General features: G+C 39.8%; 1 long non-coding RNA gene across 1 annotated transcript; it reads left to right on the top strand.

Annotated features, from left to right (window-relative positions):
- Positions 1 to 13487: 13487 nt before the first annotated feature.
- On the top strand, positions 13488 to 68838 carry LOC119864576. Its single transcript, XR_005374425.1, has 5 exons — positions 13488 to 13725; positions 20343 to 20432; positions 61375 to 61523; positions 67107 to 67176; positions 68395 to 68838. It is a non-coding gene; the product is annotated as an uncharacterized LOC119864576 (long non-coding RNA).
- Positions 68839 to 72089: the final 3251 nt, after the last annotated feature.

Below are 72089 nucleotides of genomic sequence, written 5' to 3'. Positions count from 1 at the left end.
CTTGACATTAAGTACAACAAAAGAAGGCCTGAAATGTTAAGTAATGTGTGTCTTCATGAGTGTTTGCTGAGAACATTTCAGAAAGAGGAAGCCTATTGGTGGTCTTTGGGAAAAACATTTAAAAATTCATTACATATGTAAATTGAATTGACACATTGACAATTGGATGAGGTTAGAAGGTTGGTTTGAAGGAATGATAAACTGCTAATTAGGGTTTCCCTCATGGCTGAATCAGATTTGCTATGGGTATGTCTCTGTGAACTTTTACTTGAATGATAATTCAGTGATCAGTAATCAAATTTGGTTGAATCAAAACCTGGAAGTTAGTTCAATTTAGGTAGCGTTTGATAGGCTGTGGCTCATCTCTTATTCTGTAGAGTAGACTGCATCACTGAAAACAATCATGGTCATCTGGAATGGCAGTGGACAGTACTTTTAGGAGCAGAGTAAAATTGTTAGAGAAGGTAAAACAGCTAGGTAAAGGTTGATTAAAAATCACTTTTTAACTTGATTTTGCCTTTCAATGAAATTTTTTGAAGGACAACTTGCTATCCTACACTTTGACTTCTATTCAACTTCTACCAAGTTAACAGCATAATTCAAGATGTACATAAGGATTTAACAATGAAGATGTTCAGAGAAGCATTGTTTATTTTCATCAAAACTGAAAATAATATAAATATTTACAGTAGATGATGAAGTAAACTATAAACACCCACACAATCACACCTTCTTGTGCTGTGAAAGGAGTTGTTCAGAGTTATGTATGTGGCCATATAAAGATGTGCACTCTATATTACTAAATGAAAAATAAGGCAGTAGATCTGATCTTGATTTTAATAATGATCCCATTTAATTAGTATCTTTTTATACAACATTCTTTGGATTAAAAAATTGTGGAATGTCTCTCCCATTTGACCTCTTTCCATTTCTATTAACTTAATTACTAAATTTGTTTTGGTGGAGTATGATTTCTTAGCTCTGTAAAAAGTAATATTTATTTTTATTAAGGAGAGTTAAAAATGTAGAACCTATTTATTTCTTAACTCTATAACTAGTTATTTCTAAGAAAAGCAAAAGAGAAGATTATTACCCACAAGAATATTCCTTTAACAATGACTTAAAGATGTCCCCATAATAAGCTAAGTCTCTTATATGTTCTTGATGGCCAATCTCATATTGGCATGACTCCATGACAGAGTCAAGAAATATATTTTGTAGGAGTAAATGACAAAGAGGCACCCAACAAAATTTGAGTAAAACCTATCTCACCTCCTCTCTCCCCTGTTACCTCACCAGCTTCCTACAGTTATAGAAGTTGGGAGAATAAATGATAAATAGTGTCATACTATCATAAATGCTGCCTCCATTAATTGTATATGAAGAAACATTTTGTAATTTGCTTTTTTTCCAAAGATTTTACTTATTTGAGAGAGAGAAGGAGAGCACAAGTGGGGGGAGGGGGAGGCAGAGGGAGAAGCAGACTCCCTGATGAGCAGGAAGCCCCAACTGAACAGAGCTTGATCCAGGGGTCCTGAGATCATGAACTGAGCCGAAGGCAGACACTCAACTGGCTAAGCCACCCAAGTGCCCCTCATTTTATAGTTTCGGTATTAAATTTCATTATATTGCCTTTCTATTGTTATAACAATACCAATATTGGATAAATTCTGGGAATCTGGGATGCCATTCCACCTTGCATAATTTGGTGACAGACATTCTAGAATGATTCCGGCATTAGTGTTACATGTGAGGCTACATATGCATGTATATAGGTCAGGATTTCTCATTCTTGGGACTATTAACATTTTGGGCTGAATAATTCTTTATTGCAGAGGGCTGTCTTGTTCACTGTAGGGTGTTCAGCAGCAGCTCTGGCCTCTACTCACCAGATGCCTCATCTCTCTCGTCTTGAATTTTGAATACTCAAAAATGTCTTCAGAAGTTGCCAAATGTCACTTGGTGGAAGGGGAAAATTGCACCCCACCCCATTGGAGAATCACTGGCTTAGATTGATATATATATATATATATGGTGTTAATAGGTATTATTTTGGGGTGGTGAGGACACGAATGATATCCCCCTTCTGTCTGCTTATATTATTTAATTTTTATATGTGGATGTGTAATATCTAATTTTTATTTATTTATTTATTTACTTATGATAGAGAGAAAGAGAGAGAGAGAGAGAGGCAGAGACACAGGCAGAGGGAGAAGCAGGCTCCATGCCAGGAGCCCGACGTGGGACTCGATCCCGGGACTCTAGGATCGCGCCCTGGGCCAAAGGCAGGTGCTAAACTACTGAGCCACCCAAGGATCCCCTGTGTAATATCTAATTTTAGAAGAAGGTCAAAAGACAAAAAAAAAATTGTCAAAGTTCTGAAAAGCAGAATATAGAGTGGTACGTTCTTATGGTCCTTGCTCTTGTAGAGAGCTTTGCAATTTGCCCCTACCTTCATATGCACATCATTTTTTTTGGAGTCCTTCAATTTTATGAAGCAGGAGGATAGGGATTATTACCTTCCTTCTTTACCGATATAAATGCTGAAGTCTAGGTTAACACTATCCAAGTGGTTAAATAACAGAAGTAGGACCGTAGCTCTGGATTCCTTAACTACCTTAGTCATTGGTTGGGGGCCCTCAGCCCTTTCTATGTGTGACATGTAGGTGTGGCTCTGAGTTGTGTTTGCCTCGGGGGCTGGTGTGCATGTCGCTCTGGTTGTGTGGATGACTTAATGGGGAATTGGAATTGGCAAAAAGAAAGAAGAGTAAAAAGGCAAGGCACCTACCCATTAAAGATGAGAATGCTGGTAGGGTCTCACATGGCTGCTAATTTCCTGGACTGAACTCCCACACAGAGTCCCAAGCCACCATGGCATTTTTAGCACAAAAGGAGACTGACCAGTGTCAGCTCTGTGAGTTTTTTCTATGAAATATTTTGTGGACTCTGCTTCTCTGTCCTGGATGCATATTTATTTTGAGAAAATTTAATGGAATTAATTCACCTACTTCCAAGGGAAACAGACCCTTCCAGATTTCCCTTTATATTAAGTTTCTGGGGTTCTCCCTTTCTCTCTTTTTTTTTCATTGGTGCACTTCCTCTGGTTCTATTAACATAGTGGGAATTAAGCATGTGCATCGACTGGTGCCCATACCCATATGCTGGGAATTTAATTTCTCAGTCTAGGTGTGTCTTGGATAAGGCACAGTAATTATTATTACCCATTAATATCAGTGCACAAAAATACCCTGAGAAGTAAATATTTAATATTTCACACTCATTGCCTTTTTTTTAAGTTTTTAATTTACTGTGTGCATCGCAAGCAAATTGCATGTCTTCTCTCCTGCCCGTCTTAAAATTAAGCTCTTTTAATTTTGAATAGCATCTGGTTGTCAAACGCACACCATTTTATTTTCTTACACTGAGTGTTGAGCATTCCAGCATATCTGAAAGGGAGTCAACATACAGATATAGGTGAGTGTAAGAAATCTCATTTTAGATTTTAATTTTGGTTTCAATTTTAAGAGCATTAATACCTCACCCCAGTGACTATACTTTTAATTTAACCCACTGTGACTGCATTCTCACATTTCAAAACTGACAAATGAATAGGGAGGAAGGGAAGGCTTTATGTAGTGTTGGACTTGGCATAACTCCTTTAAAAGCAACATTACCCATCTCTGGATCTTGGAATGCATTGCAAAGAGGGGAGCCCAGCACATAATTTGGTTCTCCAAATAATTCTTGAACTAATCAAATCAATCTGTGCTTCATAACTCCTCTATAACTGCTCTTGGCTTCCTTGTCTGTTGACTTTACATCTTCTCTTGTTCTACCCTTGGGTTGACCTTCAAATCTGACCATTTGTCTTCGGGGTTGTGACTTTCTGTTCTATCTATGACTTACTCAAGTCGGTAAGGCTAAACCAGGACTGTGGTCATCACTTATGTCATCAGTAACTCCTGAAACTAAAGAATGGGTTCCAATCACCCATATTTTTTGTGAGCTTAGATTTAGGATTGCAGACTCAGTTGTGTCCAAGAGCCAGATAGTGTAGACATGTGGAGTGTGCAATGGGCAGAACAATAGGCAATAGTGAGGACCTTATGTGGAGCATGCAAGACCTGTATCAAAGGGGGAGTGGCTGCTGTGTTCATGCTCAGTGTTGCTATTCCAAAATGTGTACCAGAGTGGCTAGATGTTTTCATTAAGAGAAAAGTCAGAGATCTAGACATTTGGTTGAAACATCTCTGTTGCCAAATATGACAATAAGTTTCTAATTAAAAAAAAATCAATTGCAGAACTATCAGGGAATTTTTAAGTTTGACTAGATATTTGATGGTGTTAAGAAATTATTATTTGCATTTTTGCTTAAATTTATATTGGTATTACAGTTATTTTTTTTTTAAATATCCTTCTAGATGAATGATGTGTTGTGTAAGATTTGCTTCAAAATGGTCCAGGGATTAAAGTGGGGAAGTGAATCTACGTGAAATAAGAGGTGTAAATAAAGCAACATTGACCATGAATTGATAATTATTGAAGCTGGATGATGGATGAATATATGTATACTTAAATTTGTATATGTTTGACGTTTCCACAATAAAGAGTTAAAAAAAAAAAAAAAAAAACCATGGCCATAGGCCAGTTTTGACCTCAGGAGTTGTTGACCTGCCAGGGTTGCATCTGATCCAGGAATTTTTCTGTATGTATCCCAATCTATTTATGTTTTCAATCTGTACTATATTTGGTTATAGTGTTTTTAAACTTAGTCACAAGCACACTACTCCAATACTACTCCAGAGTTCTTGAACTTCTTTGAACAAATGCATGTTCATCCCTTTTACTTGTAAATTTGTTTAAAGATTTTATTTATTTCTTTGAGAGAGAGAGAGAGTGTGAGCATGTGGGGGGCTCAGAGTGAGAGGGAGAAGCAGGCTCCCCGCTGAGCAGGGAGCCCAACACGGGGCTCCATCCCAGGATCTCAGGATGGTGACCTGCGGCAAAGGCAGGCCCTTAACCGACTGAGCCACCCAGGCACCTTATTTATTAATTTTTAACCCTCCAGTTATATTCCCTTGAGCTTTCATCCTTTTAGAAGATTTTTAGTTCTTCATTTTTCTCTCCTAACAGTACTCAAATTTATCAACATGCTTTTCAGAGACTTCCTCTCTTTTGATCCATTGTGCTTTATTTTTTAAGGCACATGGGATTTTGCACAAATTTCAAATGTGTCACATGTTGGAAAGAGGAGAGATTTATTTCCCTCTGAATTTTTTCACCCTTCTTACCTATTTTTCCTTTCTTTTCAGGACATGAATCTGCCTCTTTATCCTTCCGTGTTTGGACCGTGAGCTCTTTGAGGACAATTGTAGTTTGCCATCCCAGTGCCAGGCCAATGCGGGTGCATAGACAGCCTTTCATTTATTCAAAGATATTTACTGAGCTCCCTACTCAGTGGCAAATTTTTTCACTGCTTCAACTCCACTTCTTTCTTGCTAAAAGTGAGGTCTTAACTCTTGTGAAAAAGGATAGTAATAACCCAAGTATCCTTTGGGCAATTTCTGTGTTCTTACTCTCAGGTTCTCTACAGGCTGACCAGAGACCCATTTATTGACTAATTTTGTTCCCTCTTTTTCTTTCCTCTTCTCCATCTTTTTTTTTTTTAAAGACTTTATGTATTCATGAGTGACACACAGAGAAAGAGAGGCAGAGACAGAGACATAGGCAGAGGGAGAAGCAGGCTCCATGCAGGGAGCCTTTTGCAGGACTTGATCCCAGGACCCTGGGTCTTGAGCCAAAGACAGGTGCTCAACCACTGAGCCACCCAGGTATCCCTCCTCTTCTCCTTCTTTTTTTTTTTTTTTTTAAGATTTTATGTATTTATTCAGAGAGAGAGAGAAGGAGAGAGAGAGACAGGCAGAGGGAGAAGCAGGCTCCACGCAGGGAGCCCAACGTGGGACTCGATCCCAGGTCTCCAGGATCACACCCTGGGCTGCAGGCGGCGCCAAACCACTGCGCCACTGGGGCTGCCCTCCTCTTCTTCTCAGGCAAACCTCAGGATGACAGATGAAGGGCCTTTGGAATTTCTTTTGCTTTTCACCAATCCCGAATTTTATAACCTGCCTCACCAAGCTCTCTTCCTTTGTTCTTTTATTTATTGAACACCTATTGTGTGTCAGGCACTGTTCTAGACTGTGAGGATCTGATAGGAAACAGAACAGGCACAGATATCTGCCTTAAATTGTTGAGGAAGATAGAGAAAAACTGGATTTCAACAATGAAAAGGATTCAGTAGCTTCTTTAAATCTGTGTCTATCTGGTCATCACCAATTATGGTACCTTTCATATATTCTATGCTTGTTTTCTTTTTGAATACATTTATTTAGAGAGAGCTCTTCTCTCTTTCCTCTTTTCGAGCCCCCTTTGATGTTTTACATATGGTCTCTTTCTCTCTTCATCAGGCATGTTAATGGAAATATAGTCTCTAGGTAGGAAGTGATGGAATAAAGTTAGGAAGCATTAAAATTCATAACGTATCTATAAAAATGTTTCTATTTCACATCTAACACTTGTATTAGGTGTTAAGATACAGTGTTATTTGAATTAACAAAAGATTTTCATTTACATGAGATGATAAATAGCCCTTATTCATACATGCTTCCCACTGTAAGTATTAGGTGGGGTTCGATCCTTATCAGTGCACATACTTTTCCAACGAGGCCATATTTTGGTGACAGAGCTAACTGGTGCTAAAATGAATAAAAGCCTCATCTATAGAAACAAACTATTATGGCATTTAGTCGATTGACCAGTTATGAAAGTTGTCGCATACATCAATCCGTAAGAAATACCTTATCTGTTTGTGGCCCAAAAAAAGGTAAACAGGAATTTATGTATATGATAGCCGGAGACCTGCGCAAGGAAAAAAAAATAGTTTCTGAATATTCCTACTAAATTACATCAGGTGCTCTTCCTTTCTATTATTTTGTCACAAAATGACTGCCCAATTTGAGTCAAGCAAGAATGCTGAATAAATTTTATGGATGATTTTTAATTTTTTATTGAGGAGGAGGCTGCTGACAGTGAGTTCCTTAAATATACTCTTCTTTTCTATCTTCCCTCCTTTCTTCCCTCTCTCATTGAATGTTTATTTATGTTTTTAAGGTTATCTGATCCTAAAAGGGTGGAATATTTTTAATTCATTTTGAAAGAATGTTTCCATATACATTCTTAAAAATTTTGGATTATTCTTGTAGGACTTTAACACAACACTGAAAATTTGGCATCTGTAAGCATAATTCAACGAAGAATTGTCTTTGCCTTGTTTGAGGACATTTAGTTTTGAAATAACAGCATTAGAGTCTTTTGAAAATAACAGAACATGAACAGAAAATTATTTCCCTTGGAAAAAACTGTAGCTAATTTTTCCTTTGGCTGATTTGCTGCTGAAATCACACATTCGTATAAATGCCAAGCTATACATATGCATATACATATGTATATGGATGAGCACGTGTATGTGTGTGCGCGCGCGTGCGTGTGTGTGTGTGTGTGTGTGTGTGTGTATGTATGTAAAATTCCACTCTACAATCATGGTATAAATTGGAGAATTTGTCTTTTTAAATTAACACTCATTCATATACAGGTCAGGAAGTAATGCAGAATGTTGGTGTTGCTAGCACATTTCATCCAAGATTTCAATTAATTAAGTTTTACAATTCCCCCATGCAGTGGGCAAATACTGTCATTATCTCTGCTTTATTGATGGAAAATCTGAGAGTAAAATCTTGTTCAAGGTCAAACAAGATCCAGGCCCTCAAAGCCAAAGTGAAAGGGAAATTTGAGACATTTATTTGATATTTCAGTTAAAGATAAGTATTTGTTGAATGAATAAAATATACATATTAAATAAAGATCTTGGATCTGAATTGGTCAAAATAGCTCCTCAATTTTTTTTTCTTTTTGAGAAAAAATGCAATCAAAACTGTGAATTTAGTTGTATTTCGTTCAGCCTCAAGAGAGTTGATGAGTGCAAAGGAGTCCAGTTCAATCTCTCAACGCAGCATGAGGACTGCAAAGGCTCCTGCCATCATGGGGGTAGGATGGACACTGAATTCCGTGGCCAGAGCTATATTTCTGCTTGACTTTATTTTGAACCTATAGTTCTAGCTTGCCTCAGTTTTGGTACAGTAAAAGTTCCAGCTAACTCAGAACAGATTTGGATATTCCAGACAGAATCACCAGATTGAACAAAAAAGTCTCTTAAAAATCCAAAGAGCTTTGGGGACAGTTACAGGGTTATACACTTTGAAGTATAATGCATGTCCTGGCCCCTTTCTACTCTCAATCTATAATATCCCAGTGCTGACTTTGTGGCTGCAAGATAGAGAAGGCCGAATTTTGTTTAAAAGGGTATTAGGTAATTGGTACTGTTATCAGTAAACTTTCCAATAATCACCAAATGGATCATCTCTAAGAGGTATTCTTGTCCAAAGTTCTTTTCTAATTACATTGTCTCATTTGTTTCTTTGTGATGGGAGGACCTGCATTCACTGAGCACTTGCTTATCAGGGACTGTTTACACTGTCATATACATCTCATACCAGGTAGGTTTCTAGTTTTAAACCCACTTTACATTTTTTTTTTTTTTTTTGGTTAAAGATTGTATTTATTTATTCATGAGAGACACACACACAGAGAGAGGCAGAGACATAGGCAGAGGGAGAAGCAGGCTCCATGGAGAGAGCCTGACGTGGGACTCGATCCTGGAACTCCAGGATCACGCCCTGGGCCAAAGGCAGATGCTCAACCTCTGAGCTGCCCAGGTGTCCCAACCCACTTTACATTTAAAGAAACCAGGGCAGAAAGAGAAAATAATTGCCTAAGGACACACAGCTGTCATAAGATAGAATACAGATTTGAATCCGGGGTGTAGCATGTCAGACCCTTAGCCTGCAGGAACTATCACTGCCCTCACAAGCAGACAGATATTAATGTACCCATTTTATGGATTAAGGAAACCAGGGAGGTTAATCAATCTGTCTGAACTCACAGGTTTCTATTTTTTTCCTAACAAAGAACTGACTCTACCAGCTGACGAACTTGCGGGATGATAAAATTGTGTGCTGACTAGAAGGTTTTTGTATGTATTATTTGTAAAGTGACATGTTTATTGTACAAATAAATAATAATTGAGCTTGAATCAATAGAAATTTAATTTTAAAATACCGGAAGAGAGCATTAGGTAAGCATTTCAGACAGAGGTCATAAATTCAAAATTTAGTTTCTAAGGTTCAATTTAGTTATGGAGGTTTTTTCAACTGTTTTAATGACTAATACCATCATTTATCTATTTCATCTGCAAATATTTAGAATTGTCAACTGTGTACTCATTGTGAAGGGTCATAATAAAGAAAAACTTGAGGATATGGACTCTCTTGGAGATCTTGAATGTGTTTGGTGATAAAGACCTGCTATCTGGAAAGCTAAGAAGATGCTGTGAAGTACTATAAAGATTTATGGGAAAAGAAAGACCACTGTCAGTTGGCATTAGTTGGGGATGTCTTCATGGAGATCATTGATCCCGAGCTGTGTCTGGAAGGAATAAGGGAATTGGGAATTGCTGAGAACTAGATGCGGAGCATACCCTCTACTATTGCAAGGGTTACCATTCATTGCCAGAATCCTCACTTAGTGTCCTCTCCATGCCAGGCACTGTGCTAGGGGCTGGGGATACAGCTGTGACAATGACATGTAGGTCTGTCCCCTCACAGATTGTACAACTGAGGGGAGAAACCAACATTAAATGAGCAATGATTATAAAGTCTGTGCTGTGAGAGCCCAGAGCAAGGGAATTTGCCCTGGCATGGGAGTCTGGTGGGGGACAAAGCTCCCTGGGGGAAGTGCTCTTTTATTTGATAAGAGATAAAAAGAAGTCAAGAGATGTGCTAACTCTGGTAATTGGCAGTGTAACTCAGACACAACAACTTTTAATCAGCGGCCACCCTTCCTCTGGCACTCTGGTTATTTCTGGCTTTTCTGCTCCTTCCTGGTGAATATCTAAAGAGTTCAAGTTAATTTGAAGGTTATCCTGAGAAAAATATTACAAGGGCTCAATGTTCTCATCACATCCTATTTGGCAGTCACAGCTGGGAGGAGGAGCTACTGGCATCTAGGTGGGATAAGGCCAGGGATGCTACTAGAAATCTCACGATGCGCAGGACGGTCCCCACCCCCTACCTGCCCTCCAACCCTCCAGAGGGAATTATTTGGCCCCAAATGTCGATAGTGCAGATGTTGAGAAACTCTGATCGAGATACCTGAAAATTGAGCTGATTTTGGGAAATTGGACAGTTCACGCTGGCCGAAGGCTTAGGATATATAAAGATATGGAAAGGCATTTGGGTCAGAAGTATTGGGTTAAATATGTCTTATGGCCAAGAGTCATGGACGACAAGACAGCTCAAGTTGATCGTACTCATTTTAATAAGCAGTGAGGACATCATTTCACGTTTCTGGACTAAGCCTGAAGGGTATGGTGAAAGAGAACCATAGTTGAGAAAGATATGTCCAGTGACACATGTACATTGGGAGGAACAGGAGGCGGCATGTAGAGGTGGGATATGATCTCAATGCTCTAGACTGGAAATAAGGAGAGCTTAAATTAGAAAAGAGGACAGGGAAGTTAGGAAAAAGAAAAAAGAAAAAAAAAAAAAAGGACACCTGTCAAGAGGCTGTAAAGGCCGTGACTTTAGGAAGTGGCTTATAGGAGGTCAGGAAAAGAAAGGAGACCAGGCCATACCAAAGATGAGAACTTGCACACCAACCCTGGCATTCATGAGAAATGGGAGTAGCAGGAAAAAAGGGCTTTTCGGGGAGAAAATGAATTCGAGTTGGTGCAGGTTGTGGTTGAGATGCTGGCCGGTCCTTGAGTTGCAACCCCCGAGCTGGTGCATGCAATGGTGAGTCGGGAGCACAGGAGCCGTGACCCCGCCTGGGGACCATGCTACCATCTTTCTTCCAAGCCAGAGGTCCTAAACTGGCAACCTGCAGCCCCATCTGGACTACAGATGTGTTTTGTTTGGCCCGCATAGTGTTTTAAAATTCTTTAAAATCTCCAACAACATACACATCGAGAGACTGCATATAGAAACCCATCTTTTTAGCTTGTCTTGAAATATCTGAGCAGCTGGCAATTCTGGGTTCTCATTTTTGCATGGCAGGAGTCTGAGCTGAGGCTCAGCCACCCCCTTGAGATGGCATCGGTGTCTCCAGGCTGCCTCCCGCCAACACTCCCTGATTTCACCTGGACGGCCCACCTCGAGCATTTACTCTGCCCGCCTCCTTGGTTTCCGCGCTGATTGCATTACTTACCTGTCTTCGTAAGAAGCCTTCCTGGAGACCAGCTCCCTCTACCTTTGTCCGTGACCATGTCCTTCCCACCTGCAGCCTTCACTGTGCTTCCGTCCAAGCTCCCCTCCCCCCATCTCTCCAGACTGCCTTTCTCCTGCTGTGGGTACCCCCGAGTCTCCCCTACTTGCAACATGTCCATTAGATCCTATCACCTCTTGGGATCCTTCGCGCTTCAGCTCATTTTGTTGGATGAGTGAAGGGTTATGGAAGTAGACGAATCTACCACTTCCTATGCATTTCTTTGGAAGCCCCATCCTCTTGTTACCTATCTGAATGTGTTTGCTTCTTTTCCACCTGCTTTCCAGACCCTGTGTCCTATGACTGCCCTCTGAACCGCTTAGCTGTTTGCCCCCACACCTCCCTCACCGCCCCTCCACTACAGAACGCCTTTTCTCAGCGGCAGCAGCTGTGGTTGCCTTGGGAGGTTTGCTCTTCTCCTAATCTCCACCAGCTCCTCTTATTTTATCTAACCTGGATCTCTATGCCTCCTCTGCAGACACAGCTTCAAACAAGTAAGCCCCTGAACCATCCCTCCCTACCCCAGAAAAACAGATTTCCAACCAAAGTCCCCCCTACAGGGACATGCAGAGCTGCCACTGCACATCCCTGGCCTCTACATTTTGCTAAATTTATTGCATTCCTCCAGAAGCCCCTCTGCCTTGTTTCTGGGAAATCTCATCCTTCGCACAGGAAGACAGTGCTGCTGGGTGGTTCAGAGCATGAGCCGTGAAGTCAGGCTGACCTGAGCTGGAGTCCTAACCTCTTCTATGCCGTTGTGGGGGTCTTCATCAGTAAGATGAGGCCATTCTGAGGATTAATTAAGGTAATATTTGGGAGGGGCTTAGCACAGTGCCTGGCATATTTTAAGCATCATTAGCGTCAACATGGTCATTCTTCTTCATGATTCAAGACCCGCTTGTCTGCAATAAACCTTTTCCAGCAAGGTCAGTCCTCAGATCTCTCTTGCAAAGTCCTACTGCACTTCTTGTCTGGGCTATTCAAATCCACCCATTTTACAGTTCCTAATGATATGCCTCAGTTGTGAGCTCTCAGCAGACCAGAACCAGATTTTTTAACCTCTGTGCCTGCGCCCACCCTTCATCAGCATATTCTAAATGCCAAATATGTCCACAGGCTTTCCATGAATATTTGTAGGCTAAAAAAATTATTTGAGGCTGTGAAGCACAAAACAGTTTTAAAACAGACTTCCAATGCCTTTCCATTTAATTAGAAGGAAACTGTTTTGTGTTCCTTATCTATCTATTGTGCTGTCTTAAAATAGGAATAATAAAATAGACCACGTACTAATCCAGCAGTCACTCTCAAGAAAATTGGGACTTGACACTTTAATTAAGATCGTGTAGTAAAGCATTTGGCCAGAAGATGGTGCAGTGTTCAAGGGATAGCTAGCTCCCTCTGAAAGTCAAAAAAACTGATTTTTAAAGGGCTGAAATTGCAATCCAACCAAGTCTATAAAGAAATAGAAGAAAGTGATGCCAGTTCAGCTTTGACACCATCCTAGGGCTTAGCAAGTGTCACGCTTTCATGTAGTTTCTTACTTCTTCCTGCCTAGCATAATGAGCTGGAGGATTCTTCTAATTAGCTAAATATTATTGTACATCAGAGTGGGGCCGTGCTTCCTGTACATTCTTATTTGTGTTTTGCCAGCCAAGGGAAGAAAGCTGTCAGAGGCAGGAACAGATGTAAGAAAGGCGCAAAACATACCAAGAAGTCATGGCACTTCTTTACTATCGGACGAGTCATTTAACTTTGCGTGTTTTTAATTCTGATATTAGTATGACTCCTTCAAGCCTGTGCGTAGGACTGGGAAAAGCTTTTGTGGGTGGTGTGTGTGCAGCGTGCATGTGTCAAGTTTTCTCTGCCCTCCGCAAGGTCGTGTGAGTTGGCTTCATCGCTAAAATATCCTCTGTAAAGCCCACACTGACCCAGTCTTCTGATTATTTTCTGTAATGTGCGGAGCCAGGTAAAGGCATGCTGCAGTTGGCTTAAATTTCCTGTTGACAGGGACTGGAAACTCATTAAAAAGGGAAGATTCAAAGTTGATGCCGATCAACTATCTCCTATCAAGTTTGTGTATCGTGTACTTGTTCCTTTTTTTTTTTTTTTTTTTTTTGCCATGTAGAGTCTTCTGAAAATTGAAAACTAATTTATGATCATGTAGTTATTAGCACAATCACAAAAGAGGTCACTGGTCTTTCCTTTAATTTCTGTCACAGGCTGCAGGCCGTATTATGCTAAATCAAGGATACGGGGAGATAATTAACATAGCAACTCTGGCAAGTTTAATAGGTGAGTGATGAACATTGAGAGTTAGGTTTCAAAATTCATGTCTTAATTAGCACCGCCCGAGTGTGCTGATGGAGCGGCTCCAGCACATGTGTCCCGGGTACCCTCTGTCAGGCCAAAGTTTCTGTGAGTTGCCTGTAAACCTGTTGTTATTAGATCGAGAGACTTCAAGGAGAGGGAGAAAAAGGTGGCTTGGGTTTTGTTTGGAAAAAACTACGTGAGGTGTCTTAGGCTGGTCCCCTGTGCGGCTCTTCCAGAAGAATCCACCGTACTGGATCAGTTCTCACCTGGGATGGCGTTGTCAATGTCCCATTTGACACAGCCAAGAGACTTTTGTGGTTGTCACTCTGGGGCCTGGGGAGAAGGTGTCGCTGGCACCTGGTGCGTAGAGGCCCGGCTGCTGCTGAAATTCCTATAGGACACACGGGACAGGCCCCACAGCAAGGACCTGGCCCCAAACCTCCATGTCGATAGGCCGAGGCCGAGCAGCTCTGTCCCCCGCCACCACGGACTGTGTCGGTGGTTGTTGGGCACCGCTGATCGCCAACAGGTGTCACCACAGCCCCCGTTCCATCGGCAGCGTCGTCAACGAGAGAGTCCATAAACCCTTGTAACATATGGAATGAAATCCCAACTGCAAAGCTTTTGTGGAAGGCAGTTACATGCTGGTGAGCTGAGGCCCTATGCAACCAAAATTGATCAATTACACAAATTAAGCATAGCCCTTAAGGAATTTATTTTATTGGTCTGGACATCTGTTGCAGTATTGTCCAAATCCAAAACTCAAATGGTGCCTCGGGTTGCCAAGTTAGGCAAGAAAATCTAGTAGCTATAAAAGTACAACTGAAAACCCTATATTAATATCACGTCCATCTGCTGAATGTTACATAAATATGCAGACTTTTTATTTTCCTTGGGAATAACATTTATTTTTACTGTGCCCAGTTTGACATTCTTATGACATTCTGTTCAGTTTATTACATTGTAACTTTAAATGTTTCTTCAAAAATGCATTTATAATGTTGTTGTTAATCTTTTTTCAAGGGTCTGTACCACCTGTTTAACTTACAGTTAAATAGAGAAGTCCTTTTTCTTATAGGAAGAATGGGAAATCTTTGGACAAAGAGGCTCAGAAAAGATTTTGAGTAACACTTGTGTAGTGTAAAGGGAAATTATATAACAGCCATGAATGCTAATATTCCATCCTGCTCTTTTACAAGTTGAAATGTAATCTCCATTTTAAACTAAATTAGCATCATTTCCAAACAGAGTATCATATTTATATCAGATTTATACAACCACATCAGATTACTATTAACATGTAAAATAGTCTCTTTTATGCTGCGGGTAAAAAATAGATTGAAGAGAATGATTTGATTTCCACTGTAATGTCGGGGATTTAAATTAATCTGAGTGGACATGTTTAGATTGAGAGTAACTCCGGCGTTGAAGAAACAGCAGGTAGGGGCGGCTTTACCTTAAGAACCTGTTGTGATCCTGGCACCAAGAAAAACTTGCAGTTATAAAAGTACATCTGAAAATCATGATGTTCCTATCATGTCCATCTGCCGAATGTTAAATAAATATGTTGGTTGGTTATTTAAATATGTTGAGTGGTTAAGCCAACTGGAAAATTATAGGATATGTGTAGGAAAACTTAGAGGACATTTTTGTTCATGTTTTTTCTTCCTTCATTCTCATTTTACGTATTCAGTAAAACACTTTTTTGGTAGTCAATTATTGAATGGATTGTAGTCTAATAATAAGATTAGCTAGGATGATCAGGGAAAGTTAAGAAGCAAAAAAATTAAAAAAATAAATAAGTACATTATAAAGCGAACAACACTTGGCACAGACTTCTGGGAGACTTCCTTGTGTTATTTTCTATTTTAAAAGGAAAATGTATATATAGAGCATTTTATCAGATTCATTTTAAAGAACATTTTAATTATGAAAGTGGTCCATGCTTGCGATAGGACATTTAAATAATATAAATGAAAAAGATTATTAAAAATCAATACAATTTTCTTCATTTTAAAAGAACATACATTGACCCTAAGTTCCAAGGTTGCGAGGTTCAGGAAAAGAGTAATAATGGATGTTGTTTTTTCTTTACTAGAAAGCCACGTTGACTTGACTATCATTTCTAACAGAATTCTTGTATCCTCCTACTCTTGGAACTAAAGAAGGGAGGGTTATCTGGGTAAGTCCCAAATAAACTCACTGTAGGGAAATGCATCTCTGATGTCAAAGAAGATAGAAAAATGAAGGAGGTGTCTGAGGATCTGAATTGGCCATGAGGGGAAGAGGGGTCAGTTATTTGCCATTTATATATTGGTGAACTAAGCCCATTTGAAATGAGAGGAGATGAGATACTTTTTACAGTTGTGCTTGCACTGGAAAGGGAGGGGGCAGAGGTGAGGAATATGGGGTCAGCTGTAAAGAGGTTTCATGCTAGGGATTGCCTTAGAAAGATGGGGGATGTGTAACTCATTGAGGCAGAATGGGCAGAAAGGAGCATCCCCCAGACACCCCGGAGACCTGAGCTTTCCCTCCCGCCTCGGCTGTGGGCAGCCCTATTGTCTTGGGCAAATCAGTTATTCCATTGGGGAAATAACCAGTATGGAAGCTGTCACTCAACAATCTGCGGTGGGGGGAAAAGTCTAGAGAAAGGTGTCCATAGCTCAGCCGTCAGCACTATAGCACTATCTAGGGATCCTTGTGATTTATATTCATGCACCCACGGAAGGAGATGGATGGTGGAGGAGAGGAGGTAACTTGCTTTTGCTTTTGGAGAGATTGACTCTAAACGGCCCAACGAAGAATCCCTCTTTGATTCCCAGTAGTCTTAAAACCAACAGGCATTTTCTTTTCCTGTTATAGAACTGCCGCATTTATTGAAGTCATAAGCCCGTAGTCTATCTTTAGACTCTTGATGTAATTTCTGAATCACCAACCATTTCGGAGACCACAAGATATTTAAAAATAAGATAAGAAATATTGACTGAGACTCCCTGATGCCTGCAAGGGAAACGAAGACACCGTGGTGGAGGTTTACAGTGGAGTTTCTCTCCTGCAGCTCGTACGCATCGAAAATGACATGATCTATCCCAAGGAATGACTTAAGGCCCGATCCACTTAAACAGCTCCAAGTGATTTATCAGAAATGTGCTTGTTTGGAACATTTTGCAGTAACAGCCTATGGGAGGTGGTGGGGTTAACTACCAAAATTGTGCATAACTTGGGTCCTGTGTATGGCAATTAATCAAGAAATTATATTCTTTGACTTTCTAACAACCCACAGAGAGTGCTACATCTGTGGTGTGTTTCAAGAGAGAGAGGTGGGGAGGGGTACCGAAGGATGAAATATTTCTTCTAATAAAATGCTAATGGTTTTGTTTTGGAGAAAAAAGTATTGAATTATTGTGGGGTTAGATTTATCTGTATGAGGGTTTCTCAAGTCACAGTCAATAAGTGCTTGTGACAGAAAGACACGTATTCTCTGAGTACCCTACTCCAGCCCTCTAAGCGACTTCAGGATTACGGCCAGACCCCTCTGTATGGTGTGGAAGCCAGAGTGTAGGAATAAACGTTGTCATGGAAAACTGTGGCATCCCAGGCTGTGGCTGTGGGCATTTATTACATTCTCAAGGCTATCGTTCACCAAAAGCGTGTGGGAATGTGTTAGTAAAGACAAGGAAGGCATTGCCATTTATTTATAGTGTCCTTTGGAGGCAAAACCTGTGCCTGTGTGGACACCCCAGTACTCAGGTCTTCAAGGCCAGGGTTGCTAGACAGTGCCTGCTGTACTTAGGAACCCAGAACTCGCAACTCTCCTAGAGGGTTACTTTGACAAATTCAGTGGCTGAAAACTTAAAGGAGGTTAGCATCACCAAGAAAAAAAAAAAAAAAGGAAATTTCCAGCAACCAGAGTAGCTCTGTAATATCTTTTCGCTTCTGTGGTCCTTTGTGATGTGGTTCAAATTGTGAGTCCTAACGTTTTAGAGTTCTATCATTGGCTTTTTAAAAATTGCAATTTGGAGCACTTGGGTGGCTCAGTGGGTGAGCATCTGCCTTTGGCCCAGGGTGTGACCCTGGAGTCCCGGGATCGAGTCCCACATCGGGCTTCCCTGCATGGGGCCAGCTTCTGCCCCTGCCTATGTCTCTGCCTCTTGCTCTGTGTCTCTCATGAATAAATAAATAAAATCTTTTTTTTTAAATTTTTTTTTAATTTTTATTTATTTATGATAGGCACACAGTGAGAGAGAGAGAGAGGCAGAGACACAGGCAGAGGGAGAAGCAGGCTCCATGCACCGGGAGCCTGACGTGGGATTTGATCCTGGGTCTCCAGGATCGCGCCCTGGGCCAAAGGCAGGCGCTAAACCGCTGCGCCACCCAGGGATCCCCTAAATAAATAAAATCTTAAAAAAAATTACAATTTAGTGGATACGTAAGGAGCAGCTACTTTGTTGCAACATCTGGCAGAAGACAGAAAGAGGGAGGAACACCTGACTCCTGCCTTTAGGACCTAGTGCAGCGAAACAGGCAGTTAGAGCAGTATTTAGAGTGCGGTAAATGCAATCCTAATGACCATCGTCTGGCTCTGGACACTTAGTCTACGGCAGGCACTGCATTGTGTCCGTTTTCACGGGCAAGGGGGTTTCAGCTTGGACAGAGTTTAGGTCGTGCAGTTAACAAGAGGAGGGGCTGCTGTTAACGGGTCTGCTTCCCTCACCTGCTACGTAGGAAGCACACAGCTGATGTGCCCCTGTGAGCCAGGCCCTGTGTTGAGGGCTTTGCACCCATTGCTTCACTCACCTGTCACACCATCCCTACATGATAGAAACCTTTAGCTCCATTTTACTGATGAGCAAACTGAGGCTCTCAGCGGGTAAGGAACTTGACCGAGGTGGTGCAGGTAGTGTCAGAGCAGCGATTTGAATGTAGGCTCTCAACCACTAGACTTTACTGCTATGCATTCTGAGGGAGATGTTCTTTTTGCCTGGGGCAGTGGGTAGGTATAGAGATTGGGGTAAAGAAGGTGTAAGATGATCGGAGAAACTTAGAGACAGTTTTGATCAGGACCTTGAGGATGATAATACTTGTATCATACTTCCCTCTGATCTGTGTAGATGGAAGGATCTATTTCTGACCCTTCCAGAAATTTCTCTTAAAATTTGTAGATCTGAATTTTAGTGAGAACCTATTCAATTCCTTGCATTGAGAAAATACAACACAATGTCTGGGAATTCAGACTTATAAAACTCAGATAGAGGTGCTTTTTTTCTCCTTTTTATTTTGAAATAACTGTAGATGTATAAGGAGTTGTAAAAATGGAAGAGAGGTACCATATACCCTTAACCCAGCTTCCCCCAATGGTAACATTTTATGTAGTCATTATGTGTGTCATAAGCGGGAAATCGACTTTCCCAAAATACTATTAACCAGGCTATAGACCTTATGTGGATTTCATCAATTTTTAGATGGACACTATTGTTTTGTGCAGTTTAATGAGATTTTACCACGTGTGATTTGTGTAAGTACCAAGAGGTAGTTCTTTTTAATGCCAGCATGAAGAAAAAGGAAAGTAAACTGTTTTGAACGAACAATCAATCGTTTTGTTGGATGGCATTGTTAGGTTTGGGGTTTATTTTGCCAAATTTCCTACTCTTTCAAAATAATTCATGTTTTAATGGAATATTTCCACAGTGCAGAATCATTATATGTAGTACAAAAAGCTTACACTTCATAGAAAACAACTCCCTTCAGAGGATATAAAATGATGCCATCAAAAAAATTCGGTTCCCATGCATGTCTGACTTAAAACTTACCTGGTGCATTTAATTTCTAACCATTTACAGATGGAAGTGACAAGCTTTTGGTTTTTCTGTGTATTTCAAGTGAAGGAGCAGTTAATACCGAATTGAGGTGAATTTTGAAGGACATACATTATAATATCGTAGGGCTCCTCTTCATTGTAATTCTGTGCTTTTTATTTTGTAGCTCCTCTTTCTCAGAAGGATCTGGAGGTAAAAACCCACGTTTACAGTACATTCCCCAGAGCCCCAGATGCTTGAGCCCAAAAAAGGGTTAAATTTGAACGAAAACATACCTTCTAGTCAATGTGCTTTAAATTATAATTTTAAAAGCCAATCATTTTCTTTTTTGACTGACATGTGGCATTTTGGAGAAATTTTTAAATCTTCCAAGTCTGTAAGAGATGAATTTGGGGGGCTTGTAGTTACCGTATTTAGAGCAGAGGGGAAAAAAAGAGATAGCTCATCGCGAAGGGGTTGAACTTAAAATCATTTGTAATTATGCATCACAAAGAGACACAATCACAGAACATCCATTTATATGTACATCTGTGCATCTGCTTCTGACCCTAGCTTTCTGGTTTCTGTCCCTTTCTTTACAAAATCTTCAGTTCTGCGTAGATGCACACATTAGGAAATTGGGGCTAATGGTTTAGGAATGTGCTAATTAATTCTTGTTATGTCCTGTGAACCGAGAGAAACAAGTGAAAGGTTGTCTGCATGCGCATATATACTATGTATATTTTTCCACACTGTTTTTCTTCTGAAGGAAAGTTATGCTGTGTTTTCTTTTTTCCTCCTTAGGATCTCACACACAGTGACAGCTAGCAGCGTCCCAAGTGTTGACATTATGACTTAGAGATGTGATAAAGAGAAACACGAACTGCGTTTTCTGTAAGTAAATGTGGTTCCAGCATTGAGAGAACAGACGTAATCAGATACCTGTTCTCCTTGAGTTTCTTCATTTAAGCATCGTGATTCCTAATTAGCAGTTAGATTTCATTTATTGGTACTTTGTCTTTGGTTATTAGTGATGATCACCTTTTGCTAAATAAAGATATATAATCAAGCTAGGGACACTCATGGATTTCTTTTTTAAGGTTTTAACATTTGATAATAGGTTTTCCAATAGCTTGAAGGGTAGCTTTTAACCTTCCTTTTCCAGCTGAAGTATTTCCTGAGTTCTGTCCAAGCCCTCTATGGTTAAAGAAAAGTCTTTTTTGACACTTAATAGACAATGTTGTGGCTTTTTTTCATTTTTCAGACAAATGTATAGGCATTTAAACTGCTACATTGTACTACTATAATTGAGACACCTTGCAGAAATGGCAATTATAGGGTGACTTGTGTCAAAAATATTCAGAACAAGTTACATTTTACCTAATTTTTAAAAAACTTTCCAAGGTATGTCCTCTCCTTTCCCCCTTTCTCTCCTGTTTTTTCTTTTAAATATTAAGCAAAATTCTTTTTTTTTTGCATTTTCCCATTTTATTCAAGTTGTCCCAGATTGGGGCGGGGGGGGGGGGCTGTTTAGCAAAACTCCAGATGTACTACCTAGATCAAAACAATCAGCAAAGACCAAGGTGTTCTTACTTCCTGAAATGAAAACAAAATAGATGTTCAGAAGGTTCTGTTTCGCTCTGGCTACCAGCTTGGCTGCTTGCTCTGAGAATATTCCTGCTCCCAAGTTAGCTCCAGTTCTGTTTATTCCGCTCTGAGCTCGGTGAACTTTCCAAAGCCATCCTCTTCAAACAACACGTTTTTTTTTTTTTTTCTTTCTGAGCTGGAGTTTATTTTGTGCCCAGCCTTCGTTGCGTGGGTCCCATGAATAATTCTAACACAAAGAAAAACTCTCCTTCTGACCAGTGAGCGAAGGGGGAGGGATCCCAGAATAGAGATAAAAATTGCAAGTTAAATCCAAAAAGCAAAGGCTTGGGAAAAAAGAGAGAAAAGGAAAACAAATAGATCAGCAAAGTAAAAAATAAAACCTTTCAGTGAAGATTTCAGTACAAAACAGGTGTCTGATGAAGCATGAGCAAAATAAACCAGAACACACTTAGCATATACGGGCCACGTACTTGACACAGATTTTTAACTGCTAAGTTGGTTTCATTTATGAAGTAAATACATATTTCTAGAAAGGAGAATTTAGAGCAAATGTTTACATAGTAAAACCTATGATTTCTTGATTGATACTCTGAAATAGGGAGGGGGCAACAGCCCATGAAAAATATTCTTAGGTGGGTTAAATGTAAATTTTTTTGGCGTCAGAAAATGGTTAAAATAATCTTTTACCTCTGTGGAATGTTCAAAGAGGTAGAATTTCTGGTTTTGGTACTGTCCTCAAACTGCCTCACAGGGAATTTCATTTGAAAAAGTTAAAAGAAGGTAGAGGAGCTCTACTCTTTGTTTTAAATTTGCCCAGTGCCTAGTCGGAGATGAAAAAAAAAAAAATTGAAAAGAGCATCAGAGCCTGGGACTCTAGTGACCATACTGAGGAGGCCCACCCTGCACGCCACTCATGAGACCTGAAGGGTCTGCGACTGCAAAGGTGCGGGTACAGAATCCAGAAAGTATTCTACCCTTGTGGCCCTCGGCATCGACACGTTTCTTTTTGAGGCTGTTTGTAGAACAAGGGAACAGCTGGTTGAGAAGTGAACTCGTCAAGTCATGAAGAGAAAGGAAATAGATTGCTGTATTTTATTCACTTATTGAGCACCCATTACTGGCCAGTTCTATAGCTGGAGGGATGCGGTGGTGGCCAAGACAAATATAGGTCCTGCCCTCATGGAGCTTATAATCTGTCAGAGAGATAAGCCAGGAAACCTGTAATAAGAGAGTGTGGGGGAATGGGGAGCACCCAAAGGCATGGGAGGAAACGGAGGCAAAGAAGTTAGCTATCTATCCTCTATTCTTTTTCTCGCTTCTTTGTTCTTCACTTTCTCTCTCAAGATTTATTTCCAAACAGGATCCAGCCAAGCTCATGTTTACAAAGAAAGGTGGCATATTGCAGTGGTCATACTCATAAGGTTGGGAGGCTGACCCAGATGGGAATCCTGGCTCTGCCATTGACCACTTTACAATAGTGGCCAAGAGAAATTACCTCAGTGTTTTATTTTATTTAAAAAAAATGTTTAAAAATACTTAGTTTACAGGAATGTTCTGATAGTTAGACGGCATACGGTAAGTGAAATCCCTGGCTCACTTCCTGACAGAGAGTGAGTGTGCTAAAATTATTAGCTGCTGGCATATTATTATTACTAATTATTACTATTATTATTTTGCCACTTGTGTTCTAGAAGCAATGTCTGTATTATGAAACAGCTAAGAAATAGCAAATGATCTATTAATCAATTGAAAAATTTTCTCTGAGAACAACTGGCTCGCTGTGGACTTTTTTTTTTTTTTTTTTTTTGCCCATTCCCCAAAGCAAGTTTTTTGAATGTTAAAATTAAAAACCATTTTCAATAAACAAAGTTTTTAGATAAACCTACAATTGCTATCTTTTTCTCCAAACATTTTGAGGAGTAAGGTTGAATCAAATTTCAGTTGGCCCCTTTGACAGAGAAATTTGTTCCTGTTTCCCCTGATGCAAGAGCGGCTGAGGGACAGCACATTCCTCAGTGCGCCCATACACAGCAAGGTGATAAGATTTTCTTGTGTCTTGTGGAGTCAGCCTTAACCGTGTTATAGACAAACACTATAGAGTTGCCGTGTGAATACGTATTTATGGAATTTGGTAGCAATACAGGCAAACTTTAAACATCAAATTGTCATAAATTTTTCCTTAATCAGGGTATCTTCTGGTCAGTCTTCATGAGCACTTTTCTGTTTCAGAAGGGCTCATACAGCCTTCCCTACATTGTGTCTTCCACACAGCACAAGTGTACACAAGGTAAAGGTGACATAGTCCTATGTAGAATTTAGATCTCTTTCTCTCTGTTTATGCATTGCATGGATGTTCCTGTTGCTCCCCTTGCCCCCCACCCCACCTGGCTAAGCTTTAAGCACCACCAAAAATCTCTCTTCCATGAAAAGCCCATTTAATCTCCTGTCTTCTATTTTGCTTGCTTAGTTCAATGTGCCCAAAATACCTTTCCTTGCTGGATTGAAACATCACTTCTCTTTTAGGATGTGAGGCCAATGTCATCACTGGTCTGCTTTCTTTCCCAACCCCCACCCTGGGCAGAATAGACTGGTCTCTTCTCTGGATCCCGTAGCTCTTTGTTCTTTGCCCTGGCACGAGATAGCTGCATAAGTGAGCGTCTTTCTCTGCTCCCCCCTGCCTCTTACACCATGAACTCCTAGATGCTGGGGTCTAGGTCTTTCTCACCTTTCCAGAAAACCTGATTCCTGTCTTCAAGGAGTTCCCAGTCCGGGCAGGGAGACAGACATATAAACACGCAATTATATTGCAATTTGGAAAGTGATATAAAACAATTGTCTAAATTAGTGCACACAGATGAGCACTAATTTACTAAAGAACCCTGCTCTTCTCATGTAAGAAACGAGCAGTCGGCATGTAGGTGTAGTGTGTTTCTTAAAATAGCAATGTTTTCCCAGTGTTCGTATCAATATTTATATTGTTGCTTGTGCTCTGTAAAAAAAACAAAATCTCTCAAATGACATTGTATATGCCCTGGTAGTGAGAAGAATTGAGGAGTCTGTTGAAACCGTGACATACGGCAGGAGCAATGTACACTACTCCAAACCAAATAAAGTCTCCCTGAGCCTTTGCTGTAAGCTAAGACTTTAAGTGCCATTTATTTGTTGAGCTTTGCCACTCTCCATTGCTCAGTTTGGCACAAGAACTTTAAAAGTATTTGTGGTTTAATTGGTATGTGGTTTATTTTTAATTATATTAAAATGACCTGCTTATATTAAAATGACATGCTTTGCAAAACCTCACATTGCCTTAAAAACATTGTTGTAGCAGTGAAAGATTTCAAAATGTTATTCTAAGGAGCAAGGGAAAGGATTTCAGACTAACGCACGGTCCATATCTCAGGATTTTTGTTTGTGCGGAGCTCCCAGGACATAGTTCTAAAATCGTTTCCTATTTTATATATGGCCAGCGTTTGGGGCTTTGGGAAAAAATTTTTTTTTCAATTATTGTTATTTTTTGGTACCTGTCTTTTTTTTTTTTCTCGAATACTCACTCCGAGTCAAATTCCAGCAGGCTCATAACACCATAACCTTTATCCATATATAGCCAGGCAAAGCTTTCTGCTGTTAAGTAGAACTTAGGAATACTTTAGAGAGGGGAAAGCATTGCTATTTTTGAGCAAACTCAGAGAGTTTAGGAGCATTATTTTGAAATGTGCTTCCTTAAAGTCAGAAAGAACTTAATTAAGTTCCCAGGGTTAATTGTTTCTGAAGTGTTAACATGTCATTTGTCTATTCAAACTCCAAAGCAAACCTAATACGGGATTTAATAACCTGTTTATGTGAATAGAAATTTGGGGTGGGGGTGGCGTGGGAGAAGAGGGGAAAGCTAATAGGGCTTTCACCTAGTTAGTGGGTTTAAGGAAGAATTCTTTCTGTCTTCATTTGGAAACAAAAGGCAAATCCTATGTTCAAAACTCCTTCTATTTGGGAGTATAAATTGGGATGACAAGGAAGTTGCGGAACAAAACAGTATTTTTATACTTTGTTCATTTCATATTTATCACTAGCTTGTTTGCTAATTTTCATTTGCAAGAGGCAATTCTTCCAGCTAACTGGGTGCCTCAATGGGCCACTGATTTCTTTGAAGTGACAGTCTGTAAATATGCATAAAAAAGGGATGCAATTAGCGTGTGTGTGGTTCAGTGCAGCCTGATTCCATTGGCAAGTTTACCCACAGTGTTGATAAGCTACATTATCTAGAAAATTGGCCGCTGAAAAACAGCACCTCTGATTGCCAGCAAAGGTTCCAGATAACAGGGTGCTGAAGAGAAATATAATTGAGGTTGAATATATTAACCAAGGTGTCACATGCTCCTTAGAAGCTCTAATTTATCAGCATGTTGGAATTTTTATTAACATTTGGAATGCATTTCTACCACACTAATGAAGTGGAATTGGCAGTTCAGGTTTTGGTTATTGTCATTTCTGAGAAGTTAAATGTAATTTCTCGTTAGACACAGTTATGTAAATATATTTGTTCAGGGGCTAAAAAAATTATACATTTTGCAAAATATAAATATGTTGTTAAGAGGCGGTGTGACAAATCAGTGACGGCTCAAGTCTGAAAACCAGCCACGTATTTCTGCTGCGCTTTGGACATTACAGCTCTTCTTTGAGGGGGGAGTTTGAGAGAAATGAAGGAAGCTTAATTTTATTAACTCTGCGACTGGCTCACCGTTATGAAAAATAGTTAAAATTAGCCACTGTTTTAGTAGGCTAGCTATCTAAAAGGATTTTATGATTAAAATTTTTTTAATGAAAACTTACTTAAATGATAAGGTTGAAGCATTTCTGGAAGATATCTGCTTTTCTTCTCTCCATCCTGTTTGGAAGACCCAAGACTTCTATTCATTTTCTAATTCTGATTAATAGGTTTTGACAAACATATGTGAGCAATCACCTTAATTTCTATCAGAAATAAATTGAAGTGTTCAAACCTGGAGTTATTTCAGGTTGCATAAATGTGTGATGAAACTAGATGTTTTTTAAAGCGAGGGAATGAAAATAACAAACTTCCGGATGATAAAAGAGGAGGAGCCACAAATATCAGGGGAAACACACCGGCAGCCTCATTAGTGTATTTCTTAAGTTACCTGGGTGGATTCAAGGGCATTTCATTATTGCGAGGCTTAACTACATACGTGTAACATACACTTGTATGTAGCATATATCAAAACACAAAAAATTTTTTGAAAGATAATGGCTCCATTTCTATTGACTCGCAAATTTTGTTCTTCAGGGGAAACGATTATGAGTTGCACCCCAATGGAGTTCTTTGTACTTGTAACAGGCTTAGTATTACTTAATTGTACACATCTCCGACCTCAGGGAATGATGCCAGCAGTTTGCCCCCGTTAGTAATAGATATGGTGGTCACAGCAATGGTCCCCTTAAGAGGAATGACCCACGTGACACATTTTCCCAGCTTTCCCTTTGCATTCACCCCTTTGCAACTGCCAGCCCTCTATTGTCCTACAGCGCTCCTAACTTCACTCCTTCTTCTCCTCCTGGCTGCCACTGCTCCTGGCATTCCTGGACCCAGGTTTTTTATCCCTGCTGCAATTCTTCGCATGCATCCTACACCATCATCCTATAAATTTCTGATCCCTATCATCAATCCTATTACAGGTGCTTGCAGTGGTGGAGGGGCAGGGTTGGTGTTTCCTTTACCAGTGGAAACTTCTGATTGAATCGGATTTGTCATGGAGAAGTCTCCGGCCTGTTGGACAGCTGCTCCCAAGCTTTCGTCAAATTAGATGTTTCGTAGCATGCCCATCGTGGTGGGTTTGGTCAGTTCTCACCTGACCTGTGTTTTATCCTTCTTCTGGTGTCATGGGTTGGGCAGCTAAAATCCACTATCCCCAGACTCCCTTGCAGCTAGGGTTCTGGAAGGAAATGAAGTTCACACAGGTGCACGCAGGTGCTGTTTGGAGGGTTGGAACAAGGCAGGGGTGCTTTCCTGCTGCTTCAGCTGTTGTTGCTGGCAGGCATGAGCCTGAGGTGTGGGGTGTCTTTGCCGCAGTGTTTTCGTGCCTTTCCCTGACTTCCTGAGGGTTGAGTGGCAGTGCTAGTGGCCCGGATCCTGGGTCACACCTGTGTCTCTGTATCTTTGAATTCAGCAAACTGCTGTGGGCTGCCTCAAGATTGATTCTTCGGATTCTTGAGAGAGACAGATGTAGAGGCTCCCTTGATAGGCTGGTTGTCTGGCCTACTTCTTTAACCCTTCCAATAGTTTTGCAAGCTCTTAATTCCATGTGTTGGGTTTCTTGATGCTCTTGATGCTTGAACAGTTGAATCTTGCTCAGTACATCTGTAAGTATGGTTCAGGTGCCTCAATAACAGGAATAGGCTTAGGGCGAGGCAACAAAGGGACTGGGGTACAAAATTTAAGGAGGTGCTTATTTTCAGGGTCACAGAAGTGTCTCTTTAAATTCTGTGTCCTTGGTGTCTCTCTTGCCTCACTCTTGGGCTGGCCATGCTCAACAATTAAGTGGCAGATGTTATTTATTATAAAATAACTGAATAACATTTACAGCAGGTGTTAGAAAAATAAAACCTGTGGGCTCTGTCTGACCCACCGCCTGTTTTTTGTCAATAAAGTTTTATTGGAACAGAGCCAGATCCTCCTTTTATGTAATGTCTGGGGCTACTTTCACACTACAGGGGCAGAACTGAGCAGTGGCAACAGAGACTGCAGAGCAGAACATGTTTCCTATCTGGCCCTTTACAGGAAAACTGCTGATTTGTGCTCACTGGCACTGTGGATATGCCTTGATTTACAGAGTCAGACTGCTTGAGATCAATTTCTGTTTCCTCTCTGAGTCTGGTGAAGTTGCTTAAGCTCGGTGCGGTGCTGTGCTGGAGTCAGCCGGGGCTGATTGTGTGTGTCCCTGGCCAGCTCCACATTCATGGATCATATTGGGAGCTCAAAATCAGCCTTGGTAGGAGTATTTCCACCAGGAAAATCAGCAAATGATACATATCAAGGCTTTCTCAGAGACCCAGGAATTAAAGATTTGCTGCCTCTGTGTTAGATTCTTCTTCAAAATGATGTGATAGATGCAATTAGTGGCCCACTGGGATCCCCTGAGTAGCCACCACTGCACCTGGCCCCTTGGTGCTGCAGCTGGCAGCTTATACCTGTGTCATCCTTAGGGGCAGTCCAAGGTCTTGTTGCTACAGGGAGCATCCACGCCCAGCTCCTGTGCACTGAACTGTGGTGCAGTTTATGCTTCAGAACTCTACTCAGATCACTGCTAGACTCCTCCTGGGGCCACATTCTCCCCTGGCTCTTTCACCTTCACTAGCCTGCTTCGCTCCTTCCATTGAAGGTTGGTTCTAAAGATCTTGCCCCAGGATCTAGGTGAGCAGAGTAATGCATCTAGAGCACAGAACTTAAGGACGCATTCCCCATCAAGGTTAAGCAAGTTGCATGACCCAAGGATGAGTGCCTCCTAAAGTTTTGTGGCTTAGAGGCCTCACTCTCCTTCCCCTGTCTGGGCTCTGCTGGCCCTGGTATGACACACACACCTCGATTCCTGTTCGAACCTGATTAGGTTCGACTTGTCAGAAACCCAACCTAGAGCAAATGGGGGGAATACTGAATTCTTTGTAACTTATTGATTATTGTAAGAACTAAGTGAGGTGAGCTATGGAAAGTGTTTAGAACAGTGACCGAAACAATAATGGGCGGGTGGACAAGCACATGAGTGGAAAGACATTAGACATATAGCTTTTATATTTCTGTACATACCACTCTCCCCACCTGTAATGCATCCTGTGCTTCATTTTGCTTATCCAAATGGCACTTCCCGTCAAGACCAATTGTGTCTATAGGATGCTTACTAGTGGCAGCATTCTGAGTCATGTACACTTACTCTAAATTATGTAACTCTACGCTTCCAACTCCACTGTAGTTCTTTGCCAGATGAATTGTTTCTCCCCCTTTCTATTGTGTCCATGCCCCATAACTCTTTATCTACATGGTAACTTACTCAAATATATTGACAGACATGGTAAAACCAATTTAATGATAGTGCAACAATCATCCTAAACAGTAGTTTTTTTTTTTAAATTATGTATTTATTTAGGTATTTAAAAAAACCCAAACCAATGGCTTTGGAAATGTGGTCCTTGTGTTTCCTACCAAGTGTTCAAGTATAAGGATCGCCCTGAGCTCACAGCTTATGTGCAGCTCCCAGAGGGGGATGTTTGAATACAGTTTACATGTTTTGCTTGCAACACTTGTTTCTTAGACTTATCAACAGGTTTTAATGGCTATATTAGTACCTATACCCTCCATATTTAGCTAGTTGATAAGTACAATTGTGGTCTGTCCCAGCATCCTGTTTAATTTATTCATGGTTCTCAACATTACTTATGCTTTTCTAATTGACTTGTTTAGTGGAAACCATCTTTGTCCCTGACAAGGCTCTAAGTTCCATGAAGGCAGGCTCTTGGCTGTTCCTGTCCAGCCTGGCACCTGACAGGCACACAGAGAGTAAATGTTTACCATGACCGACACAACAAAAGAAATGTGCTGACTTTGAGGCTACAGTACTGTGCTGTAGGCTTAAAAAAGTTTTTTAAGGTGAGTGAATGAAGGAAGTCATTAATAAATTTACCAGCATTTATTCTATGAGGCCAGGAGCTTCTCTCATTTGAGCTGGATAAATCTTATACTTTTCTACAGAGTGCAAATGTATATTCATGTGTCTTTTCCCTGAAATTAATCCTTATGTGAAAAATATAGAAATGGTGCTACATCTAAAATTGAAAATGTGCATCACAGATTATTTACTCCAGGTATATTCAAGTTATGAGAAGAATGAACTTCGGATCAGAAGCATAGCTGAGATGCTTAGGGTGGTACTCAGATGGCTTTATGGATTGACTCAAAGAGAGATGGGTCTACCTCATTGTTGTGCTGTGAAGGTATAGTGCTGGGAGAGGCTAGTTTGCCTGTAATCTCAGCACAGGAGCAGGGAACTGGTATTTGAAGGTGTCAATGTGTGTGCTAATATCAGCTGTGTTTTCAAACTCAGTTCCTTAGAACCCTAGCTGGTTCCTAAGAGCCACCCTGAGAGACTGCATAATGCGGAGGTATGGAGGGCCAGAGAGGACAAGGCAGGTGGATATTAGAAGACCCACCCTGGTTTAAATGAGAACAGCGCTGCTCCCATCATGTAATGGGCACTTGCTTAAAATTCAATTTAAAAATGCTTAAAACACATAAAAATGCTTAAAATTTAATTTAAAAATGTACTGAGAATTAAATTAGAATTCCAAACTCTGAAATCGGAACATGTTGATACTTGTACTCTTTCCAGAGGACTGAGGTAGTTTAACTTTCTGGGCAGACAACCTCAGTCTATTAGGTTATTGGATTGGTATTCACAAAACAGTATCAAGATAAATATCCCTCACTAAAATACACACAAACATTCAAATTCCCTTATGCCTAATAGAGAAGTGGTATTTAGTAAATCGTGTGACCTTATTTTGACTTAAGAAAAAATAAGTGACTTAACTTTTGATTTCATGGTCTTTTTACTTCCATTGCTAATAAGATCATGTTATGGGCAGTATGTGGTGCCCCAGTATCCACCCATCTTTGTATCCATGGCCCCTAATGACATTGTTCCTGGAACCAAAGTCCATTTATCCATCAAGCATTTATTGTGCTTCTATTATATGCTGAGCATTGGCTCTTAGGCTAGACAGATTACTAAAGATGCACCTGCTTCTATGAAGCTTTCATTCTCTTGGAAGAAATGGAGTCTAAACAAATAATTACATAACAAATATTTTAATATAGTTGTGATGTCTAATAGTTAAAAAAAAAAGATCCAATATCTTTTAGACTATTTATCAGAAGAGGCTAGCCTAGGCCCGGGGCACAGGGTAGTGGGTAGGGAGCATCTCTGCAAAAATGATATTTAATGATATTTAAATAAAAGTGAAGGATAAACAGCTCTTGGACTACAAGTTGCTGGGTAAGGTGGTTTGGAGAGAAATCATTGCTGATTACTGCTCAGCCTGTCTTAGGAAAACAGGCTCTTGAGCCACCTTGGTTTCTGGTCCTTTTCTTTTCTTCACACATGCTCACCAGTGCTTACAGGAAACACAGTTTAGTCAACGGGGGAAAATGTGGAGCAGCGCAAACCTGTGTTTGAATCCCAGCTCTGTTGCTTACTGAGCTATGCATTCTTGGGCAATTTTCTTATTTTCTCTGAATTTTATTTGTGAAACACAACCCTCCATGGGGTGTGGAGGAGGATCAGCAGTCCCCTCCTAATGGCAAACTCTGCTCTGGACAACCCACTGTACTGACTTTGCTGTATATCATCTCTAGTTCCTAACATCCCATTGAGGTAGGTGCTGTTGCTGTCTCCATCTCTCAGATGTGGAAACTGAGACAAAGAGGTTAGCTGTCTTACTCAAGATCACATTGACTGTCAAGTGTTAGAGCTAATTCAAATCTCAACAGTGACTGGGTCTGTATATTTGGCTACCAACTTTTGATGTGTAGAGCAGCTGGCCAAGTGAGTGCCCAAAGGGAGCTGAAATAATATTTTTTAAAAAATATGTTTTATTTATTCATGGGGAGGGGGAGGAAGAGGGGCATAGGGAGAGAGAAAATCCTCAAGCAGACTCTTCAACAGAGCACAGAGCCTGGCATAAGGCTCGATCCCAGGACCATGAGATCAAGACCTGAGCTGAAACCAAAAGTTGGCTGCTAAACTAATTGAGCTACCCAGGTACCCCAAGGAACTGAAATAATCATCTCTCTCTCCTGGACTGTTGGCAAGTCTAGGACCTTGAGGCTTTTGTTGATCTATGGAATTACTCAGGGCACATGACTTCCTGGAAGAAGTCACTTTTACTAAAGAGCTCAGAATTCCAAGTATTTGCCTGAATTGGTTGTCTTGAAGGCTTTTATTGTTTGCCATTGGGTTTTCATTCCAAAGCCACATGTGACCGTGACTTAAATACTTGTGGAGGGATATCATGACTCCAAAGCTTGAAGTCTGCATGTCAGCTCCCTGTCTTTACAGGAAGCGCGGTGGGTCATTTCTCTTCTTGTTTAAGCTGAGAACCCTAGAAGGTCCGTCTCATCCACACATTTTATGTTGCCTCCAGCTATGACCTCTCACTCTTGACAGAAGAGCTGGAGTTCTCTGGCCCCACCTCATCCCACCTTTAGTCACCAAATCTAGCCATTCCCCACCTCCAAAGATGCAGCAGGACCTTCAATGAGGAGCTGTCCTCCTGCAGTTGCTGGGTTTCCTTGGCTGCTTTTTGGAGTTGTGGGCATCGAGGAGGAAATGCACTTCAATGCGGCACAGGCTAGGACTCTTCTTTGCTCTCTTTCCCAAACCTAACCTGGCTAAGTGCTACACACCCCTCAGATGTTGGTTCTGCATGTCATTTAGAATATAAGCTCTCTTCCCTGAATAAACCAGTCCTATTATGAACTGTCTTCTCATCTTTACTTAACCTTCTTGTATTTATCACCCGGTGTCGACCTACTTACCTATATGTCCATCCATCCATCCATCCATCCATCCATCCATCCATCCTTTTGTATGATTAATTTTGATGTCCTTCTAGTGAAACTGTAAGCTATATCCCAAGTAGGAGCTCTATTGGTTAAATGAATGAATGAGTGGAGATGAAATATACCTGTGTACATAATAATGCAGACATAACTGGAATCCCCCAAACAGACCTTCATTTGCTGGGAGATACACCAGCACATGCTCTTTAAGTGCATTTCTGTTCCCTACCACACCTTCCACCTTGACACTTTTACATCAGCTTGTTTGTTACATGCCTCTTTCTCACTTTTTGGGGGGCTCCTCAGTGGGATTAATAAACAAACCTCAGTGGGGCCCTCAGGAATTTACCCAAACCATTTTGCCTAGAGATTACTTATTATGGGTTACCTCTGCCCCCAGGCTGCCTTCTGCAGCCTTTCTAGAATCATGTAAGGGTAAAGTGGTGAACAAGAATGGATTTGAAACAGAAACCACCATTGCAATTGACACTAATTAACGGAGCTGAGAAAATCTTTCATTAGCAGCATTTAAATCATGTAGTCTGGTTCTACTTAGAATGGAAAAAAAAAGTGGCCTGTGAACCATTTAATGAAATTTAAAGAGATTATTTTCTTCTTTCCTTCTTTCTCAGAGAATATATTTGGATCAGAGAAGTTATATTTGTTCAGAAGTAGGGTAACAGAAGACAGAGGGAAGGCCCACTGCCTTCAGGTCTGTCCACACTTCCGCTGGTCCCTGTCCTCTGTGCTGTGTTGCTTAACTAGGCAGTTTCCTGAATGCATCACAGAACTTTCTGTGTTACTTCTGTATTTTTCAGTTCTGTATCCCCAACCATGAGACTTTCAGCTTATCACTTACAAACAATAGCAACAACTACAAAGCGAGCTAACATCTATTGGGCACTTACTGAGTTCTAAGCATATTACATGAATTATTTTATTAAATCTTCAAACAACTCTATGAGGTAAGTACAGTTATTATCTCCAATTCATAAATGGAAATTGAGCCATGGCAGAGTTAACCAAGTAACTAAAGTGATAAATTAATGAATCTGTAGCAAGGGGTTACAAATTAATCCCTTCTGGACAAAATGTGTGCATTATTATAGCATGTACTTGAGAATAGAATGTCTTTGGGTGGGTGATGTCTGGGAGGGAGTCAGTGAGGGAGTAGGGAAGAAGGTTAGTTACCATGTCTAATAAAAGAGGTCAAGAGTTCATATTTGGAGGTAGCAAGGCTTCACCTGCTTCTCAAATCAAATCATGGAGTAGCTACCCTTTTCAACTATGTGCTAGTCTGAACTTACCTATATTCAGAGTAAAGGTCCAAGTTTTCACTGATCTCCCTAATTCAAAAATTTTTGACAACTAGGAACAGCTAATAATTTCTCTGCCTAATAACCTTCTTATTGGTGAGGGCTGACTTTTTAAAAATCATGCAGGACTTCTTCTTGAATTCCTACTTTTCCACCATTTCCTCAGTGACTTGTTTGATAACCAGATATTTTAGTGTCACTCAGGACTTGAGACAAATATAAAGGACACAGTCCAATGAGGCTTGAGCATTTGTAAATTTCAAGGCATCTTTCCGTTACTACGTTCCTTCCATTTAGGCTGGTCAGTGGTGTTAATTTGATTTGGATTGTTTTTCTAACTTGACTGAGTTCTCTGTTACAGAACTTACATTCTGTAGATAGAGTGAATGAAGGCAATCTTCCCCATCCCAATTCCTACCCTTTCCAAATTTTTAAAATTTATTATTATTATTATTATTATTATTGTTATTATTATTATTAACATGGGGCTTGGACTCACAACCCTGAGATTAAGACCTGAGCTGAGATCATGAGTCAGATGGTTAACCATTGAGCCACCCGGGCACCCTTCCCTTTCCAAATTTTATGAGTAAATTGCACTTTGCTTCCTAATTTTGAAGAGTAAAGTGATCTTTGTTAAAATTTTAACAAGAATAATATGATCATTGTTAATGGATCCTATTCAAGCCCAAGGAAGTATGTTGTTTCAGCCCCCTTCAAAGTTACAGTTACTATTAATTTCTCCACCTAATTCCCCCCAATAAGGGAAGGACTAATATTACTGGCATAGCAATGGGACAAGTTCTCTTACACTGAACAGAGATAGTCTTTTAAAGAAGTCATAAACCAGTCACCTTGTGAAACCACAGACATGGTCTATGGCTCCAGACCTTCCATTTAAGGGGTAAAACAACATTCTAAGCTCTAGGTTGCTTAATAATGTCTAAGAATTGACTCTAGGTTTCTTAAAAGCATCCCTTTCGAGTAAGCATTTATCATGGCGCTTGTATTATTTCCAGAAACCTTCCAAGAAATTGTTATGGGATGTAGCAGGTCAGTTTAACAAGAGGTCAATCTGTTATCACTAAGAAAAACATTGAGGGAAGCAAACTTTGATACTGACAGAGAAAATCTCATGGAACTATCTCTAGGACTACAGCTTTCTCTCCTCTTCTCACATCTCCATATGTTGTGGTTATACTTGACGGTTCTATTCTGTGGACTCATGGCTGTCCTCTGTGGGTGCACCAATCCCTTTATCTTATGCCTCCAGTGTGAAAATTCTTTTCCCTTATTTAAACCAAGACAAATTTGAGTATTTTCAAAAGGATCCGTTCTTCAGAAACTAAAATGGAAGAAAATCATACAAAATGAGGGAACAGAACTTGTTCTGCCAGAATCTTATCTTAACATAGTTGAGGTCTTGATACCTATTGACTTGGCTGATCCAGCTTAGTAGGTACCCTGCCCTGGTTTCTTCTGCAACATTCAGTGCTTTCGGGATTGGATGTTAGAAGAAGAAGCCCTGACTTTCAGCCCAAAGTAGGTTTTGGTTGAAGGTTCTCTCAGGCCTGATGAGATTTTTTTTTTGTCCTTTCTAGATACAGCTTCTTATCATTCTATAGACTTAAGCTCCCAAGTCTTGGACTGTGTTGTTCTTGGGTTCTCTCAAACATTCTTGTTGGAGAAGTCTTTCCATATAACTGGTTCTTGTGATGATTATAATTAGTTCTGATGTCAGAGTTCACTTTGGTTGAGCAAATCCTGCGTGCAAAGCAATGTCCTCAGTGTTTTACATGTTCAGGGGCTTGTTCATTTCATCCCCATGACAATCCCACATGCCTTCATGAGTCCCATTCATATGAGGAGGGAAATTAAGACTTAGAAAATGTAAAGTAATTTGTCGAAGGTTACAGAGTTCATGGTTGAGCTTGGATTCAAGGCCATAGCTGTGTGAGAAATCAATGCACCATACTTCCGGGCTCTCTGAACGCACAAGATCCCATTTCTTTTTCTTTTTCTTTTTTTAAAGATTTTATTTATTTATCTATGACAGACACACAGAGAGAGGCAGAGACATAGGCAGAGGGAGAAGCAGGCTCTCTGCGAGGAGCCTGATGTGGGACTTGACCCTAGGACCTGGGGATCATGACCTGAGCCGAAGACAGATGCTCAAAGACTGAGCCACCCAAGGTACCCCAAGAGATTCCATTTCTAAGCCTTAGGCCATCTTTAATTGGCCTTAAGCCTTTCTTTTGGAAGACAGAGAGTTTACTACACTGGAATTTTCTTGCCTAGATCTCTCCATGTTCTGTTTCTTAGAAATGTTCCTAGTGGCCGTTGGTAAGAAGGTAATCCCTTCCTTTGGCCAGGATGGTCAAGCGCTTCTTCTCAGCCTCTGACCTTGGCTTCCTAACTCTGGACCATAAGTTGTTGTCCAGGGTGACCAATTTCCAGCTCAGAATCATACCTGCAGATAAATATTCATTTATTTAATTAAATGGGAAATGATCTTAGAAAATTTCCTAGTAGATGCAAATGTATTTTTTATGCAAATGTGTGTTATAGGAGAAGCAGCCAGTGCCATGCAATTTGGATGCATATTCCTGCCATCCTAGAGATCTTCCCCTAAGACCTTTCCCTCTGAATGTACCTATAGGCATAAAATAGACCCCAAATTTGGAAAAAAACAGCTTGATTGACTCAGTAGTCTTGTGGATATCTTCCACACAGAGCCTACTGTTGTTCTCATTAGCACAGAGGACACCTGAGTTATTTCCCCCACTCAGTTAAGCATGGGAAAGAAGAGAAAGGTGGCTTTCCTATTTAAGAAATGGAGTGGGATGGGCAAAGCATCTTCTTTGTTATTTATCATCCAAACTGCCTAAGGACTTGGAGAAATGTGCCAGGAGTGATCAAAAAAGAATCACAGGCACTTCAGTTCTCCAGACCCTCACTGTCTATAGCAGGCACACACTAAGGCAGGTCGTAACTCAGAAGGAGGGCAGCATATTCACAGATGTAGGCATATGTTGATGAGTGTATTGCGGAGAAGGCCAAGAAACACAACCCACTTTGATGTAAATTAAAATGTAAATAGGCTTATGTAACTGAAAAATCTAGGAGATAACATTGCTTCAGGCATGGCTGAATCCAGGCACTTGAATGTTGAGAAAAAAATGTGCTTTCTTCCCTCTTTTCCATCTGAATTCCTCTCTGTGATGGCTTAATTTGCTTGTAGGGTCTCTTCCTGTAGGGTCTCCAAAGGCTCTAGGCTTGTGGTCTAGAATGGGAGCAACCCTACGATAAAGACAGCTCCTCCTTTGCCATGCTTCCAGTGAACATCAAACAGGAGTAAGGCTTGGGTTGCATACCAGTCCTTGAACCCGTCTCTTTGGTCAGATTAGTAAGTGCCTTGATCGATCAAACCTGGTGCCCACACTCAATCTTGGGAGTAGGTTAGTCTTACTAGGTAAGCCGCATGGACTGAGAACTAATAAGGGATGGTTTCAAAGGAAAACTGTGATAATATTTCGATCGGAGGGAGCAAGGCAAATATAACAGATGTTTGCCATGGTGCATCCATAATAGAAGTAAGACCGTAACTAGGGTGGAAGGAAAGGCTTACAGAGCAACTCGAAATGAGAGTAGGACTCAGGTATATATTGACTCTGTTGAATTCGGGAGGCTCCGTGAAGAAGGTCAGATTGCAGACGTGATGGTCACCTGGGTACCACTGGTACAGGTGGGCCACTGTGGTTCCATTGCTGAGCCTAGGTTTCCACTTTTTGAAACTGTGGGTGATGCTCTCTCTACAATAGTCTCGTGGTGAATATCAAGAAGTTAGATTCACAAAATAGATGCCAAATGATCCAAGGTTCCAAGGTGCCATAGTAGTTTTGCATTCACAAATCTGCAAACATCGTCGTGGCATACGATTCTTGTTCTCCAGTGGAGTAGCGATGCTAGGGAAATAGAGGGATCCCCTCGGATTTCAGCTAAGAGTTACTGCTAAGTAGAGGCTGGGAGGTTGGTGCTGGGTGGGGCAAGTAGGAACCTTTTCTAGCCAGACGCTTGTTTTCACTCCAAACCTCCCAAGGAGATCCAAGTTTGTGCCTCAGCAAAAAGACAAGCAGACCCTCGGGGCCGCTGAGAAAGAGTCAAAATAGAAGTTGCTAAATTTAAAAATAGGTCTCCTCTGCACTGAAGTGGGGCAATAAAAGAGGATGCTTGAAAAAACAAACTGCTTGCTATCGAGGCTTCTTTGAGAACGTAGGCTTTCTGTATCTGAGTTCTACTCCGACCCTCTTCCTGGAAGCTTCCTTTGTTTGGGAGTCTCGCAAAGGGACTGGAAATGAAGGCCTTTATTAAAGAGAGCTAATACGTATGTGGTGAAAAGCAATAATTAGCAGCGAAATGGCAGTTATGAATCCACATACACTCTGCGTCAAGGTCTTAGGCTAAATACGCGACACCGTAACTGTCACAACTTTCTGAGGTAGGTACAATGCTTATCCCCAATTTATGGATAAGGAGACTGAGTCAAAAAGAGGTACAGTAATTTCACTGAGGTTTTGCAGCTGGGGAATGATGAAGTTAAGATTCAAACGCAGAAAGCCTATGCCTCCGACTGTTGTAAGGTGGGGCAGCCAGGCTGGGGTTGGGCTTCTAGTACGACCGTTGGTAACATTGGGATCTTGGCTCACTCATATGGGGAACGCCTGTAAGAACACCAACTATACCTTGGGTTGCCTGCATGGATCTGTCTGTTAAGTGTCTGACTCTTGATCTCAGCTCAGATCATGATCTCAGGGTCTTGATCTCTGCTTTGTGGAGCCTACTCAAACAAAACAAAAACCCCCAAAAGCACAACCTATCCCTTCGAGTTGTTCTGAGGGACAATAGGGTGATGGTCAGGTGCACCTACTCCCATGGGTCAATTTTCATGGGTAGCGTGTGGGACTCTACTTTGCTCAGCCCTACATCTCCCCTGAGGCCCCACTTGGCCCTCCTTTGATGGATTAAATGTCCCTATTAAGCAGATGGCTGGGTGAATGTCCCTGTCTCTGCCGGCCTTACTTTTCTTGAGTGATTTCCTATTGTAGGAAGGGAGTATCCCATAATAATGAAAAATTGACAGGAGCTATTGATTAAATTCTTTTCTAGCCTCTTTTCCTTGACTTCCCCCCATTAGTTAAATATGAACACCTCCGAGATAAATGTAAAAAGGTGAAGGGAGGTGAACTGGTGTAGGGCTGCCTTCTGTCTTTTTTAAGAACAAAATACTATTATTTTGTTTTGTTTTGTTAAAGTCCTATCTTCCTAAAAGATCAAGGGAAAGGAGAAAAGTTTAGATTACCCAATTACTGGCAATAAATTATTTTCTCTTCTTGGGGACATATGAAAGCTTAGGATGGCAAATACCATCTGAGAAATGTTCTTTTTATTTTGGTGCCACAGCAACTCCAGAAAATAGGTTAATTGGTTCAGAGACTTGCTCTTACTGTTAATGGCATTTAGCTTGTGAAATTGAACAACTGCATCTCAAGACAGAATGTTCATAAAATCGATATTCTGGTTGCTAAGTGTGTGTTTTTAAGATATAGTTTGAATTAATTTATTCAAAGCCAGCTGGTGCTGTTCCCAATATAACCTCTAGGAGGAAACCTCAACCCATGTTGCGCCGAAAATAATCGGGTTTTCCGTGTTCTCTCTTTATTCAACTTTCATATTGTATCTAAGTTAGTACTTTTGATATTTCTAAGTTTTTTTTTTAACATTTATGTAGAACACCACATAATTGCGGGAAAGATAATAGTCACATACCCTAGGGCCTACTGTACACTTATGTTAAAAGTACAGCTTTTATTGGCAACTAAAGTAATAACCTTTCCGTGTCAAATTGCTTTAAATTAAACTTAAAAAAAAAAAAACCCACTGGCTGATACCCACACTTAGTAATTGTCAAGCATTAGCATAATGTGGAATGCTAAAGCTGCCTAAATCTTTGGTTTAAAAATAATTATTTACTTAGATAAATTTTGTATGCGGTGCCATATTATTAGAAATCCTTTTTTTTTTTTACCCTTCTAAAAACGTCAGATCAATGTATATGTTAATATTATGCTCAAGCTTGACATGTAAGTGGGACTGTAACTTACGTTAGCCTCGGAGAAAGGGGTCCCATTTAATCTCTGCTCATCCATCCATCATAGACCACATACAAATGGGGTGGATCGACACTTTGGATGGCTTCGTGTATTGTTCCTTATGTTGGGTGACCTAACACGTGACCTCAGGGGGAAAAATGTACAAGTCTGTTTTTGATGAGGCTGCAACATGGCCCAGCCTGCATAATTTCCACCCATTTCTAAGGCACTTGGGAGATGAGGATCCTAAATGATGGTGTGTGTGTGTGAAGCCCTCAGGCGGAGGTCGCAGCCGCCTTTCCCACTAATGCACTTGTATTTCCCGGATCTCTCTGTGCTCAGCCATCGAGCTTTCAATTAAAACCAGCCGCCAGTGATTTTACGGTGGTGGCATGCAGTCAGTTTGCAAGGTCTGTCCAGAGATTGGGTACCACTTGGGCACATCTGCCAGCTAAAGCCAGGATGGCTTTTTTGGTCAACTTTTGCTAATTTGAAGTAGAAATACACTGATAGTGATGGACTTCCTGTTGTTCACTGATATCACAAAATCCTGACTGGTCACCTTGAACAACTACCTTTCGAATTTATGGATAAAGCGTCTTGAAAGTCAGACTTCCAATATTGAAGAACGCTGACATATATGTACAGCCTAGTAAGCAAGCTGCCTTCAATGCGACCACGGTGCAGTTGAGAAGTCTGGCAACGTCCACAGTTGGAAGCGACATGCAAATATTGGGTCATGTTACCAGAAATCAGAAACTCAGAGGATGAGCCCATAATAGATGCTGGATGGAGCAGCCCTCACACTCTAAACTGTATTCCTCCAAAAGTCAGAAGATGTGCATTCAAAGATAACATCCATGAACATGCAGGGTTATCAGGAGAATAATATTCTCTCAATAATGTTGGATTGCATCTTCAGTTAAAATCCAATTCCCTGCATTCTGGGATCCCCGGATGCCTTCTTTCAGTTCACAGAACAAGTAAAAGGACTAGTGTTTTTCACTTTTTCCTCATGGAGCCTGAGACCATAATGTCTAGGATGAGCGTAAAAATAAGAAACCAAAGTTCTGGCTGCTAGACCTGTGTCTCTGCTCTGCTGGGTGGCTTTGTTTGGGAGATGAACCTCTCCTGGTCTCCATTTTCCCATGTGCCAAGTAATACCTGTTTTGAAATTAAGCAATGAAGCGAAAAGAGATTAGATGATGTTTTCAAAGATGATGCTTCTTCAAAGTTATGTGTTCATTTTTCATGTGCTTCACTTTCCTCCACGTGTGTCCTGTGTATTCCTTTGGGTCATCGCTGGGTTTGTTTTTCTCCTGCAACAGCCTCTACTTTCCAGTTGTTGATCATCTTTCTCTAACCAGTGTTTGTTTTCTGTCCTTTATAATGCTTTCCACGCACTCTTCTCTCATTGCTCTAAAATCCTGCAATACGATCATCTCTACTACATCATTTCTCATTCTACTGTATTCTGCTTTGCACTGTTTAGCTCTAAAATGGCTAGTCGTTGTCCCACCCAAAGAGGAAGCAATCTTTTTTGCTCCCAAGCTTGGAATTCGTTTTGTCCAACATTGATTGCATTGCTGAGCACAGAGTAGGAGCCTCATACATGCTGGATTCATTGCTTTTGCTTTTCAGGGGCCTGCTCATTTAGCATCTCCTCTGATCCTCTCCTAAATGCAAATGTGCCTGTGTGTATGGATCAGACTGTGGCTCCTTTCATTCGTGGATGGGGAGCTGAGACAGACAAGTGTAATGATTTGCTTCATTAAGTTCTTAGGCAAAGGTCTCTGGATGTGTTGTCTGGTGTTTTTTCCACCGGATCTGGGTTCCTCGAATTTACTTCTGCAGATTTGTGCCAGAGCTCCGCAGGGGTCCTCTCTTGGGGATCAGAATATCAGGAACATTGGGACGGTCATGGGACATGAGTAGTCAGAGGCATGACAGGATATTTTTGCTGATCCTCCTATTAACAAGCCTTCATTTGTACTGAGTCTCTTCCCCTGGAGTGTAAAGCTCTTATGGCTAAGGGCTGTCTTTTCTCTACCTTCCATGGTCTCACTCCTTTCCTGAATATCACGAGAAAGGGCATAGTCATAATCATGAACATTTACAAAGAACGTACTCTATTCAGGCAATGTGTGAAACATTTGTGTATCTCTTCCCTCAACCCTCATGACAGCTTTATGGATAACTATTATCATACCCATTGTGTAGATAAGGAAATTGAGGCCAGCAAAAACTAAATGGGAGCTGGAGAAAAGAAAGGTGCTGAACTGGCCATTAGACTCTGGAGGATTGTGCTACCTTGGGCCACCATTGGCTTGTATTGTAGACTTTTCATCTGGCCAAGAAGATGGCTTAGTTATTTGGGGACAACTAGACTGCATGCTTTGTGCCAGATCTGTGCCATCACCTTCTTTAGGATGAAAGAAACTTAGTTTCATGTTTATAGGATGGACTCTGGGCTCCTCTCTGAGTGACATTCAGGAATGTCCTGTCAACTGGATGTTGGGGTGGGGTTTGGGGTCTGGTGCACATGGGAGCCCTGGGCTGCTGTAGAAGGAAGGGGTCAGCTTTGCTCAATTCCATGCAGCTCAGGTGGTGGGGTGGACTGGGCAGATCTCTTTGGTGCTCTAGTTTGGCGACACAGTCTGAGACTTGGAAATATTTCTGCAGAGAGTGTTTGAAATGATGCCTGGAGCAAAACTATATTAGCCCATTCATTAAAAAAATCTGTTTTCTAAAAGCGAAGCTGTTTGATTTTTAAATGTGTGATTGATTGAAGTCCTCAAAGCCCCTAGGTGCCTTTGAGGGATGTTTTGCAACCCTTAACCTTCTGTAGTATGTGTTCCATGTTTTATGTTGTGATATATGGGGAAACCACAAACCTGACTCCAGGGGCCAACTTTCTCGAGGCGCTGACTTTGACTTTGGAAATCATATAACCATCAGCCTGCGATTGGTGCATGTTATATAAAATTCAAGTTGTGCATGGCTGAAAACTATGAGTCATCCATCTTTGAACTCTCCCTCACTTCCCCTTATCCAAGCGCTGTTGATTTTAATGTCCTAAACATTGCCTGGCTGGGCCCGCTTCTCTTCCCCACCAAACTCCTCGGTTGAGGCCACTGCCGTTGTCTCTTACCTGAACTAATCTAATAGCATCAGACATCTATTCATGCATCTTTCAATCTGTTCTCCTTTCAAATCTGCAGCGATCGCCTGAAATGCAGAGATGTTCATGTGAGCATCCTGCTCCTTCTCATCCCCATCCAATACCTCTAGTGACATTCCATCCATTGCTCTTAAGATGAAGACATGGCTCCTTAACATGGTCCACAACATTGTTTGTTGTCTGTGGCCTCTGATCTAATCTCTCCCCGGTACCTTGGCCCTAGTCCCAATGTCTGCTGTACATTATTACCTCTGTCTCAGGTGGTTTCTTCCTACAGGGCCATGGCCTTTGTGATTATTACTCCCTGGAAGTCCCATGTCTTTAGTAAACTCTTACTACTCATCGTTCAGATTTTAGGTGAGCTGTTTTCCTGCCTGGGTGGGTTAAATCTCATCTCTTTCAAGACCATATAACTTTTCCTTGTAGAACTCATCACAGTGTACATTTTCTACTTTTTAGTGTGATTATAGCATCATGGTTAAGAAGTAGGTTCATTGTCTGGCTCTACCAATGATCAGAAATGAAATGCTAGACAGTCACTCAGTTTCTCCTGGCCTCAGTTTGCTCGCCTATAAAATGCGGACCATGATAGGTCCTAGGGGCTGTTGTGAGGATTAAATGAGAAAATATATAGTAAAGTGCTTAGAATGTTCAGTGTCTCCACAGGGTAAGGGCTATATGAGTGTTAGCTGTAATATTAGTGTAAGATATTATAGATCTCCATGCCCAGCACTGATGCATAAAAGATAATTAATTAATTAAATTAGTTGTGTATTGCTGCATAGCAAATTATCTAAAACTTAGAGGCTTAATATAACAACCATTTATTATCTCACCGTTTCTATGGGTAAGCTGGACCCTCTGCATCAGGGTCCCTCATCAGGCTGAAGTTAGGTGTCACCCAAGGCTAAGGTCTCATTTGAAGATTGGACTAGGGAAACATTGACTTCTAAGCACACGTGATTATTGGCAGGACTTAATTTCTTGTTGACTATTGGAGGGAAGCCACTCTCAATTTCTTGCCATGTGGGCCTCTCTATGTGGCAGCTCACTTTATCAAAGCCAGGAAGAGAGGCAGTCTGCCAACTAGGCAGAGGTCACACCTGTAACTAATAATGGAGGTGACATCTTATCATCTTCTGGTTAGAAGTAAGTCACAAGTCCCATCTACACTCAAAAGGAGGGGATTGTATAAGAACATGAGTACCAGGAGATGTGGATCATTGAAGACCATCTTAGAAGCTGCCTGCTATGTCATTTGATTAATTAAGGTGTCACTGTCTATGTGGCTCCTCATCCTAGTAATGAGGCTCTTGGATGTATATATAGAACAGTATTTACTGAACCGTGTTCTGAGTAATTCCAGTACATGATGAGATGTTGACAGATGTCCACGCTCTGATGAGTTTGAGAGACATCAGATTACCAAAGTAAATCCAGTTTGTGACTTTTTCTGAACTGAAAATACTAGTATGACCTGTGATTTCCTTGGAAGAAGATATGGTGATAGACAAATGATTACTGGTTCACATCTTAGAATACCATTCGGGAAATGCTGCCCTACAACTTGAATGTAGGGTGCCACTCAGCTACTGGTTTTAATGCAGCTTAGTCAAGGGAAGGTGTGAAAGGCATACCTCTTTGGTAGACAATTTGGAATGAATGAATAAATGTGGAATTATCACAAAATGACCAGAATTCTTTGTTCAAGTAGGAAAATAATAAAGCTAAGATCAAGAAAGATGTGAGCTGCACATGGGACTCGTGACTTGGTTTCTGGGCCATGAGTGCTACTACCCCTTGAAAGAGGGCCGGCCTGATTCAAGTATGTGCTCTTTTTCCAAAAGGAGGCTAGGGAAGGGAGTATGGGTGAATTGATATAAACCATTACCTGCTTCTAGGAAAACTACTCAAAGAAACTTCTTTAATTATCTTTGTAAAGAGAATAGTCTCTATTTCCATTGAATTTTATGACTTGATTTGCTGCTTTCCAGCCCAGACTCTGGCTTATTCCTGATAGACCTCCAATCAGGTTGTCTTTGTATTGGCAGACATTGGGTGCTAAGGCCAAAGTCACTTATTCTAAAGTCTTCAGAATTATTGCAGCAAATTGAAACTACAAATACAATTTATGTCATTAACCTCTTAGGGATTATATTTTTGACTTTCTCCTATGTGACATATATCTGGTCACATATTCATTGTGAACCAGTGCTTAAAATGCATAATCCCCAGAGGTTATGGGCAGTCATTTCAAAGACCCCATATTCATCTCAAAACGCAGAAGTGGGAGATAAGGTTTAAGGAATGGTTGAATGGGACACTGAAATAAACAAGCCATTTCATAGTTCTTAAAATACTTATGGAGCACATTTTTATCTACAAAGCTTGAGAAATGAATTTACTAATCCTCACAACATCCCTCGTGTTATTATCAACACATAATAAATATGGAACAAGGGGTTGGAAGGTTAAATTAGCTTTATTCTCCCCCCACAGGGAAGTCGGTATTACTTGCGAATTAGGATGGAGTTGTCTTGTGTTTTCCAGCTGCAAGTTTCTGTCCCATTTGCCAAATTTACCCATGTGTGGATATTTGCGGGGCGGGGGGGGGGTGTGTGTGTAAGATTCTTGCAGAGTCAATCCTGAGATTAAAGTCCAAGTGAAGTCAGCGTCTCGTCCAGTCCTCCCGGGAGAATGCAGTTTGTGTCATTTCTTTGAAGGCATGGATCTTGGCAAGTGGAGGCTGGTCTCACTGCTTCCTGCCTCTCCTTCCTGCTGGTCTCCACCTCACTTCATTTTCCTCCTGCTACCTCAGAGAGCTCTCTCTCTCTCTCTCTCTCTCTCTTACTTTTAAAATTTTATTTTGAAGTTCTCTGAACATATAAAAGTGTACAAAGAACATTGTAATGAACTCTCTTCTTCCTACTACCCTGCTTTAGAAAGAAAATGTTTTCAGTATAAGCAGAAAGTCCCGGGGGCTTTCCACCTACCCACCATGGTACCCTTCTCGTAAGTGTGACAATTATCATTCCCAATTCCCATGGCTTTCTTTATAGTTCTCTACATATATATGTGTCTCCAAGCAATATAGATTATTATGCGGCATGTTTTAAACTGGCATGTGACTCACGTGATAAAACATATATTTTTGCAACTCGCTTTTTCTTTCTTTTGCTCAGTATTGTATGTAGGAGGTTCACCCTTGATATGTGTGGCTCTAGTTCATTTTCCATGCAATTTACTATTTCACTCTGAATATGCTGTATTTGGGGTTGTATCTTGTTTTTTTTTAAGATTTTTATTTATTTATTCATGATAGACATATCGAGAGAGAGAGAGAGGCAGAGACATAGGCAGGGGGAGAGAAGCAGGCTCCATGCTGGGAGCCCGACGTGGGACTCAATCCCGCGACTCCAGGATCTCGCCCTGGGCCAAAGGCAGGCACCAAACCGCTGAACCCAGGGATCCCCTGGGTTGTATCTTGTTGATAGACATTGAAGTTATATATATTTTTTCAAGTATAAATATTTGAGATAAATATTTTTGAAGCATATTTCAAATATTCAAAAAATATAAATAACACTCATAAAGTCTCTTACACACATATATATACATGTGAGTTATTTCTAAAATATATTACAAAGAGAGGAATTGTACCAAAATTTATTGGTATCCGGAAGTTTTATTGATGATTGCCAAACTTCTCTCTAATTAAACCGTTTTACTCTTAACAGTGTATGACAGTCCTGGCTGCTCCATATTTTCGTTTTACTTGGTATTATAAGATTTTTATATCTGATAATTTTAAAATGATGCCTCACTGTGTTTTAATATCCATTTTTTCTAATTACTACCACAACTAATAGTCTTCATAAATGATTTTGTGGTCATTTAAGCTTTGTGTTCTGGAAACTGCCTGACCATAATTTTTGTCTAGTTTTCAACTGGATTGTCTTTTTATCTTTTAAAAGGATTTTTATTTATTTATTTGAGAGAGAGAATGCAAACGTGAGTGGGGGGGAGGGACAGAGGGAGAAGCAAACTCCCTGCTGAGCAGGGAGCCTGATAACACAGGGCTCGAACTCAGGACCCTGGGATTAGAACCTTGGCCCAAGGCAGAAGCTTAACTGACTGGGCCACCCAGGCAGCCTTGGGTTGTCTTTTTTATTGATTTGTAAGTGTTCTTTATATATTCAGGATACCAATCATTTGTCAGTTATGTGTGTGGCCAGTGTTTCTCATATCTTTGTCAAACTTATTCCTTATTGCCTTAAGTTTAAAAATCTAAAATTCTTAGCCTGGTAAATGTGGATAATTTGGTTTCTCCTGTAGTCTTGTTTCTAAAAATTTTCCACCTCCTACTCGTGTTTTGGCAAATATGTCTCATCCCTACAAAGTTCTTGCTTATGTTGTTCCCTATGTTTGGAGTGCACTTATATGATCTTTGTCTGGCTAACATTTATTGCTCTTTCACAAACCAATCTTTTAGAAAGATTTTGCTGCCCCTGCCTCCCGCAACCTCTCTGTACTTGCATAGCCCCCCTGTGCAGACCTGGGAAGACTCAGCTTCTCTCTTCCCAGAAATAGTGCCCGATGGATTTTGCCACCCACACGTTTGGCTCTGGTGAAGTCTTCTTGAAAGGCCTACCGGGAATGGGTGGCGAGATGGCCTTTTGAAGAAATTTTCAGCCAGGCCTCAGCTACAGAATCAAGGTCCTATATAAACATTCTGATTAATTTAATCTCGGCAGCATTTCCATTGGGTTCCATATCATCATAGTCTTTTGAACCAGCAGCATTTTATTCCAGTTTTCAAAGATGCTTACCACTTGAAAGAAGAAAAAAGCCTAAATGTAATTTTTGGAAGCCTAGAAAAAAATTCCATGGATATTTCCCCGTATTCTTTCCCAAGTATCTATTCCAAATGGAGCTCATCAAAGAACCTAACGATTTCCTGCCCGGCGTAAACCGGGATCTGAGACACATGGCCACTTACTCGATTCTTTTTCTTGTGTGAAGGACCAGAACATGCATTGGGACATCTATAGTTTTGAAGCTGGGCTTTAACCCAGCTAAGGGGAAAAAAAAAACCCAACACACCAAACTGTGTATTATTTACACATTTCAATATTTAATTTCCTGTCTCCATTACACACATTTTAGTATGCAGATTATTTGCCCAACATAATTTATCAGTTCCTTGTTAGATAATATTCTCCTCAGGGTACATATTGTTCATATTTAGAAATTCTTATTAATCTCAAGAATCATATTGTTTATCCAACAAAATTATTACAGCTTTGATGAAGCTTTTAAAGTGTAACATGTAAATCACTATTTTCTCACTTTCATAAGCAGCTGAATTTTTGATCTGGTGGATTATTATGGTTTAGAAGATATTTAGTCTTGGGGAAAATGCACAAGATGGTGCAGTCATGTGTAGATGAGGCTATTTAATTAGAACTGCTGTTAATGACAAATTGCCATCACAGGAGCTACCCCTCCTCCAAATTGCCTTTCTTAAATAGATAAATGAGTAGTGTTATCCAATGTTGTTATAAATAAGATAGGGCTAATATTTAAATGTTACAATAACAAATGACAGGATAGAAGCCATAAACGAATATTCCAGTATTTTGATCACTTATTTTCTAGATGGCATATTGATTATTTTACCTGAGAAAATACTACGGTGTATTTATGAAATGAAATACATTTCAATGAAAAACATAATGAAAAATCATAGAAGATTATTATAATGTAAGATAAAATAAACATGTCATTTCTTAACATCATTAAGAAAACTCACAACTCATTCCTTGTTTATGTGTTATGTTTTTATGGGAGACAATCGCTTGATCTGTACAGCAACATACTCCTATGTTTAGTAATAACTTACATCTGAAGAATATTTTACTTTTTCCAAGTATTTTTATATCCAGTTACATTTAGTCCTTCTGCTATCCCTGGGGCGATAGAATTCCTAATTTGACAGATGAGGAAACAGACCAGAACAGGTTACGTGGCTTGAATAAAGCTGAAAAATCAATTAATAACAAAACCAAAATTATAGTTCCCTGACTTCGAAAATAATGCCTTCTTGTAATCACACACGAAATGTACCATGTGGGAAAGTTGAATACTGCTTGCAGGTTATGGTTATGAGGGTTTAAAATACAAGAAGACGTGGCTGTGTTCCAGTACTGGAATATTAGAAATAAACGATCAGTTCCTCAATTGCATCCACTGGCTTTTCTCTTTGCTATATTTTCAGCATCTCCTGTATGTTCTATAATTAAGTCTTTTCCTTCATAGTTCACATACAGCTCAAGTCCTGTGAGACTTCAAATGAGGAGAAATGCCATTTTTAGATTGTTTAGGGATCCCGTCTTTGTCTTATTTGAATTAAGTCTATAAGCTCTACAATTTTTATTACTCGGATCAGTGTCTCATTCTTTTGTCCTCTTTTCTGTTCTTAGTAATAATGAGGTAAGAACCAATACAACTTTCAAATCAATGGCCTTACATTACTACCCAGAGGAATTGTAACAAAGCCCCTGTGACACTCCTGGAAATGTCTGTTTATCAGTTGACATAAGAACACTTGGATGCTATGCTCTAATTTTAATGTGTAAGTAATGGTATGTGAATCCTATGAAATTTGAGGGCCACCTGTAGTGGCTTTTTAGGCACTTCTGGACTTTTACTGGGAATCCCAGTTTGTGGTTGAGTGGAAAGACCACAGGAGGAGCATCCCCATTCAGGTCTCTTCCTCTTTCCTAGATTCTTCTTCCCTCCTTGACCATTATGCTAGAGGTTTTATTCTACACTGTGAATTGGGCAAAGAAAGAGAATCCTTCTCTATTCTAGTATGGATAGTGCCAAGTTCAAGTTCATAGTCAGTGTGCTTGAAAGGCCAGCTTCTGGTTCAGAGGACTGCATCTTGTCCCTGGTCTTCTGAATGCAGGCTAACCGAGTCTCTCTGTATTCAACAGGAGAAAATGGGCATATGGAGTGAAAAATTAACTAATATTTTTGTTTTTTTCTTAGGTTCTGGTTGCAAAAGGCATAGGGTTCTCTGCTCTTATGTTTGATTTGGCCCTAAGCTCACCTTTCCCCCTTCCTTATGTATAGTGTGTCTCTGTTGAGAGGGACTATCGTTAAAAAGAAGCATACCCGCCCTTTGGAGAGTCAGTGTGGAAATTTTTTGACCAAAAATCATTCTTCTATTTCAAGGAATGCAACCTCAAGTGGGTATTGAAATAGGAAGCATCAATGAGGAAAGCAGGCTGAGGGCTGCAATAGTGAGCGGCTATGGCCAAGTAGCATTGCCCCATCCAAAGGCGTGCTCTGTGGTCTCCACACGGCTTCTGCGAGTGGGTATCCTGCTGGAAGGCAGGCCCACGGTTACCCAAGCCTCTCATGTTTTTCCCATCACAAGTCAGAAGTCTGAATTTTTATGTGAGATATCTTGATTTAACAAATTGAAAAAAAAGCTAATCAAATTACCACATAGGCTATGGAAGATATGCCAGCTTGCAACTCTTAGTTTGCATGTGTCTTAGGAAACCAGGCTGAAGAAGGGAGACAAGATAAAGCTCATGGAAAAAACTTCTTCGTTTACACATTGTTATCCACATGTAGATGGGATACATACCAAGCCAAACGATTTCCTGCCATATAGACATGGCAGGGCAAAGTTTCTTACCCCAATATACGCAACATTTTGCACATTTATTCATTTTTATGGAGAAATTGTCCATTGCCTTTATTCTTAGAAGTCTGCCACCCTAAGAGGTTGTGAATCGCTTTTGTTGCATCCTTGATAAGTTGTCGTCTAGTTTCTACTTGAATTCCTCTAGGGACAGGGAACTTACTACTGCACAAGATAGCCCACTCCTGCTTTAGACAGTTCTGAAGGTAGAGCACTTCTCAATGACAAAAATTCTTTTTCAACCTCTTTGTTATCGGGAGCTGAAAAGGCGTCTAATCTTTAGGAAAATGCACTTGAAAAAAATAGTCTCAGAAATTAAGAGGTTGCTATAATTTCCTGTAACTATTATCCATTCTTGGGGAAAAAATGAGCATTATTAAATTGTGATAGTTACTAATGGAATTTCTAATTCTTTTACAATTAAGGTCATTGAATCTTTATGTCTTGACCTTCAATCTGAGACTATTTGCATGAAAATAAGGACTCCAAGTTTCATCATGTTCTATTGATTCATTTAAGCTCTTTTCGTATCATAGATTTCTAGAAATGTAGAACTGTAAATGATCTGAGTATCTGATGTATAACAGAGAACCCATTGGTCTTAAGAGTTAGGAGATGTTGGATTGACTGTTCCCCTCTTTATTCACTGTGTCATGTTATGCCAGGAGTCTTGGTTTCCTTGTTTGAATGTGAAGTCTGATAAAGTCCTCATGAGTTGTGTGACAAACAAATAGGAATGAATGGGCAGTAAGCTGCAGTAATCAGCAAAAACCTGTTTTTCTTGTTTGTGATGCTGAGTAATTTAACTTTTCTAGGCCTCAGTTTCCACATCTGTACAATGGGGCTAACCATTCCTGCTTTTAGGGGTGTTTTAACTGTTCAGTTAGATGGTTCCTGAGGGCTTAGAGAGTGCTTCACATACAGTAGATATTCAATTAATGTTGACTATTAATATTTTGATGATGCTGAGAGAAGTAAAAGCACTGTGTAAAATAGGAAGCTTGGAAGTCTTGCAATCACCTGGACCCTTCATTTTCCCCACAGAGAGGAGGGTATTGAGCAACCCCGAGGTAAGAAGAGCTTGGTCAAGATGTGCTGGGAAGCCTAGGAGAACTTCAAAAAGTGACAGGCTGTATGACCAGGAGCTTAAAAATACATTCTGAATCTTTAAAATAGGGACACTTGGGTGGCTCAATGGTTGAGCATCTGCCCTCGGCTCAGGTTGTGATCCTGGGGTGCCAGAATCCAGTCCCGCATCGGGCTCCCTGCAGGGAGCCTGCTTCTGCCTCTGCCTGTGTCTCTGCCTCTCTCTCTGTGTCTCTCATGAATAAATAAATAAAATCTAAAAAAAAAAATAATAAATCTTTAAAATAAACAGATTAAGGAACAAAATCCAGAGTTGGTATGAGATTGGGATACCACAGTTGATCTCACAGAAATTTGGTTTGTGATAGTGCATTCAGGCTCTGTGCTGAGGCCTGGGGTGTGTGTCTTCATCTGTGGGTAGATTGAAAAGCTTGAGGCTCATTGCTTTCCATGCTCCCATTTCTCAGGTGTGGGGCCCAGTGGAAAATAATCTGACGACTTTATGATCTTGTTCTCTTCGGTTTGAATTGCTGGGCAGCAAAGACCCCTGATGTAGGGTCTCAGGAGCCTGCACCACGCTATGAGTATTTAAAATAGTAATTGTGTATGGATTCTGGGGAAAAGGAGTAGGGGGGAAAATCAGCCCTGGGGAAAGAGATATAAACATGTCTACCCAGAGAGTACCTCAAGCCCTTTTAAAAGTTTGTTAGTAGGTTTAGAATCTTATGCAGGGAGAGGTTCTTGACAGAATCAAGGGAAATATGATCCCAATTATAAAGATAAGGTGAAATCATAGGAAGGTAGTCTTTCCCGTGACTAATTCACTTTGCTCTCCCATTGTTAAAGAGAAAAGTTGTTGATTTTATACTTTGTTCAAGGCGAATGGGACATAAAATAGCAATTATTCTTTTTGCCGTTAGCCTGCCTTCCTTTGTTTGGGGGTGCACTATAGCAGAATAAAGGTCTGTGCTTCAGAAATAATGAGCAAGGGGAAGCCAGAGACATAGTTTATGCATGAGTCCTTTTGTAGTGAGTACATGGAACCATTTTATTTGGGAACGGAATATTTGAGGGTGTGGGGGGCCCCCTCCTCCTCAAAGTGCAAAGACCCTGAAACGTGCCCGCTCCCTCCACTTCAGGATTTGAGTGGCATGTCAGGACCCATCCAGCACGAGGTGCATAATGTATCGTGCAGGCTGACTCCCATGTGGAAGAGAGCACAAAACTTCCTTATGCATGAGGCATTTTTAGCAAATTGGACCCCATTTCAATCTTGATGAAACTTGATGACATTTCCAACTTGCAAGTGCACAAAATGAAAAAGCAAATTTTTAGCTATTTATGTGTCAGAACATCAAAAGCTCAAAAGCCATAATTAAGGGTGTCAGCATTGCAGGGAGACCATATTTCTGCTCTTCTCAGGGGTCTTGGGGGTCTCTCCTTGGAGGTTAGATGAAGCTCCCCTTCCCCTTGAAGACTTGAATCAAACAATTTGGATTTCATGAGCCCCACCTGGGAAACTGCCTCTTCACTTCCAACCCTGTCATGTTGATATTTAGTGTTTTTTCTCCCTTTCATGAGAAATTTGGGAAACGACTATGTAGCGGGTGCTCCACATTCCTTAGCTTCCTTGTGCTGTTTTTTGGAAATCTGAAGGCAAAATATAAGAAACAGTGATTTGACATGATATTTTAATTCCTTTTCATTTGTGTTTCTATTATATGCAATTAACTTTCTGACTTTACATTCTAGGAAACATGTCAAACAAGCTTTTATGATATACTCACTTAATACATATACAGATATAATGGGGCTGAATATAAATATATGTCCAAATAAATGGAAATACATGGACATTAAATATTTAATAAATGTCCATGGAACTCAGTTTTTCAAGTTTCTATTGTGTACAAGTGTATATGTGTTAAGATGTGGCTCTGATTCAGTAAGTCTGGAGAGAGCCCAGAGATACTGCATTTCTAACGTGTTCCCAGGTTGAACCACGCTGACTGTGTCTGGGTCACACTCGGAGTGGCAAATCTTTCTATATCTTTCCAACTTAGGGAGGGTCTTAAAATTCAGCTGTGGTCACTGTGATTATCAACAGGTGCACTCGTCTGGGATATACATGTTTTCGTTAAGATCGCCTTTGAATTTTATAACAGAAATATTATTAAAATTAATCCCTAGAACTGCCCTTGCCTGTTAATGATTCACAAAAATCCTCGCCTAATAAGAGCTATTTTCCGAAGAGCTCACATTGAATTGCAAATACTACTTCTCATCTGAATGACATGGGCAGCTCACTTACGTAGCCCTAGCCAGAGACAGAGCAGCTTCTGCAAGTGTTGGACACCCGTTGGCTGCAACGCATTGTCTTGAGGGTTGTGTGGAAGTATGTTGAATAAGGCTCATGTCTACTACCAGCAAACTTAAACTCCATTGTGGATAGGATGGGGTGGGATGGGGGGACACAGCCTCGACATATGAAAACCCCCATAAAATACAAGCTCTTTCAAGTGATTTCAGATCTAAGAAAGACCCAAATTAAAGATTAATTAGATTCAAAGGTGTGTGTGTGTGTGTGTGTGTGTGTGTGTGTGTGTGTATGTATGTGAGAGAGAGAGAGAATGAGAGAGAGAGAGAGAGAACTCATCTGTTGGCAGAGGCCAAGAGAGCCTTCATGGAACAGGCAGCCAAACTAGGCTTGAACTATTGGGATTAGGTGTAGAAATGTGGCTGTGAGGTGTGGACTGAGGAGCAAACATATTAAAGAGAGGAAACCTCAGAGAAAAGACAGGAGAGGAAAGGAGCTTATGTATCATAAACTGGAAATAGTTTCAGTTTGGCTGAAGTACAGACTTCAGGCAGGGATTTGGTTGACAATAACCTTGGAAAGAAAGTTGGAAATGATCTTGAGAGCCAGTGGAAGATGTTTGGGTTGAATTTAGTAAGCAGTGGGGAGCTGTCCCTTACCCCAACCGCTTGTTCTCAGTTCTCATTCCAAAATTTCTTCAGACTTGCTCATCTGAATTACGTGTGAGTGTGTGTGTTAATTGACATATTGATTCTTTTCAAATTTCTTTTGCTAATCTATCAAAGAGATTATAATAAGAAGATAAGCTTGTCATAGGAACTAACAGGAAATGAAAGATGAGGAGAAGGAGGATTCCATGTACTGCCCTCTGAGAGGTGACTCTGTCTTATAAATTGCAAAGAAGGTATAATCCAGAGTTGTGGAGGTTTTTAACCAGGAGGCATTTGGATTTATGCCTCTTACATGGAAGGCCTCCAGTAACACATCAGGTGATAGGGGAGGGATAAACTTGGTACATCTGCCTGGATCAGCAGTTTCATTCAGTCATAGTTTCACTCGACACTGTATCATTTAAAGCCTTTAAAGATATATTAGAAACAATTATATTTATCCTTAACTTTAATTTATATGGTAATTAGCACTAGTCTAAAATCAGTCAGAGGTACCATTTTAGATTTAAATGTGTTTTCCTCTTGTTTTTTAAACTTTAATGTTTACTAACGCTGGTTATGTTAGACTGTTCTAATTAAGAGCTCTTTTTCATTTAGAAAAAAGTATAGATATACATAAAGAATTTAAAAAAATATGCTAATTCCTCACTCTGTTAATCACTGCCTGACCATTCAAACTACATGGCTTTAATAGGACCAAAGCACCCTAGTAGCAGCCCAGTAAAATTGCAGGCATAGGAGCGAGAGGGAAGGAACCTTTGGAGTGGTCAATGTGAAAAGCCAAGTTTATAGAGACAATGTCAATGCTACAGACGGGCTCAGCCAGTATCAAGTCTGGAATAGTTTACCTATGCCAGTGTTTCTCTACTCTTTTTTTTGATCATCACATGCCTAAGAAGTCTTTTGTGGGCATGTTTTTTCCTAATTGTTATTCCTCCCTTGTTACCGTATTTTAATACCACAGATATATTGTATATCTGCTTATATTCTGAGGCCCTTTGCAGGCACACAAAACAATTATGGTATCTAAGATCTTCAAATCCATGAGAACCAATTTTTGCCCCCTTGGAACATTATTTCCTCCATCGATGACACATGATCTAGAGTTTTCTAGCCTCTGTCTCTCTGGGGGTAAGATCTTATCCTTATACTCCTGTGGCTACTCTGAACTGGATCACCCAGAGCCACCCTTCTATCAAACAGAGACTTGTTGGAGAGTCACTTAATGAGACACCTGCTATTGAAACCTTGAAGAGGTCCCACTACTAAACACTCGATATTGACACAAGTCCTCCTGCATCATCAAAGTAAATTAGTGCTTTTAGTCATTCACCTAGACTGGATTCATTGCCATTCTCCCAGTTCCCCTTTTCTCTTATATAGTCATTTCCCTGAGGTCCCAGCTTCATGAGCCTGCTTTTATCTAGTTACAATGAATCCTTGAATTCTCCCTGCTAAAGTGGGCCAACAGCAGATCCAGAGGTGCTTAAAGCTGCATTCCCATTCCCCCCTTGTCCACTTATAAATGGTAATGGGATGACGTACAGGAGAAGAGCTTGATCTTTTATGCCCTACAGCTTCTATTCCTCTTGTCTTTCCCTGAAATCCAGATTCTAATTAGCAGGATTGTGTGTGTCCTCTTGGGTTCTTCCCCATACTTAATGTTCACAATAGTTTCATCAAGAACATCCCCATATTACAGGCGAAGAAAAGGTCACACAGCTAATGAATGTTGGAACTAGCCCTTGAATTCAGGGATCTCTGGCTCTAAAACCAGTGTTCTTATCCTATATTGTCTTTGAGAGGCCTACCAAACCCTTCCTAAATGGAGGTAATCACTTATTCTTTCCTCTCCCCTATTTCTAGACAGATCCCCATACTTATTTTTTCATGTAGTTACTCACTCAACAGCTATGCATTGAATAACCCTAAGTGACAGCAATTTTGAAAGTTATTAGAGATACTATAATGAAAAGCACCATTTCTGTTTTCAAGGGGCTCATAGTTTATGAAGGAGATGGACCAACGAATAGGTATCTGTAACTGTGTCTGGCCCTATAGTGAAAGTGAGAGCTACATGGTACTGTATCTAAACCACCCTTGTTTAGTTATTTTAGATCGAGTCACATGAAAAGACTAACTCAGCTCTCTCAGTCTCAGTTCTTAATTCCCTGAAGAGAGAATCAGATTGGCCCACCTTGGTTTAGTAAGATATGGCTGCTAGAGGACCCATTCTTGTGGAGCTGGAAAAGAGGTGGTGAAAAGCAGCTCTCAGGGAAAGGAGAAACTTTGTGAGCTCAGCAGGTACCTGAAGAAATGCATCCTACCTGTATAGTTGAGAGAAAAGCTCCTGGGTGTGCAGGAGACCTCTCCTTGAACATAAGAAATTAGTAACCTTCTAAGCTTCTGAAGCCATTTTCTCACAATGATCTTGGCTTTCCTGAAGGACTCTGCTCCTTATTTGATCAAAGTAATGTCCCTTGGTTTAACCCCTTTGATAAATGATGATTTTTCACCAAGAATAGTGTGTTGTTATATTGATCTTAGACCTTTACATAATGATATGGTGTGTGTGTGTGTGTGTGTGTGTGTGTGTGTGTGTGTATGTGGCAGAGGCAGGGGAGGGAGACTTCTAGCTTTTTAATACATGGAACAGAGTTAATGAGGATATTTTCTGACCCCATGAAAACACATGGATGGGCGAGGTAGACTACATGATAAAAATAATTTTTAAAAACAATTAATAGCTGAGTTAAAAGGAAAGAAAGGGAAATATTCAGGTATCAGGGACTTGTAAACAGAAGAAATCATGTCCAGAATGGTTAGCAAAATAGCAGTTCTATTTATTATCTTTAAAGACATGAGACTGAAATCTTAACATTGATGTGGGAGCTTAATACACAGTGTAGACCACTTATCACACCAAAAAGGAGTACCATGGGGTTGTTTCCATAACTCCTGGTACATAGAACTTCTACAGAAAAATAATCTCAGCTAAATATATGTTCACAATAAAAAATAAAAAATCACACAGGGAAAGGATCCATTATTAGGGAGAATCAGCTGAGTCTACGAACAGAGGGATTGATGCGAAAATGAACTTGAGGTTATAAAATGGTATTATTTAAGTAGGTTTAAATTGATTAAAGATTTCATGTGTGAGGAGGAAGAGACTCAATGAAAGAACAGACCATTTTGAATTCAAAACCAGGAGTTACAGAGATAAAGAAAAACATGGTTATAAAATTAAACCTCAGTGAATAAGTCAAATAGGTTAGATATATGGGGGAAGAGAAGGGGGGGAGAGAAAGAGAGACAGAGAGAGAGAGAGTGAGAAGAGAGATCTAAAGAAATCACAACTAGAAAGAAATGATAGGTTTCCTCCAAAGGAGTAGTAATTCCACTAAGATAGAATTCTCATGAGTCGTAGCAGGTGTGGGAAGACAAGAATCTGCAACAGGCAGAGAGAAAGAACTATCAGCCTACAGTTAGGCACCTGGCTAATCTACTCTTCAGGAGCATCTTCTCTCACAGAAGCTTGCTAAAATAATCACAGAAGGATGGATGGGCTTTAGAAAGAGGGACACAGAAGCCCAGGAGGGATGGAAGAAGCACTGGAAGATGTTGGAAATTATGTGAGTCACCCTGAAAGGATATTGATATGTGAGAAAAGGCTAATATGGTAGAGGGTAAAAAAACAAGCAGAGTTGCAATATTCTAATATTCCAATATTCCAGAGAACATGACTGACCAGAGATCAAGTGCTCTTGGGTACACATAAAATGTTTCTATACATTGTTAAGAAAGCATGGTAAAAGCTTAAATTTAAAAAGATTTTTTTTTTTTTTTTTTGGCTGGGGAGGAGAATGTGAAAAGCAAAGGGAAGACATGGCAAATAGGTTACTATTTGCAAAATTTTTTTTTTTTTTTTTTTATTTTTTTATTTTTTTGCAATTTTTTTTATTGGTGTTCAATTTACTAACATACAGAATAACACCCAGTGCCCGTCACCCATTCACTCCCACCCCCCGCCCTTCTCCCCTTCTACCACCCCTAGTTCGTTTCCCAGAGTTAACAGTCTTTACGTTCTGTCTCCCTTTCTGATATTTCCCACACATTTCTTCTCCCTTCCCTTATTTTCCCTTTCACTATTATTTATATTCCCCAAATGAATGAGAACATATAATGTTTGTCCTTCTCCGACTGACTTACTTCACTCAGCATAATACCCTCCAGTTCCATCCACGTTGAAGCAAATGGTGGGTATTTGTCATTTCTAATAGCTGAGTAATATTCCATTGTATACATAAACCACATCTTCTTTATCCATTCATCTTTCGTTGGACACTGAGGCTCCTTCCACAGTTTGGCTATCGTAGCCATTGCTGCTAGAAACATCGGGGTGCAGGTGTCCCGGCGTTTCATTGCATTTGTATCTTTGGGGTAAATCCCCAACAGTGCAATTGCTGGGTCGTAGGGCAGGTATATTTTTAACTGTTTGAGGAACCTCCACACAGTTTTCCAGAGTGGCTGCACCAGTTCACATTCCCACCAACAGTGTAAGAGGGTTCCCTTTTCTCCGCATCCTCTCCAACATTTGTTGTTTCCTGCCTACTATTTGCAAAATTAATCCAAACATTTTAATAACCACAGTAAATATAAGTGAATAAATTTGCCACGTGACAGTCTGATATTTATATTGGTTTAAAAAAAATCTCACTTATGGGCAGCCCGGGTGGCTCAGAAGTTTAGCGCCACCATCAGCCCAGGGTGTGATCCTGGAAACCTGGGATATAGTCCCACGTCGGGCTCCCTTCTTGGAGCCTGCTTCTCCCTCTGCCTGTGTCTCTGCCTCTCTCTCTCTCTCTCTCTCTCTCTCTCTGTGTCTTTCATGAATAAATAAATAAAATCTTTTAAAAAATTCCTGTTAAAAAATGAATGAATGAATGAATGAATCAATCAATCAATCAGTCCAGTTATATACTCTTTCAAAAGACAGACTTTAAATATAATGGCACCTACTTTGATAGTGGACTTGATTTCTTTCTAATCTCTTGAGAACCTTACTGTAGTCAGGTGCCATTGATGCCAAAACTCACATGCACCTATTCTGGAGTATTGAGTGCCTTCTATGAGCAAGAAGTAACAGCAATCGAACATAGCTGGATGTGGGATTCCAAGTATTTTAACGCTTTATAACATCAAATCGAGGAACTGCTGGTCCGTGTTTGCCACAGGATTAGTTTTCACAGATGGCTGAGAATAAAGCATATGAAAGGACATATATGTCTCTTTTTAGAACAAAATGGACACATATAACAGCATATGGTATAGTTATTTTAATTATGAAGTTTTACCACACCATAATTAATGATAAAATAGAAATTTAAGAACCATGAAAGCATTAATTAGCTGTGATAATGCTATGACATAAAGCTTTTGTTTTCTTGTTTTCCTGAAATCAATTCTTCCATTTATTAGGCTGTTGATATTTTGATCATGCACATAGTTCTTAAAAGCCAGAGTAGATAATAAGCCAGGTTATATTCACGTAACTGCACACAAACCAAATTTATAATTATATGAAATCTGCATATAGACAGAGGCAAAGTTGAGTGGCTTTTGAAAATGTAGATAATCAAATCTCACTACAAATTTATCTGAACACATCTATATTTACATTTCACTCCACTACTGATTCAAATAATGAAGGGAGACCTGGCCTAAAGGGATCGGATCTAGCACATTCATATATAAAATGTGACGTGTACAAGTTTATCCCCTGCTAGGATTTTGAAAGTCAGATATGGCACACTGATACACTGCAACAGGTGTTATGGGCTGAGTGTTTGTATTCCCTCAAATTCATATACTGAAGTGCTAACCCCCAATGTAATGGTGTTTGGAGATGAGGCCTTTGGAAGGGAATTATGTTTAGGTGTGGTGGTGAGGGTGGAGTCCCGATAATGGGATTAATGTCCTCAGGGTCCAGAGATTTCTCTTTCTTTGCCTTGTGAGCACGTAGTGGGAAGGCAGCCATTTGCAAGCCAGGAAGAGGATCCTTACCAGAAACTGAATCTCCTAGTACGTTGATCGTGGACTTAGATTCTAGAACTGTAAGAAATAAATGTGTGTTGTATAAGCCACTCAATGTATGGCATTTTGTTACAGCAGCCTGAGCTAAGACAACAAGCCCCCCTGATGAGGTTGGAATTGACAAGTGGATCAATTTGGAGGTGCCCATTCATTCATCTCTGTTTTATGCCCACCAGAGGGGCATGTGAGATGGGAGATTGAACCTTGAGTAGCCTATAAACCAGGTGAGCCTAAATCTCTGGTGTGTGCTGGTCTACTTGTGTGTGTTCATAATAAGAATATTTAAAACCGAACCTTAGTTTACATTTTGTTCAACATTACAGCGAGTGCATTACCTTGTGTTTCTTGCTTTAATGGGCTCTCAGGAGGAATTGATACGAAATCTACCTCCTGTATTCTTAGCTAATGTTCCTTTTGGCCTCAGGTAGAACATATTGGGCAATTTTTTTTTTCTCCACCAAAATCTCTTTGTAAATAAACTATAGATAAAAATTAGAGGGGAAGAAATCATACATAAGTTGTTTAGGCAAAGGGCATCAAAACACAGGACTCAAATAATTTTTGGTAACTTTTCTATTTACTGTATTGAGGAGATTCATTTAAACTAAAGTGGGTAGAGGTCATTTAGTTTTACAAATAGTGCTTATATTTTTGTGCTTCTTGCTGGCCCTGTTTAGTCTGTGCTCATTCATATCTCTGGACCAAACAGCAGGTTCAGGGAAAAGTAGAATTTTTGAGAAATCAGGACATTAGGAAACGTCTCCGACAAAGGCCAAGTGGAGATAAGGAACACTGAATTTCTATGGTAAAACATGTTCCAGAGTGATTCAAGCATAATATGGAGTTCAAAGTATCACTGTATGCAAAGATATTAATTATTCCAGTGAAGGTTTTTTTTTTTTTTTTCCAGTGAAGGTTTTAAATCACAATGCAAGTTCTGTTTAAGATACAGCTTCCTTGAGGGTTGGTATTGGCCAATCTTTTAGGTCATGCTTTATTTTCCTATTTTTGCTGAGCATTTTTTTATAGTTACTAACGATAATTTTATCATATCAGAGAAATTTGTGCCAATATTTCCCTCAGAATCGGGAGAGAGAAAACAGTAAAAAACAAGACCATTGCAAATCGTACAGAAAATTATGGAATAAGATATATAGCACTGGATTTGAAGGAGACTAAATTTATATCCGGTCATTATTTCAATTGGCCCAGGTAGACTTTGACAAGATTGCAAAAGATGCCTATTACTTCTGATTATTCATTATAATAATTCACTATTCATTAGCTCATGCACATTGAGTGCTTGCTCTATGTTGGGTGCTGGTGTGAGTACTTCATACGTGTTTGCCTCCTTTAATCATCTCAATAACCCGTGAAGTAGCTACTATTATTGTCTCCCAATTTCTAAAAAAAAAGAAAAGGACACAAAGGTCTAGAGATGATAGGTTAAAGCTTGCTGGTAATACGTCAAGGCAGAATTTGAACCCGTGTCTCTTGGACCTTAAGGACCATACGTATAATTGCTGTCTTAGGTCTATCCAGATATCTTCAGCAAAGAGCTTTTCAAAAAGAGTTGTAAAACAAAAGTTAATGTTACAAAGATTCTTCATGAATAATTTCATGAAAAAGATCCCTTTTTGATATTTATGTATTAATGCATACTTAAATATGTATTATTAAGCATATAAATTAAATTAAGCTAGTGAAGTTCAAGCATCCCTGTCTTGTCTAGAGAGGTAGTGCTGAGGGATGCTGATTAAGGCAAAATGTGGATTCCATTTCTTTCATTGTGTCATTAAAGTATTTGCCATTATAATGAACCTAATGCACTTTATAAAATGGAATGAGTGAAATTAATAGATGGAGGCAGTTATAAATAAGGGATTTCTCATTCCAGCCTGGGACAATGTCTAGAGACACTAGAAATAATTCACTTAATCTCACCATAATGGAGTTTCCCATTGAAGTGGATAAACAAATGCTTTCCTTAAACAAGATTTGAAACAAACAAAAAAGACCCACCAACTTAAAATAATATTTAGCTGAAACCACCAGCATCTGACAAGTTCCTTCAAATTTCTCACAGCGTTGTCATCTCAAGCACACTGGCTCGGGTTTGTGAGATAAACTGGTGATATTCAGTGAATGAAAAGTTCAGATTCATGTATTATCGAGCTCAAGAATGCTGCTCATAAGTCCCTTGGAAGTTTGGAATATGTTCTAGAATTCTGAATGCAAAGTCTTCCAGTCATGAATTTCACTGCAAGAGTTTTGCCCACACCTCATCATGAAGTTAAAGTTGTGACATCTTCAGTCTGAAGGTAGAAAAATTAACAAAAGTAACCAAATCTGTGGCAAGAGAAAGGAGAGTGAGGAGACCAATGATAAAAACGCTGACATTTATCTGAGCACAAATACTGGAAATTACTATACAAGAAATAGAGAAAATGGCTTAAGTGAATGACTTGGTTTCAAGTTCTGTGAGCAGGGCGACACTTCTCTTTTTTATTTTTTATTTTTTATTTTTTATTTTTTTTTAAGATTTTATTTATTTATTCATGACAGAGAGAGAGGCAGAGACACAAGCAGAGGGAGAAACAGGCTCCATACAAGGATCCTGATGTGGGACTCGATCCTGGGACTCCAGGATCACACCCTGAGCCAAAGGCAGACGCTCAACCGCTGAGCCACCCAGGCGCCCCCACTTCTCTTTTTTAAAGGAAATTGTCTGCATTACCTTTTTTTTTATTGTGTCATACTTTATTTTGATTTAAAATATTTTCTGGGATTCTATAGTTTTGCTGTATTCTCTGCACTTTCCAATAAATGACCTATTTATTTACATGAAAAGCAAGCTTTGCTAACGCAAAGACAACATGCAGGATTTTTTCCTGCCAATTTTCTAATGAAAACCAATGACAGGTTTTTTTTTAATTTGGTTATAAGTTTCATTTGCTTAAAATGAAAAGTGTATTCTTAAAACGAAATAAAAAATATCATATTATCAGTATTTCTGGCAGCAAGTGAATGAATACTTATTCTGAATAGATCCCTCTGAATGGCCACTCTATAACTACCGTGTTTTGTTAGAAAAGTATATTAAAAAGTAGAAACAGCATCCTGAATGAAGAAAAGGGATAGAAACAAAGTATAAAATATGTAATCTTTTAAAAGAACCTTATCAAGGAGAATCTTAGTGAAACTTTAAATGGGAGAGTCACACAATCCCAAAGCTTTCCCATTTCCTATTCAATGAATAATTTACTTTTTAGATGAGATTCGCTAACATTATTGCAGAATAACTGTAATTGAAAATTATTAAAGCTCTATCTTTATTGCATTTTAAAATCTGTGCATTTGGTGTTTGACCAGGGCTGTCTCATCATTAAGAGTTTTGAGGGAAAGCAAAATCTCTGTCTCCTGAAGAATAAAGAGCAAAAACCTTAATTGCTTTCTTGTTTCCCACAAAGATGCTAATATGATGAACTGAATGTCAGGAATAATAAGACAAAATGATGGTGTACACCCTGCAAAGAGAAAATAAAACATCTTTTTATGTAAACTGTCACCAGAACCTCAAGGAAACTCTTTGCTCTTTCCCTGCCCTGATTTTGAACTGCTTCATTAAAAGTAATTTTGTTTTTCAGGAGGATAACACCCACATTATTCTATAAAAATAATTTTAAGAGAAATCTTCAATTAAGAGGTTATTGTTGCCTGAAAGATTTTTCCATAGTTGGTTGGTAGCTGAAAATGTGATCTTCCCAAGTTTGAATGGAAATATGACATTCATAATGGTTTAAAATAGATAAGTGTCTTGTCTGTTTGAAATGCCAATGAACTTGGTATTATTTATCAGATCCTTTTAAAATGTTGGAATTTTCAGAGGACAGAATTTTCAAAAGGGAGAGAAATTAATCATCAATTTGTCCTGCCTTCAAGTGATTGAAAAGTTAAGTTAGAGAGACTGATAAAGCCCTTGTTCCATGTAGTATTTTGAAAATAAATGAGAGATCATGGACTCACGGTATACACCCCCTGCCTGCGAATCTTCCTTTTGGTTCATTTCGGATGGAAAACCTGTAAAAACTCACCCCACTGTCCATCAGACTCCCACCCAGTAGTTGTCTTATCTAAATTTAAGCACTTGCTTGGTCCACGCTGCCATATGATAGATGTTTAAATACAAAAATACATATAAGTCACTTAGAAGGGAATTTCAAATTCTTAATTAAAAAAAAAAATCCCTGGCAATTTGTTTAGTTAATAGTTTGTCTTGTGGAGAGTTTCTTCTCAATGCACTCCGGAAACTGCACTTGTCAACTCAGGCCACAAGAGGCACTTTGCAACTAAAGCAGGAGTGATTTCGATAGTTTGCAGATAGTTCTCCAGGTCTTGAAACAGTCTTTATGCATATAAGCCCCAGAAGTCCTGTAGAAAGATTTCTATTGCCTTAAGATGCTCCTTGAAGTCCTCCCCATCGCCCTTTCAGACTCTCTTCTGAGAAACACTGATCTCCAGAAATACTCATCATAAAAGGATTCCTTCCAGGTCAGATGATTCTGTGGAATTCCAAATATTGAGTTATATTTGTGATTTAAAAATTCATCAGTGTATATGAAAGGCTCTGAGGAGCTCTGTGTTCTGTTCTGCAATCAGTTTTACATGGTTCAGTGTAGAATGAATTGAATGAATTGCTCAATACAGCACTTAGCTATGGATCCCTCTTTTTTTCCCGTCTAAACAACCCTTGTGAGGTGGATACTTTCCTCTTTTACAGATGAAGAAACTGAGGCTTAGGAAAGTTAACTAACCTGTGTATGGCAGGATAGCTCTTATGTGATACAGCTAAGATTTGAAGCCTCGAAGCCTATCTTAACAGCACCATGACCTAAAAATACAAGGAAATACATTCACCTGACTCTGCGGACTATTTTCAGTTATGTTTAGCATTTTTTTCCTGTGCAATCTTAAACAGATTTCTTTTCTCCTCATGTTCATGCTATTGGGATTATGTAAACAAACAAACAAACACCCCCCCCCACTTTACATACAGCGTTATTTGCTTAGAAAAAGGTTATTAAATTCTGTGCAGTCCAATAGTTAGAAATAAGCCCAAATATCACACAGAACACATATTTTTTTTAGAACACATAATTTTAAAACAAATATGTAACAAATAGCACAACATGAATATTACGTTAAAGCCGGGAATCATGTTCAGGAAAATCTTGCGAGTCAGTAGAGAAACACGAAATAAAGAGATCCATTTGCCTGGAAGGATCTTGTTTAAGCTAATTTCAGAAATATTTAAAGGATTCAATTTCATATGTAATAGTAAAATGAAAGTTACATTGAGGAAAAAATATTTAAATGCATTAAAAGATTCCTGTCACAGTGAGAAAAAATGTATATGCTTTTAATCTTTACATAGGTGTTTTATCTACATTGTATCCCTTTCTTGTCTTTATATACATGGATATTTTTGCTATTAGGAAAGCATGCACATGCATATACAAATATATATATATATATAACTAGTAAAAACAACATTGTATCTGAATTGTTAAAATACCCATTTTTGTTATTTTAAATGTAATATAATTTTAGATCCCTTTCATAAATGTCCAGTGGACAGATTTATTATTATTATTATTTTTAATTTCCTGCATCAGATCTAGGTCTCTGATAAATACCACAGACAACCCCAGCACTGTAGGATGGGCTTGACAGTTCTTCAATAAAGGACTGTGTGGTTTTTTTGTCAGTGTCTTCCTTCCAGTGACAGCTGCTTTGTTCTTTTCTAGTCAGATTTTCTAGTTAACACATCAAAAGTGTATCTGTGTACACGAAGTACGAAGAAAACAGTTCAAAGAGGTAAGAGATTCACTTTTAACTCTTGCTACATTTTCCCCACACTTGTCACAAAAGAAGTCTCATATGGAAGCTTCAGAACAAGGTGAGGAGTTCATGATGGAGCCCAGGGATCCGTGACATTTAAGAACTCGTGTTCTAGAAGGCGAGTTGGTCAGGCAAAGTGCTGAGAGTCTCCAAATCAGTGAGAACTGGTCTGGGATGAAGAATTTTCCATTTTCCAGAGACAACTAAGCCCAAGAGCCGAGCACAGCTTGTTTTATGTGGTTTATTGCAAAAGCCTGATTTCTTCTTCTTGGCATATCTTAATGACAGTAGCCGCCTGCTTTATATACACAGCTCTGGAGCCTTGGCTTGGGCTTCTGCCAACAGGGGTTCCTGCACACACATGAGAACTGCAGTTACCCATGCTTCCATGCTTAAATAAATGTTCTGGGGATGGGGGGGTGGGTGCCAAGATCTTTTTTGACTAAGGTGGCTAAACCTGGATTGGCACCAGCATATTCAACCCCCAGGAGAGTAGCCTCTTACACAGACCCTCTCTTGCAGCTTTCTAGTGATGAGCGTATGCAGAGGTCAGGTGGAAGGCAGCTCCTTTTCTGCTCCTCCCAGCCGTACTTCCCCTAACCCTGAGTAGGGAACATGTCTAGAAAGAACTACTGCCTCTCCTCCTCATCCCACCCCCATCTTCAGTGAATCAGGTTGAAATAGGCCAGCCCTGGGTTGTGCCATATGTGTTTTTAGTATGCCAAGTGAAGCCAGAGCAATAAACATTTATTTTAAAGAATTTTTACATTTGATCTTTTAACAAAGCATCTGTGTAGTCACTGTGAGAAAAATAACTTTGTTCAACATTTGTAGGCTTACTTTACAGTTGAGCATAGTTTTAAAATTTGATACATGTCAGTTTTTCAAAATTTGATATATGTCAGAGTTCTAAGGGGCTCTGAAAGCCTTAAGCCAGTCCAGGCACAATCTGTGTGCACAGCGAACAAACAAAAGAGTCCCACATTGCCTGAGTGCTCCTGGTACCATGTTGTTTCTGGTAGTACCATGGTAGACAAGAGGGAGGCAGGAGAGTGACAGGGAGAGGACTGGAGACAGGTTGCTTGGGGTCAACTGAGTCAGCCATGTGCCTTAACCTATCTAAGCTTGTTCTCTCATCTGAGTGGGGATTCTAGTGGTCTCACACTCACAATGTTTTTTTTTTTTTTTTTAAAGGACAATTATGCATGTAAAGTACTTGGCACAGTCAAGACACATGGAATGAATCTCATGAAAGACTCAAAGTGACCATGTCATTGACCAAGATCTCTGCAGATCTGGGATTTAATAATTACCTCTTGCATTCCAAAAGTATATCCTATTATGGTGCCTCTGTGGGTCCTTTACTTTGCATTCACTAAGAAGTGAAAAGTCTTACCTATCAAGGATTTTATTTTTTACCTGTACTATATGCAGCCTACAATCAAGAGAGTGATATTCTTCCTAGATCTTACTCTTTCTTATTAATTTTCTTTTTTTCTTTCTTATTAATTTTCAATCGTTAAAGAACTTAAAGGACATAGGGTAGGGGAGAGTGAAGAATCTAAGGAGGCTCCACACTGGGCCATCTTGATTTCACAGCCCAAATCAAGAGTTGGACATTTAACCAACTGTGCCACCTACCTGCCCCCATAATAATAATTTAAAGTGACATTAAATATAAGTAGAAAAACTAACAGGAAAAAAATACTAGGATGCTTGGGTGGCTCAGCCGTTGAGCCTCTGCCTTTGGCTCGGGACGTGTCCGGGATTGAGTCCCACATCCGGCTCCCTGCATAGAGCCTGCTTCTCCCTCTCCCTATGTCTCTGCCTCTCTCTCTCTCTCTCTGTCTCTCATGAATACGTCAATAAAATCTTAAAAAAAAAAAAAGGAAAGAAAAAATACCACACATTTTATTCAAGGTCAAGAACTCTAGGAAAAGGGCTATTTTACCTCTTTCAGGCACATATTCTTTAAATTATTTTCCTTTAAAAATCATGACGTCAGAATTAATAACTTAAGAAGATTAAGTCTCTAGGTCTCAAAATGGAATTATTTTGCAAAATAAATATTTAAAAAATATTTTAGTGTAATTTTGAATGTTCTGCAATTAATAACAGCCCTCTTTAGTTTGTGAATCCTCTACCAAATTTCTTTACCTTTACCTTTATTAATTCCCAAGGGATTTTTTCCCCCCAGTGTTTTGGTTTTCTCCAGTATTTACCTTACCTCCCTGTGGCATTCCAAATGTTGTTTTGAGCTGTAATGAGTGATGTTCCTTTTGGTTTCCAATCTTCTTAATCTTCCAAATTACCTAAGTACTTAAAAATAATTCCAGGCACCCACCCCATAAGTTCAAGATCAAAGGTTAGTGCCTTAGACTCACCCAGAGGGCTTGTTAGTACATAGATCACTGGGTATCTTTGTACCCCCAGACTTTGTGATTCAGCAGGTCTGGGATGGGGCTCAAGATTCTGCATTTCTCACAAGTTCTTAGATGATCCTGATGATCCTGGACTGGAGACTGGAGTTTGGGAATGCTATCCTAGATCATGCTTTTCTGGGAAATTTTTGTTTTTAAGGCACCCTTAGTAGGTGGTTCTGGTATTTAGCCAGGTTTGGAAACCAGAGTTCTGGTGATAATTGTGGAGTATATTATTGCTTTACATGTTACCTGGGTAGGGACCTGAGCCAGGGGGCTGAAAACCTCCAAGGCACCACCTATCTCCAAGCTTGTGGGAGAAGAATAGATTTGTTCTCAGAGATCTGCATGTGTGCTGGGCAGGGGTGGAAAGAAAAAGGGAAGAGCCAAAAGATTAAAACCAGGAGGTTTTGGAAGGCGTCTGAAGGTTCTCTTTCGAAATAATTTTGGAACACTATCAGAATGAAATGGAATCATCATCTATGAAGACGACCTGGCACTCAATGAGAGGGCAGGAAGTGGGAGCCATTATCTATTATTACCTCTGAACACGATGGGTGGACGGGGTGCCCCATGCCCTAGAAACTGATTTACCCCCAATTGAATGCCCTGGTCAAGTCACAAACTCTTGGCTTTGGTTTCTTAAACTTTCTCTCATCTTTTGGATTCATGGTTGTGATTATTTGATTGCCTGTCTCCCCAGACAGTATCTTGTCTTATTCATCATTATATCCCTAGCATAAAGCCTAGCTCATAAAGATTTGTTGAATGAATGAATGAATGAATGAATGAATGCAATCAATGAATGTATTTTTCTTCAATTCTCTGTCCAAGTTTTTGGCTCGGAGCAGGTATTCTAGAAATATGTGCTGAATAAACTAATGAGTAAATCTAGAAGTTAGTGGTGTGACTAATCACAGATTTTCAACATTTCGGGAAGCACATGTATTTTTAAAAAGCTCATCCAGTAGGTGCTGGAGAATATCACATACACAAAAATGTCCAAGTCTTCTAATGTGAGTGAAGAACATTTTTATCTGGCATGTAAGCATCCTTCATGATTAGACTGTTAAAACACTATACCTGACAAATTTGAGGGCCCAATTCTCTACAAAATTTGCCTAAAAGCAAGTATAGTAGACATATCATTAAGTGCATTTTACTATAAAAATGATCTATCAAAAGGAAGTTTCATATAATTTTTTGAATTTAAAAACACTTGAAAAATTTCTCTTTTTCTCTCTGTTATTTGGACTCACTGCCTTATATGACAAGATCAATTGTGGAAAGTTGAGGAAGGCTAAAAAAATTACAGTTTTAATCAAGTAAAATTAAGTGGAACATTTTGAGATGTCAAAGATGGATAACACATGGTATACTTATGTGAATAAGTGCTTTAAATAGTGACAAAGGCTATTCCCTTGAAAAGTATGGACTTCTATGTCAGTAAGAGGTGGTATCTAATTCAAAACTTCACAAATAAAATGTAATTTTTATTCCAAAAGGAATAATACAATGTGTGTAGACAAAGCTTTATGGTCACTATTATTATAAACCTAAATGGTTTACAGTGGTTTCATTTACCTTCATATCACAAAGAAGATGCAAGGTTTCACAAATTTAAGAAAAAATTATTATTAACAAAAAGGGATGAAAGCTACTATGATTGATCAGCATTGACAAGCTGGGGTGAAACCTATTTGCCATTCCTCAATTAGTTTCTGCCCCACATTTCATCAATGATCATTCATACTCTGAGTACAAAGATTAGTCAGGACCGGCCTGCAGGAAGTCCCTGGATCGGGTGCCTTAGTGTTCAGATCTTGAATGAATCAAATGGCCTGCAGAAGTTTGGAGGCTTGAAGAAAATGATGTGAAGTGAGATGAACTTATGTGGGGGAGTTTCCCTCTTCCTGTTCCTGGTTTGTGGGCTTTCTTGTCCTCCTGCTGATGCTGAAGTCTCGAGTGCTTCATTGCGCCACTCCTCCGGGATGGTCTACCCTGGACGTGTCTTCATTCTTCTCTCTTTCCAAGTCAAGACTACCATTTCTCCATCTGATTAGCTGACACCATTATGCAAATTACTGATAAGTTCATCTCGGCAGTCCCCGAATTGTATTCCAGGGAACGCTAGTCCAACAGCAAAGAAAAAAGTGTGTCAACATTAAATCTGTATGGGAAATGCTTCACAGACCCTCCTTGGGGTTTCTCAAATATTAGCTCTGAAAAGTCCCGGGGTAAGAAAACTGTTTAATTTTTAAAACCATCATATAATTTAAGGAATAACTTGGTTATTCAAAAGATAAGGATTGGAACAAGGATATCATATGATTAGGAGACTTTTCGGCATACCTCTCTTTTTAGGAAAGTTTTATTGTAGAGACCCTCATTAGCTTTCATATTGCTCCTTAGATTATCCACTTCTTTTAGAAGGGGAACCAACTCTTGGCTATGCTGTGGGGGTGACAT

This window comes from Canis lupus, chromosome 20, assembly GCF_011100685.1.
Source record: "Canis lupus familiaris isolate Mischka breed German Shepherd chromosome 20, alternate assembly UU_Cfam_GSD_1.0, whole genome shotgun sequence".
NCBI lineage: Eukaryota > Metazoa > Chordata > Mammalia > Carnivora > Canidae > Canis > Canis lupus.
The sequence above is the reverse complement of the archived record's forward strand: the minus strand, read 5'-3'. Positions and strand labels throughout refer to the sequence as shown.